We start from the raw sequence: 72,089 nt of genomic DNA on the forward strand, positions 1-72,089 counted from the left end.
CCAGTTTGTGCTGGTCTATAATTTAAATTAATAGCTTACATTTACAAAATGAGCCTGCAATAGCAGAAAAAAGTAAAAGGTCCATGCTCTATAGTCTATGTGTATGTGCAAAATAGCAATGGGTTCATCCTGCCTTGTGTTTTTCATCTAACAGTTGACAAATTCAGCATTAATGAATGAGATCTCAGTGAAGCAGAATTGGTGTTTTTGTACACTTCCAGGCCTCATCTGGGCCAAATAAGTTCTGGCAATGGCAGAGGTTATTTGGGCCAGATTTGTCCCGCATACATCAAGCCGGTTTTAGTCAGTTGCGGTTTGTTGTAGGTGTAAGAAACTGGTTTTAGGTTGAATTCTGACTGTGTGTGTGGACCAGATAGGACCTATACCAGGTGACCATGTGTGTGATTTTCTCCAAGGAGACATCCTGGCAAAGTTCAAAATTGTCTGAAATAACCAGGTGTTGACTGTTTGCATGGTGTTTCTCATATCTAAACAGCTGTAAAACACTTTACACAGGATTTTTGCAATAGTTGCTACATATAACCCAGATTGCACATCTGATGGCAGATTAAGTATTCGAAGGATGACTTCCATACCTTTTATGAGGTATGAAATACACACAAGCATTGCATCAGACTGTGCACTATAGATCCTGAGGAATAGTTCCACTCATTCTCTACTATAGGAGAGGAAGGATCTGTAGCGAGTAGGACTTAAACCGGAAACGCCACCCAGGGAATTTCACCCCGAGAGTAGGATTTGACTAACTCAATAGTTAAACCACCAAAATACAAAAAAGCACACAGGTTTGAATTATGCATGAAGCCAGAGACATAGTTCCGTTAAAAGACAATTTTATTCATACAATTACTAAAGAAAACAAGATACCATACACCCTAAAATAGGGGAAGTGAGTGCTGAGGCCCTACCAGTGGAGAGGGTAGGGTCAAGGGGTGTGAGATCTGAGGGGAGGATTCCCCAATCATACGTGAACTCACATACACGTGATAAAGCAAACCCCAAAATAAGAAACAAGGGAAAACAGCACACAAGAGACACCACCACTGAGAACACAGACACCACCAAGTTTGGCACTCAGCACTGTGGAAGAGAGAATAGTCAATTATTGGAGGGGGAAATAAATCAATAAACCAAAAATAAATGTAAAACAGCAACTTCAGTCTAAGGCAATTCGATGCAGGAATGGGGACTTAGCATAACAAAAAGAACCAAAGTTTAACAAATCCGTTTCAGCAAAAATTAAAGTCTTTATCAAAACGTAAAGAAATATAAATTAGTCTTTCTGCTTTGTCTGTGCTAGCAGAAAGCGCCGGAAGTGATCTCTCGCGCGTGTACATCACTCATTGTTTACACTTACTGTCTGGTTTACACAGAGATATTGGAAGTGTTACCTTTCACTGTGAAGATCTAAACATATTTAGACGTACATGAAATTGCAATGGAAGACGATTTCAATATATCCATAGACAACGTTGAATTTTTTTCACAACCATATTTATTTGAACCAGAATACACAGACCAAGTACTCAGGAGTGATCCGCTGCAGCACGTCTTCAAGCCTCAGAGAGACAGAGATCTCTTCAAAATTGGTGGTGTTTTAGTAGCAAGTGTTGTGAGATGCCAACAGAAGTGGAGAGCATATGTTGTCACGAATGGAACAACTAAAATGACGACGAGGACATTGACAGTATCACATCACACACCTGCCTGACTGAAGATCCTGAGTTTTCTCCGCTGTTGAGTCGCAGCGTTTTGCACGTTGTGTTTAGTTTGCCACGTATAAACTGGAGGCGATGTCCAATGCCAGAGGGACCCAATGGCACGCTGTCAATAGAGTAAGTAATGTGTTGTATTTTTATTATAATCACAACAATCATAGGGTGCATTATAAACAAATTAATTAATTGCAATTACGTCATTATATTTCAGACAGTGCAGATTGGTGGCGTATCGTGTGGTAAACAGTAAACAATGAGTGATGTGCATGCGCGAGAGAGCACATCTGGGGCTTTCCACGCTTGCACAGACTAAGTCAGAGCGGGTGCGCACGTCACATCAGAAAGCACTCGCGCACTCAGATCAGTTGGACGTGGTTGTGTACAAGAGGTAAAAACGATATAAATACTGTTCGTTTTCTTACACAAACCGCTTGTTTCATGTCTTAGGTCATCAATGTGTACTTACGACAGGGAATTGTTTCATTTTGACTCCTCTGTGCATGCTCTTTGAGGTGGTGACCATAGACATCCATTATGTGAGTCACAGACAAGAACGGTTTGACCTAAAAATATCAAAATGGAAAATACTGCGGAAAAAAAGAAAACCTACATCTTGGATGTCCTTGAGGTAAGCTAAAACATATCAAAATTTACTTTGAGAGTGAACTATCCCTTTAAATGCTATTTTTTTCTTTTTAAATAAAAGTAGTAAGTCAGAATAGAAATAGAGTGTAAATGTTAAAGTGTCAAAATTAATAAAAAAATAGAAGTAGCATTAGAATAGTGAGTGATGCAGTTAGAGGGTCAAATTAAGATGAAAAAGATATGTTTTGAGCCATTTCTTGAAAATATTAAAGGAACACTCAACTATTTTTGAAAAAATGCTCATTTTCCAGCTCCCCTAGAGTTAAACTGTTGAGTTTTACCTGTTTCAAATACACTGAGCTGATCTCCAGGTCTTGCAGTAGCACTTTTAGGGTTACTTTTTTACACCGGCTACTTTTTTTAGTTGCAGAGTTGCTTGGGACTATGTTTAGGTGCTGAACATTTTATCATAGGTAGAATGAGACCTTTCACCCACTTGTAGGGTGGCCAAACGTGCCATTTTCATAGGACACATCCTGGCCAGGATTTCTCACGTTACTTTGTTGTCAGACACCAATCAGTATGCTCAGTGCTGCTTCCAGTCCAACACTAAAATGTACACCTACTTGCATCGCTTTGACCGTTCTCTGCAGATCCTACCTTCTCACGCACCACAATTGGTCGATTATGTACAATTTCTGCATTTTATTGGTCAAACAATCATTACGGTCATTACGTATGAAAACAGGAAACCAAAGGATATTTTAGGCAATATAGAAATCCTGGCCAGAATGTGTCGTGCAAAAATGGCACGTTTGGCCACCCTACCCACTTGGGAAAACATGGAAACAGTTTAAATGTAGCCCAATTCTGTGGAAAAAAACACAGACTTGGCAATCGATCACAGGTCAACAATAAGAAGAGATGACTTGAAAAAACCATGCACGAGTATTTACTGCTCAACAGATCCTGAGCTCATTATACAATATTACAATTTTTAAAGGAGTGGAGATGAAAATCAAGGGAGTTAAACACATTTGTGAGACAATTGTCAGATATTCAGAGGAACAGAAATAAGAAAATCCAGAGTCCTGGACATTTTGGTAATAAAGACGCATTTTTGTAGGTCCAAAAAAAAAGGACATATAGATCCAATAGTACTAAGATCCAAAAGCACTAATAGAGAGATACAACATGATCAGATGGTAAGTGTCACTGGTAAGTGTCACGGAACGCACACAAACAGGTAGATCCAAATGTAGTGTTTAATAGAATATCCAAAACCAATAAATCCAGCCAAGCAAAGGTCAAGATCCAAATAAGCAATCCAAAACCAGAAACACAACATTAACCAGGGAACACGAAAATGCAGGGTGACATTAACCAAGGACTCCATAACAATGACAGAAACAACCATGGAATATATAGACAGGTGCAAACACTGTAAGTGGGAACAGCTGTGTGCAATGAACAGTGATAAGTCCAGACAAAGGCTTGTGTGAAATGCAGTGCTGAAGTGGGGTGACGATATGGGGAAGTGAGACCTGATATGGAGATATGGAGAAGTGGCTTGCTAACAGTCAATTTGAAGGTTTGGGGACATATCCTAATGGCAATGAGGAATTAATAATAATCAGAAGAAGATCTATGACTTCTGGAAGCACCTCTTTTAGGAACGTAGATGGAATAGGGTCTGACATACTGTCACACTGTCAGTCTCTGTTTTCCTGGGTGTTCCCTAGTGAGCTCACTTCTCCTTAGGCACTTCACCATAGGCACTATAATTCCTCTAGTCTGGTCCTGTCTTCACAGTAATTGCACTCCAGTTTATCGCACAGGTGCAGTAAATCTATTGTCATTAGTCTCCTTATAAATAGCTGTCCTTCCCTGTTGCTTGTATGGAGTCCTTACCCTCAATGTGCTATGTTCTCGTCTCCCGAGACTTACCCTTGCCTTCTCGTTCCTCCGAGTTTCCCATTCCGTTTCATCCGGTTCCCTCTTTTGTTTTGTTTGTCTCCTTGGACTGTTTATTTTATATTACCCTTTTTGTTATTAAATCATACTTTGCAATTGGATCTTACCCTCTCCTTGTGTTTCACATACCCAATCGTCACAGAAGGACTCCATCAACAAGATCCAGCGGTATGTCTGCTACCATTTTCTCCCCAGTCAGCAAGCGGGAGAGAAATAGTTTTTAAGGGCTCTCGTCTAGTGGTGTTCCGGGGGACCAGGGGAGGTCGCTCCGGAGCAAGCAATCGAGAGGAGGTCCGGCAGCGATCTCCACTGTGGGCTCCCGTTGACCTGGGGTTCGGTTGGGATCCGCCATTTCCCCATTATGACCCGAGAGGGGAGAGGAGACGCAAATCGGCCGTGCCAGCGCCGCTGTACAAGATGGCTGCCAGTCCTGTGCTGCTGCACAAAATGGCCGCTAACCCAACACCGCTGCACAGGATGGCCGACAGCTCAGCGCCAACACACAAGATGGCCGCCAATCCAGCGCCACAGCACAAGATGGCTACCAACCCAGCGCCAAGGGGCAAGATGGACGCCAGTACAGCGCCAAAGCACAAAGTGGCCACCAGTCCAGCGCCACAGTAAAGGATGGCCAACAGCTCAGCACCAACACACAAGATGACCGCCAGTCCAGCGCCACAGCACAAGATGGCTGCCAACCCAGCACCAAGGGGCAAGATGGTTGCCAGCACAGCCCTGAAGCACAAAGTGGCCACCAGTCCAGCGCCACCGTGCAGTATGGCCGCCAGCTCAGCGCCTACACCCAAGATGGCCGAGAAGGCAGCTGTGACTTTTTTGAACTATTTCTCCAAACTGTCAAAAATCCTAGAGATTCCCCAGAGAAGTTCACGTCTCATCTGCGGAGTCAGCACCACTGCACAAGATGGCCGCCAGCCCGGAGCCACTGCAGAGGAAGGTAGTTACCGTTGACCCTCCAGAGTCACTACTTCCTGTTGACCATCCAAAGTCGAGTCATGTTCCAGTTGATCTTCCTGAGTCGAGTCAGATTCCTGTTGACCTTCTCAAGTCGAGTCAGGTGCCCATTGACTTTCCAGAGTTGAGTCAGTTCCCGGTTGACCCTCCTGAGTCGAGTCAGGTGTTCATGGACCCTCCAGAGTCAGGGTAGTCACCGTCGACCTTCCAGAGTCAGGGTTGGTTAGCGTTGACCCTCCAGAGTCAGGGCTAGTTCCTGTTGACCTTCCCGAGTCAAGTCAGGTGCCCGTTGACTTTCCAGAGTTGAGTCAGTTTCCGATTGACCCTCCGGAGTCTAGTCAGGTGTTCATGGACCCTCCAGAGTCAGGGTTAGTCACCGTCGACCTTCCAGAGTCAGGGTTAGTTACCGTTGACCCTCCAGAGTCAGGGCTAGCTCCTGTTGACCTTCCAGATTTGAGTCAAGTGTCCGTTGACTTTCCAGAGTTGAGTAAGTTTCTGGTTGACCCTCCAGAGTCGAGTCAGGTGTTCATGGACCCTCTAGAGTCAGGGTTAGACAACGTCGACCTTCCAGAGTCAGGGTTAGGTACCGTTGACCCTCCAGAGTCGAGTCAAATTTCAGTTGACTGTCCAGAATCAAGTCAGATTCCAGTGAACTCTCCAGAGTCGAGTCAGGTTCCAGTGAACTTTCCAGAGTCGAGTCAGGTTCCATAGAACTCTCCAGAGTTGGGGCTAGTCACTGATGACCTTCCAGAGTCAGGACTAGGTACCATGGACTTTCCAGAGACAAGGTTAGTCACTGGTGATCTTCGTCCTCCCGTTGGTCCGACCACAAGGACGTGGTGGTCTTCCGCTCCGCCCTGGGGGACTCCGGCATCGACCACGAGGACGTGGTGGTCTTCCGCTCCGCCCTGGGGGATTCTGGCAACGACCACGAGGACGTGGTGTTCTTCCGCTCCGGCCTGGGGGAATCCGGCATCGACCACGAGGATGTGGTGGTCTTCTGCTCCGCCCTGGAAGGCTTCCGCCTGGACCACACAGTTGTGGTGGTCTTCCGCTCCGCCCTGGGGGGGGTTTCTGCCTTGACCACATGGGTGTGGTGGTCCTCTGCTCTGCCCGGGTGGGCATCACTTTATGTCCTCCATGGACCCATGTTTTTGTGTTTTTGTTTTCTTTTGTTTTTCTGTCTGTCTCCTTCTTTGGACCTGGCCCTCCGTCCCTCCCCCTAAACCTCCGCCGGTCCACCACCCTCCTGGACACCTTGTTTTGTGTTACAGTTCTCCTGTCGCTGTCTTTCCATTTTACCTGGTTGTCCTGTCTTTGTCTCCCCATTCCACCTGGTTGTTTGTCTCTGTCTTTCCATTCTATCTGGTTCTACTGTCTCTGTCTTTCCATTTTACCTGGTTGTCCTGTCTTTGTCTCTCCATTCCTCCTGGTTGTTTGTCTCTGTCTTCCCATTCTATCTGGTTCTCCTGTCTTTGTATACTATGTTTTCTGACCCTCCGTCCCTCCCTCTAGTCCGCCACCGCTCCACCTCCCTCCTAACTTCTTTATCTGTTGGGTTTTCCTGGGTTTCAGGTGGAGCATCTGGCAGGTGCTCCGTAGGGGAGGGGGTAATTTCACGCTGTCAGTCTCTGTTTTCCTGGGTGTTCCCTAGTGAGCTCACTTCTCTTAGGCACTTAACCATAGGCACTAAAATTCCTCTAGTCTGGTCCTGTCTTCACAGTAATTGCACTCCAGTAAATCGCAGAGGTGAAGACAATCTATTGTCATTAGTCTCCTTATAAATAGCTGTCCTTCCCTGTTGTTTGTATGGAGTCCTTACCCTTTGTGTGCTATGTTCTCGTCTCCCGAGACTTACCCTTGCCTTCTCGTTCCTCCGAGTTTCCCGTTTCCGTTTCATCCGGTTCCCTCTTTTGTTTTGTTTGTCTCCGTGGACTGTTTATTTTGTATTACCCTTTTCGCTACTAAATCATACTTTGCAATTGGATCTTACCCTCTCCTTGTGTTTCCTATACCCAATCGTCACACATACATGTTGTTGGTTTAAATGATTTAACAATTTATACAATCTATTCTTTCTCTGTACTTTCTACTTTTTTAATTGAATTTATTATTAATTATAACCTTCTAACACTAGCATTCTCTATAATTTTTTTTGTTCTATTGATTTTTTTTTATTTTTTATGAGGACCCGGGAGATAGGGGTTACATATACTTTTAAGCGAAACTCTGCCCCAAAACCTCCTAATGACACCTTTTACAAACTGCAAAGTCTGAACGTTTTAATGTGAAATAAGTGGTCTACAAATTAAATGAAATATAATAATATACGTTCATAAATACTTAATATAAACTTTTCTACATGTCATTGTTTTTATTTTTTGTGCTAGTATTGAGAGTTGTTTTTGTGTGTGTTTATTTGGCTTATCAGATCATTTAAAGCCATTAACTTTCACTTTATCTCACCAGTGTGCTGACTACTGAACTAGAGCTGATTGAGATGCACCCAGAATATTGTTATAAAGATGGAGTTTATTAAAGAGGAGAATGAAGACATGAGGACTGAAGAAACATTCAGAGACAAACATGAAGATACTAAGACACAAACAGGTTGGTTTTTATTCTCAAAGCTGAACTCATTTGATCATTATTCAAATGTGAAGAAAACAGAAATATAAAATACAGAAGTAGCCTGAACAAACCCATTATTTTGTGAAACATTAAACCCAACATCTACTTTTGATTAGAAAAAGATTAAAATAGTATCCTATATTAACTTGACATTTTTTGTATATGTGATTTTTTTTTTAAGTGCCAAACTAACATTAACAGGCCTGAATGTAAATAGCACTGAAAGTTAATTACAACAAGCAAAACAAATCATATGTCAGAAATACCAGCCTACTTACAAAATAATAAGACTTTTAATCTTATTATAAGTTTAATAGTCACTTCATGCTAAATATCTTTAGGGCTGCAAGCTCTTAAGTTCATCTGTCATCATGTTTTTAATATTTTTCTGGACTTAATAGATAAAAATGGGTTACACTTTATTTTAAGGTGTCCTTGTTACACGTTACATGTATTTACTATTATAATGACAATTAATTATACATAATAACATAACCCTAAGCCAAACCAAAATCCTAAACCTAACCATATAGTAAGTACATGTAGTTAATTAATATTACTAGTACATATATGTATAATAACACCGTACCAAGGACACCTCAAAGTAAAGTGTAACAAAAATAATTAATTACATGTACTTTTTACAAACATTATTCATTATGAATTTAAAGGAATTTTTGATAGTAATAATGATTCATGTGACACTGCAATAAAAACACAAATGTACTGTAGATAAACACACACAGACACAAACTCACACTTGCCCTACTTTCTATTTGACGATTTATGACACATTTATTCTGACATTATTATTTCAGTGACAGAAGTTCAGCTGCAGAAGGGTACAACGGAGCTAAGGCACCCCTTAAGAAAAATATCGGTCACACTTTATTTTAGGCTCCAATTCTCACTATTAACTAACCATTAACTATGACTTTTGCCTCAATTAACTCCTTATTTGCTGCTTATTAATAGTTTATAAGGTAAGTTTAGGGTATTGGGTAGGATTATGGATGTTATGCATTATATGTACTTTATAAGCACTAATAAACAGCCAATATGTTAATAATAGACATGCTAATAAGCAACTAGTTATTTGTGTGAATTGGACCCTATACTAAAGTGTTACCAAAATATCTTTTCACTGTGCCTAAAATGTATAATTGCAGAAATAAATATGTTTGAATTGAACATTAATGCAACAACAGATTTTAGGTGAAAATATATAATTCAGGTCATTTATTTTGTTTAAAAATTTTATAAATGTATGAGGGGGTGGGGGGAGGGTTAAGGCACACAGGGAAAAGGCACAGATTATTGAAACAAAAACTTAAGTTATATAATAATAATAATAATAAGCTAAATTTGTGTTGTTTTTTAAAAATAATTTCTAAGTTAATACTTAAAACAACCACTTTTGCAAAGTTTGTACTTCAATCAGGACCACTTTTTCGTCAAGTATGGCATTAGTGTTGGCAGCATGGTTATGTTCTGGGCAATACTCCACATATCTGTCAGTGCAGCCATGCTTGAACGGAGCGGGAAGAGCAGCAAGACAAACCCTTAAAACAACCATATGCCAAAACCCCCCCAACACACCTGATGCAATCTGAATGGTCAGTGATGGGAAATGTTGGCCTAATACTATATTTATGGAGGAAGCATCACCCCAGCTCAGTAAGGGAGCATGCAACAAGCATGTTGGTTAAGCTGCTTATGCAAATATTTGAATGTACAGGGGGAAGCATACACCCCTAGCTGCAGCAGTCTAATATGATGGCAGTTTTTATTTTCTAGAAATGTAATGTTTATCATGCTATTAATTCGCATTAAGGGGGAAGTGTCACCCCAAGTTAGACAATCGTGGATATGCATCAAGCAGGTTGCTTAAATCCTTAAAGCAAATATGTGATTGTAAAAGGGGAAGCATATGACCCCTAGCGGCGGCTCAAGGAGGACATTATATGCATTAATGCCTATAATAACCTCCCTTTATTAATAATGTGGACCATTACTGGATTATCACAGTAAATGAGAATTTGACCCACTAACCCAAAGAACGCAGACTACAACGAGAGGATATAATTCAAACAGCACTTTTGATAGTGTATTTGTAGGAAGAGTCGACAACTCCTTTTGCCAAGTGCAAGCAAACCAGTGATTATTGAAAGCTCTCCAAATTTGATCGAAGAAGCGCCATCAGTAAAGAATTTGAGGTCAACAGAAGTCTCTAATTGTTATACTAAATTTTTATTTAAAAAAATCAGTTCCACCCTTCACATAGAAGAGACCAAAAGTACAGCTCCGACTTGCAGCCTGAATATAATTTAATAGAATTGTGCAATTTCTTTGCAAGATTTCAATGCTCCAATAGAGAGAGAAGTTCTTAGTGATGGAATGGCATTTTAAAACATCTATCATAACCTCCCTCATACGGTCAAATTTATTAAGAGGTAAGGAAACTTGCATGAGATTGAGTTGTCTAGAGTAAAACAGAGGAATTTGATTGTATTTAATGGCCCCATAGTTTTTTCTTCTGAGAGAGGTATGCCTAGTTTATTAAAAGTTTCTTTCAAAATATGAATACATTGGTCAGGTTTAGAGTTTGGATAGTCCACGACCTGAAAGTTGTCTAACAAATGAAGCATGAAAGGTAGCTTGCAGTAGTTTAAAAGAATCCAATACAGTACTTCTGATAACTTATCGAAAGTACGTACGAGGGCTGCTGCAACACCTGAACATAAGTCAGAGAATTTTTTTTTTTATATCTTTTGGACTCAAAAGAGCTGCCACTGAGATGGGTGAAGTGGTATTATTTTAAAAGCATCAATGATGTCAGCTTTGCCCAGCAAAGCGCCTTACCAGCTACTTTAATAAACTTTTATGCTTCAGCGGATAATGCCATTCAAAGAAAAATTAGGGAGAGGAATCAAACTGTTAATGCTAGGTACAAGGGCATTCGTCATGGGGGGAGGGAGCTGACAGATCTATTATTAAACGGTTCTTACCAGAATATTTCCTTGTAGCTACGCCTAAAGGGTAAATATGAAATATAGGGGCCAATCAAATTTTTATTTTTCTACCTCTTTTGCCAATAGACTGTATACTATTTTAGGCTCTTTAAGAGCTGACTAAAGATTATTGCAAATTAAAGATGTTTTTGGGAGGAGTGTTAAACCAGCCAAGAATCCTTGAATAAGTCCAGTTATCAAATAATGCACAAAACAGTGACTGAGATGCTTTTTCAAAGCTTTGTCAAGTTCAGGAACAGGTGTAGAAGGCTCTTTTAAGCTACCTCTGAGGACACACTGACTTGGGATGTCCATCTCCACAATAACTGCAATTGTAGATAAAATTACAATTAGGAAACCTATACACATTTTCGTTAAATGTATGACACATAGGAATATGAATCACTGGGGTAACCTTTTCAGCAACTTCATCTTTAGGTAGGCAGTCTGCCTGAGGTTTAGCATAATACTGGTGACCGGTAAAATGTCTACTTTTTAAAGCCAAGTCTACCACAAATCAATCCAGTATTTGGTTGAAACCGTTGGATGTACATGAGTGGCTTAGGTGAGAAAGAATGATGGTACTTGTAGAACAGAGTCCCACTGTAAGTCACAGCAAGATCTGAAATAATGGCTAAACAGGTAGAAGGTATAAGATCAGCTGGTCCCGTTGTGGATATGAAGAAAGCAGTAGCAGCGGGAGCCATAGGAGTAGACACTGATGAAGAAGAGGAGGGCTGATTTTCCAGAACTTGGATCTTAACGTCTAAGCTGGTAAGGGAGGTTTGAATCCTGGCAGCACAGGATCCTCTGTAGACTCGAGCGTTGCGATGTTTCTGGATCTCTATGTCCTTTTCTTTCACAACTGGTGGGTTAATGGAATGGAAGCACTGCCATTGTTTGCCTATGTTTGGCAGTGGCTTTACTTGGACCGAATGGAGTTTGAGTCGAAGGAGTAGTGGGCGTTTCTGAGTTGGTTTCCAAGAAGAATTGAAAGAGTTTTCCCTGGTCCTAGAGGTGCCTGGATGTTATGACTGTACAGATTTGTCATCATTTTATCAGCAGGCCAGTCTGCTATAAACGGAGGAGGTGATTTATTGGCCAGTCGTGAACTTCTGTGCACGGTTGCAGCATTGTATGGTTCTAAATGTATCATACATTTATTATAAATATATATATATATATATATATATATATATATATATATATATAATTTTAGTGATTTGTATTTGCAACTTAAATCTACAAAAAAAAAACATAAAATATTAAATCTAGAAAGCACAGAATCAACAAGGATCAGACAAATATACACATCCATCTTGAAAGGCGGATGTTTTGGGAAGTGCTAAGCTATGTTTTTATACCATCTAATGGTTTAGATGAACATTAAATCCAAAGGTGCCTTTTACCCCGGGTTGCCTTTAGCCCCATTGCACTCTATTAATGTCATGAAGAGACTCTAGACTCAACGACTCAGCTTAAAGCTTTATTGGCAGAATCTCTCGTCAGAATCTCTCGTCAGTCTCTTCTGATTTATCAACACAGTTTCACGGATGATTCATAATAAACCCTAAACCCAGGATAGAGCGGCTGAGTGAATGTGGTCTGGACTGTGTGGATGAGGCTCATTGTGTTTCTGGAGACGCTGTAGAAGGACAGAGATCCTGCACTGTGATCCACATACACTCCTATTCTCCTGATGATGGACTTCACATGGAGATTAGTCTCTATGTTATTGTGTCTGAATGAGTAACTGGAGGGAGAGCAGATCAAACTCCAGGAGTGATAATTATTTCCAAACACACACTCATCACCCGCTCCCTTCCTGTTGATGCTTTTATATGACACTGATATATCCACATCTCCACTCCACTCAATCTCCCAGTAACAGCGTCCACACAAACTCTTTCTACACAACACCTGACGCACATCATCAAATCTGTCTGGATGATCAGGATATGACTGTTTCTCTCTCACATGTGTCACCTCTCTGTTCTCCTCAGACAGAATGAGATGAGTGTTTGCTGTGTTTGGATCCAGTGTGAGAAAACAGTCATCTGAACAGAAGAACCGAGACATTAATAACAACAGCAATCAATACAGCTGTGTGTGTGTGTGTTTGTGTGTGTGTGTGTGTGTGTGTGTGTTCTTAGACGTACATTTCTTTAGTCCTGCTTTAATCCTGGATTCTCCTCTATGATCCACACTAGAAAACACACAGAGTCACATTAAGTCAGAAAAAAAAGTTTTAGCTCAGTAATTTTAAAAGAGAACTGAAAAATATTAAACATACATCTCAATTAAATGAGTGGTTGCTAGGGTACTTGGAGTGGTTGCTATGCTGTTGATAACATGTTCTGGGTGGTTGCTAGGCATTTGGTATGCAGTTTTTGTGTTCCTCGAGTGGGTTTCTAGTAGGGTTGCCAACTCTACAAAATCGTGGCAGTATTCAATTAAAGAGAACATATTAGATTCAATATGGGCTGCTTTTGGTGCTTGACACATTTTTATTTTATTTGTCATTGTGTTTCAAGAATAAGGTCAGTAGCTGCACATCTCTGAGGCCCCAAGCAAAGAAGGCAACCTGCTGCTATACTACGGAGTCTGTCTCCTCCATTTACATAACTGATTTAACAGTAATGAATTTGTTAAATTATCCTTGCATTAATGCATTTGATGGTATTATTAAATAACATTAATGCATAGGGATTTTGAGATCACATTTAAGTCAGACTGAAATCTCTGCAGTAATATTCAGTTTGTATGTGGAGGCAATTAAAAAAAAATCAGGAGGATAATTCAATAATAATAATAATAATTTATAATCTACTTATTTTATCTAACCCTCTAAAACTATTTAACTTCTCAGTTTGTGTTCAAATCATTGTAAACCACAACATTTTTGGAACTTTTTCAGTGCAATGATGCAGTAAGTGAATGTATACACAAAACAGCGCTAATGTGGAACAAACTAGGCTGATTACATCAGTGATTGCAGAGAGAGACTGAATTATTCAGTCCAGTATATTTGCCTTTAAAACACAAGCCCTGTTATATTCTGTTTCCTTAGATATCTCTCTGTTTCTGAAATACAGACTGAAAGGAACATCAAAACATCCCACCGCTGTATAGCCAGATAAGGCGCAAACTAAGTTTCTTGGCTAGATAAAGCAAACCAGTGTTTCACTAGTGAGGTTGTGATAGGTGATGATCGCAATCAAGGTAATACAGATTGCAGAGACATATAGTAGTTGTTCAGTAAACAGGCTTGAGTCTGTTATGATACACAAACAAACCTTTTATGTGTACTCTCAACTCACTGATTTTTTTTGGCATATTGTACTTATGCACACTGTACTTATGAGCACTGGAAATCTTAATTTTAATAACTGTGTTTTACTCATTAGGCCAGAGAGATGTTTTTTTCATTAAAAAAATATGCGCAAGAGGAAATGAGAGGGGAAAGTTAAAGTCAGCATGAAAGTTAGGCCTATTGTGGCATATATTCAACTGAAACAGCTTCAGGTACATGAAAATCTGTTACTCTCTGTCTACACAGGACATGAACAGCTTATAAGTTAATAGAGCTCATTATAGAACCCATTATTTTTCTTTAATTAATTATTGTATTGCTTTTGATGTTTTGTTTTATTTTATTATTACTTTATTACTGTAGCGCTTTGGGTTCAAGAAAAGCGCATTACAAATAAAATGTATTATTATTATTATTATTAATATTATTATATTATTTTGTCTACATTGGATGCGGCACATTGTAAGCAACAGATCCCAGATGGTCCTATTCTATTTCTGATAAACTCCAAGTACTCACACAGATTCTGATGTAAAAAATAATTGATTAGGTATGTTTCATTTGTCACATTCAGTATAAATATGGTGTTTTATGTTAGGTGCCTTCTACTGTAATTAAAGGAAAATCCTTCTTTAGTGTAGTAATAATTGCATATTTCATTAAAATTTACTTATACAATTAATATATTCATGTATAAATTGAGAGTGAAGATTATTTATATATATATATATATATATATATATATATATATATATATATATATATATATATATATAACTTAACACTTAACACTGGCTGTGTGTTACCACAGGGCTGTGTGCTGAGCCCATTCCTCTACTCCCTTTACACCCACGACTGCAACCCTGTGCATGGATCCAACTCCATCATTAAGTTTGCAGACGACACCACGGTGATTTGCCTCATCAGTGACAACGATGAGACTGCCTACAGGGAAGAGATACAGCACCTGGCCACATGGTGCGCTGACAATAACCTGCTCCTTAACACCAATAAGACCAAGGAGCTCATTGTGGACTTCAGGAAGAAGAAAGGAAGCACGCATGACCCCATCCACATTAACTGGATGGTTGTTGAACGTGTCTCCAGCTTCAAGTTCCTGGGAACCACCATCTCGGAGGAACTGTCCTGGGCCACAAACACCTCCAGCCTCGTCAAAAAGGCTCACCAGCGCCTTTTCTTCCTCAGGACACTGAAGAAGAACCAGTTGTCTTCAACCATCCTGGTGAACTTTTACCGGTGTGCGATCGAGAGCATCCTGACCAGTTGCATCACAGTCTGGTATGGGAACTCCTCAGTGACTGACCGCAAGGCACTGCAGAGGGTGGTGAAAACTGACCAGCGCATCACAGGGACACAACTTCCTGCTCTTGAGGACATCCAGAAGAAACACTGTCTACGTCGAGCTCGCAGCATTCTCAAGGACTCCTCTCACCCTGACCACGAACTGTTTAACCTCCTCCCCTCCGGAAGGCGTTTCAGGAGCCTCCGGACAAGGACCACAAGATTCAGGAACAGCTTTTTCCCTAAAGCTGTCTCCTTGCTGAACTCTGCCCTCTGACACCCCTCAACACCCCCCACACCACACATAGACTCCTCGCCCTCTTCAACACTCTGATTTATTTATTTACTCACAACAAGCAAAAAGTAACTTGTTATTACTTGCACTACTGCCTGTTCATCCAGGAACAATGTATAATCCATTTGCACATTGAAATATTTTTTTCTATGCACTTTACTGTCCATTGCAATACTGTAAATTATGTTCATAGTTCTGCCTATAGTGTACATATACTTTTACATAGCCCATCTGTATAGTATGTTCATAGTACACCTATCTGTATATCGGGCTTATAGTATTTAATATCTGTAAATTATGTCCATAATACTTACCTGTATAGTTATTGTACATATTATAGACCTTTATTCTGTACTTACTGCTTATTGCACTTCTGGTTAGATGCTAACTGCATTTCGTTGCCTTGTACCTACATGTGCAGTGACAATAAAGTTGAATCTAATCTAATCTAATATATATATATATATATATATATATATATATATATATATATATATATATATATATATATATATCGAATCCATCCATCTTAATAAAAGTACTTGGACTGAACAAATGTATAAATCCAACACTTTTGTTTTGTGCCTCCATTTTTCATGAGCTGAACTTAAAGATCAAAAACGTTTTCTATATACACAAAAGGCCAATTTCTCTCAAATATTGTTCAAAAATCTGTCTAAATCTGTGTTAGTGAGCACTTCTCCTTTGCCAAGCTAATTCCTCCACCTCACAGATGTGGCATATCAAGATGCTGATTAGACAGCATGATTGTTGCACAGGTGTGCCTTAGATTGGCCACAATAAATGGCCATTCTAAAATGTGCAGTTTTACTGTATTTGGGGGTCCGGAAACCAGTCAGTATCTGGTGTGACCACCATTTGCCTCAGCAGTGCAACACATCTCCTTCGCATAGCAAACTGCTCACCAACACGTCACCATACATGCTGTCTGCCATTTGCCTTGTGAGGCCGGTTGGATGTACTGCCAAATTCTCTGAAATGCCTTTGGAGACGGCTTATGAGAAATGAACATCCAATTCATTGGCAACAGCTCTGGTGGACATTTCTGCAGGCAGCATGCCAATTGCCACTCCATCAAAACTTGTGACATCTGTAGCAATGTGGTGTCACTGCTGTGTGATAAAACTAAACATTTTAGAGTGGCTTTTATTGTGTCCTGCCTAAGGCACACCTGTGCAATAATCATGCTGTCTAATCAGCATCTTGATATGACACACCTGTGAGGTGAATAGATTATCACACCATGGAGTTTATATAGTAAAAAATTATGCTTGACATACTAGAGTTTGTCCAATGAGCAGTTTGAGTCCTCCAGTTTTTCAAAGAGAAGCTTGACTCCTGAATCTCCTGGGTGATTGTAGCTCAGATCCAGTACTCTGAGGTGTGAGGGGTTTGAACTCAGAGCTGAAGACACATAACCACAGCCTTCTTCTGTCACCATACAGCCAGACAGTCTACAAATACAGCAATGGTACGTGTGACATCAGACATATCTTTCACACAATAATATTTTTTTTCAGCAATTAATTATTTTTACATGGTCATGACTTAATGTTGACTTTGTTAAAAATAAACTTCTCCCTCATTATGAATGGAATTATGTCACTATCAGTATGTGAGGTCAATAATATATATAAAAAAAAACTTAAAATGCAAGGTAAAATGTATAAATAAAATGATGGAATTGGCTGCCCGGTGGATGTCAGGGTTCTGAAAGAATTAGGACTCAGTTGCAAATGAGCAAACAAGGTTTTTTTATTAACAAGAATGTAGACTACAGACAGCAAGGAGAGTGGGTGTGAAACAGTCTACTGCTCCGTGTATTAACCCTCTGGAGTCGATTAACGTGTATACGTGTTATGATTCATTTTCTTCTGATAACCCGAAAAATAACTTAAATTACACTTTCAGTTTTGATTGTACAGATAAGAGCAATACATCAATCGAATCTGTAAAGGGTCTACTTCTTTGTATACAGACATAAGAACAACAAATCTTTGAGCATTTATAAAATAAAGATAACAAACAAGGTGTGCTGTCTGCAGATTTTGTCTGCGCAGATCTTCATTTACAAACGCGTCATTAAAATTAACTGTAACTCAGTGAATACTCAACGAAGAGACATGTCTACTCTTAAACTAAACAAGTTCTGCCGAAAACAAATATTCTGTGATAGAGTAATCCATATGAAAACAATACAATGTCCGTTTTTCACGTCTCCCTCATTATCTTCTAATGTGAACACGCCCCGCGCTGAACGCCCTATTCAGATTTTAATGTTTCACTGAAGTGCGTGGCTTGAATATGCCCACACAACAGAAGACAATACAGTGAGACTGTTCTTCAAGTTTTTTTTTATTCTGCTGTTTGCTTCGCGATGAGAGGAATAAGACATATTTCACCCCAAAAAGATTTAATGTGGATTACTTGAGGATTTGGATTTCCTCAGAAAAAAAGAACGAAGCACTTTATTCAGCAGAGATCATAAACATGAGCAATTCTTGTTTTATTTATATACTTGCACTAGTTTTCAAATAACCTGTAAACATTTTACTAGTTAGACTTTTTCTAAATACTTTTTCCAAATTATAATTCCTGAATAAATTTATAATCAAGTGAAACAATATGAAGTTTCAATAACAATATACAATACTATACCATTCAAAAGCTTGATGTAAATAATATAAATGTAACAAATAAATGTAACTGTAACACATGTAACAATGCTGTTCTTTCCCCCCCCCCACACACACACACACACAACATGAAAAAACACCATAACATACAGTTTATTTAAGTAGAATAAATATTGTTTAGTATCCTAGATGAAACTGATTCCATTCTCCAATTATAAAATCTGGCAAAAATGTTGTAGGTGTAGGCCAACCTGCATCTTTACATATTTCTACTTGTGAGGCACTGTCCACTAAAGCTGATGAAGTCACAACTCCCCTGGTTGAGTGAGGAATGGGTTATGGGTATATGTTAAGAATATGTAAAGGCCCTGGACAGGAGTCTCAGATGGCCATGCCAAGTGGTGGTGTTTTGCAGGCACAGATGCACCGCAATCACCCTCTCCACCCGAGGGATCTCCGTAAACCTGGTAAATCATGTCCTGGCCGAGAAGGGGGCCTACCATGATTTCGTCAGCCCCTAATGCATTTCCAGGAAGAGAGTTACTGGGGCTGGTCTTGACTTAGAATCATGTCATGCTCAGTACCCAGAAACCAATCATTGAGCCGTGAGTGCTCAGGATACGATGGGGGAGACCACTCCAGCCCAATGCTTTTGGCTGCCCAGGCAAGCATGGCTGCCATTCATCATTTTTACTATATATACAGAAATAGAAGGATAGGAAAAAATATAACTGTTTAGATAAATGTACAGGTATGTTATTAGTGTGCAGATACGTTATTTACAAAGTGTGCTGTTTAATATAAATGTTTATGTATATATTTTATGTATATATATACACATATATAAATTTCTATATTTGATGGACATAGTTATTTTGTTCAGGTTGAATAAAGCCTGTGGGAAAAAAAATGTTTTTGTGCCTGGATGTTCTGCTGGTCAGTGCTCTGTAGCCCAGACCAGAAGGCAATAGTTGGAAGAGACAGTAAGCTGGCTGTGAAGTAAACATTAAAAATTGCCTTTTTACCGCCACGGGTACTGCCGCCGTGGCGTTTGTAAAGTGCATTTGCAGCTTTTGACCGCTGAGTGGTCAAGTTATCAAACAAGCACATCAAAGCACATTTTCGCAAATAGACGTCAGTTTGCCTCGCTGATGTGTTACATTTGACTTCTTCAGTCACGGAAAATGAAAGAAAAACACTATAGTTTAAATATTTAATATATTTAATATTTAATATTCACAGATGTATTTGGTACTATGTTCTGTGCATTTCTTATTACAAATTCAAGCAGGATAAATGTCAAGCCTGTGCCTGAGTCTGTGCTTAAATTTTTTCTAAGCTACATGGTATTAAACCATATTTTAAATTTGACACGTTTAAAAGGTGTGCAGTATTATTTATATTATATTAATTATGTGTTATATTATTGAAAAGAAATTGTGGTTTACTTTGCTTCGGAGCATTAAAAGTGGTAGCCTATTTTAGGGGGGTAGGCTACATGGATTAATATGCAAAATGATAATATTTTCATATATTATGCCTATATTTTAATTTATATTTTAAATATAAATATATTGTTTCATTTAATAAAACAACATGCATTTTTGTTATTCATTGCCTGTCCTTTATTTTGGCATAACTTATTGGGAAAAAGACATTTGTCTGTAAACTGATTAAGAAAAATTGTTGCATGTTTAAACGTGAAGCGCTTTATAATTTAGTTCCCATTATTTAGGCCTAATTTGCCTAAAACAAGAAACGAATAACCTAACATAGGTTTCATAGACAATTGGACGAGCTTTTGGGGCAGACCTGACCTGTTTAAAAGAGATGGTCTTCATCCCTCCTGGGGTGGCGCCACTCTTCTCTCTAGAAATATGGCACATAGTCTTAGTGTTTATACTTGACTAACTGGGGCCCAGGTCAGGAAGCAGACAGACTGGCTAAACAGACCGTCTGCTAGCTGCCTCCCGTCACAGAGGTCAGTTAATTCTCAGCACATAGAGACTCTTTCACCTAGATATCACACTATAGAGACTGTGTCTGTTCCCCGAACTAGAAAATACAAAAAACGTCCAAACCAAGTTAAGGTTAACAATTTAATTGAGGTTCAACAAATAAAAAACAAATGCAATATGGATAAACAAATGATAAAGATTGGCTTATTGAATATCAGATCCATTTCTACGAAAACACTTTTTGTAAATAATATGATAACTGATCATAATATAGATGTGCTCTGTTTGACAGAAACTTGGCTAAAACCTGATGATTACAGTATTTTAAATGAGTCCACCCCCCAAGATTATTGTTATAAACACGAGCCGCGTCTAAAAGGCAAAGGGGGAGGAGTTGCTTCAATTTATAACAACGTTTTCAGGATTTCTCAGAGGGCAGGCTTCAAGTAGAACTCGTTTGAAGTAATGGTGCTTCATATAACATTATCCAGAGAAACCAATGTTAATGATAAATCCCCTGTTATGTTTGTACTGGCTACTGTATACAGGCCACCAGGGCACCATACAGACTTTATTAAAGAGTTTGGTGATTTTACATCCGAGTTAGTTCTGGCTGCAGATAAAGTTTTAATACTTGGTGATTTTAATATCCATGTCGATAATGAAAAAGATGCATTGGGATCAGCATTTATAGACATTCTGAACTCTATTGGTGTAAGACAACACGTTTCAGGACCTACTCATTGTCGATATCATACTCTAGATTTAATACTGTCACATGGAATTGATGTTGATAGTGTTGAAATTATTCAGCCAAGTGATGATATCTCAGATCATTATTTAGTTCTGTGTATCTTCATATAGCTAAAATTGTAAATTCTGCTTCTTGTTACAAGTATCGAAGAACCATCACTTCTACCACAAAAGACTGCTTTTTAAGTTATCTTCCTGATGTACCGAATTCCTTAGCATATCCAAAACCTCAGAACAACTTGATGATGTAACAGAAACTATGGACTCTCTCTTTTCTAGCACCTTAAATACAGTTGCTCCTTTACGCTTAAGGAAGGTTAAGGAAAACAGTTTGACACCATGGTATAATGAGCATACTCGCACCCTAAAGAGAGCAGCCCGAAAAATGGAGCGCAGCTGGAGGAAAACAAAACTAGAGGTATTTCGTATTGCTTGGCGGGAAAGTAGCATATCCTATAGAAAAGCATTAAAAACTGCTAGATCTGATTACTTTTCTTCTCTTTTAGAAGAAAACAAACATAACCCCAGGTATTTATTCAATACAGTGGCTAAATTAACGAAAAATAAAGCCTCAACAAGTGTTGACATTTCCCAACACCACAACAGTAATGACTTTATGAACTACTTTACTTCTAAAATCGATACTATTAGAGATAAAATTGCAACCATTCAGCCGTCAGCTACAGTATCACATCAGACAGTGCACTATAGACCCCCTGAGGAACAGTTCCACTCATTCTCTACTATAGGAGAGGAAGAATTGTATAAACTTGTTAAATCATCTAAAGCAACAACATGTATGTTAGACCCTATACCATCTAAGCTCTTAAAAGAGGTGCTTCCAGAAGTCATAGGTCCTCTTCTGACTATTAGTAATTCCTCAATGTCATTAGGATATGTCCCCAAAACCTTCAAACTGGCTGTTATTAAGCCTCTCATAAAAAAAAAACACAACTTGACCCCAGAGAACTTGTTAATTATAGACCAATCTCGAATCTCCCTTTTCTGTCCAAGATACTAGAAAAGGTGGTATCCTCACAATTATATTCCTTCTTAGAGAAAAATGGTATATGTGAGGATTTCCAGTCAGGATTTAGACCGTATCATAGTACTGAAACTGCTCTCCTTAGAGTTACAAATGATCTGCTCTTATCATCTGATCGTGGGTGTATCTCTCTATTAGTTTTATTGGATCTTAGTGCTGCGTTTGACACAATTGACCACAACATTCTTTTGTATAGACTTGAACACTTTGTTGGCATCAGTGGAAGTGCATTAGCATGGTTTAAATCGTACTTATATGACCGCCATCAGTTCGTAGCAGTGAATGAAGAGGTATCATATTGATCACAAGTGCAGTATGGAGTACCTCAAGGCTCAGTACTAGGGCCGCTACTCTTCACGCTTTATATGTTACCCTTGGGAGATATCATCAGGAAACATGGTGTTAGCTTTCACTGTTATGCTGATGATACGCAGCTCTATATTTCCTCGCAGCCCGGTGAAACACACCAATTTGAAAAACTAATGGAATGCATAGTCGATATAAAAAATTGGATGACGAGTAATTTCTTACTGCTAAATTCAGAAAAAACAGAGGTGTTAATCATAGGGCCTAAAAACTCTGCTTGTAATAACCTAGAACACTGTCTAAGACTTGATGGTTGCTCTGTCAATTCTTCTTCATCAGTTAGGAACCTAGGTGTGCTATTTGATCGCAATCTTTCCTTAGAAAGCCACGTTTCTAGCATTTGTAAAACTGCATTTTTCCATCTCAAAAATATATCTAAATTACGGCCTATGCTCTCAATGTCAAATGCAGAAATGTTAATCCATGCATTTATGACTTCAAGGTTAGACTATTGTAATGCTTTATTGGGTGGTTGTTCTGCACGCTTGGTAAACAAACTACAGCTAGTCCAAAATGCAGCAGCAAGAGTTCTTACTAGAACCAGGAAGTATGACCATATTAGCCCGGTCCTGTCCACACTGCACCGGCTTCCTATCAAACATTGTATAGATTTTAAAATATTGCTTATTACTTATAAAGCCCTGAATGGTTTAGCACCTCAGTATTTGAATGAGCTCCTTTTACATTATACTCCTCTACGTCCGCTACGTTCTCAAAACTCAGGCAATTTGATCATACCTAGAATATCAAAATCAACTGCGGGCGGCAGATCCTTTTCCTATTTGGCGCCTAAACTCTGGAATAACCTACCTAACATTGTTCGGGAGGCAGACACACTCTTGCTGTTTAAATCTAGATTAAAGACCCATCTCTTTAACCTGGCATACACATAACATACTAATATGCTTTTAATATCCAAATCCGTTAAAGGATTTTTAGGCTGCATTAATTAGGTAAACCGGAACCGGAAACACTTCACATACAGTATTGTTCAAAATAATAGCAGTACAATGTGACTAACCAGAATAATCAAGGTTTTTAGTATATTTTTTATTGCTACGTGGCAAACAAGTTACCAGTAGGTTCAGTAGATTGTCAGAAAACAAACAAGACCCAGCATTCATGATATGCACGCTCTTAAGGCTGTGCAATTGGGCAATTAGTTGAAAGGGGTGTGTTCAAAAAAATAGCAGTGTCTACCTTTGACTGTACAAACTCAAAACTATTTTGTACAAACTTTTTTGTTTAGCAATCCTGTGAATCACTAAACTAATATTTAGTTGTATGACCACAGTTTTTTAAAACTGCTTGACATCTGTGTGGCATGGAGTCAACCAACTTGTGGCACCTCTCAGCTGTTATTCCACACCATGATTCTTTAACAACATTCCACAATTCATTCACATTTCTTGGTTTTGCTTCAGAAACAGCATTTTTTATATCACCCCACAAGTTCTCAATTGGATTAAGGTCTGGAGATTGGGCTGGCCACTCCATAACATTAATTTTGTTGGTTTGGAACCAAGACTTTGCCCGTTTACTAGTGTGTTTTGGGTCATTGTCTTGTTGAAACAACCATTTCAAGGGCATGTCCTCTTCAGCATAGGGCAACATGACCTCTTCAAGTATTTTAACATATGCAAACTGATCCATGATCCTTGGTATGCGATAAATAGGCCCAACACCATAGTAGGAGAAACATGCCCATATCATGATGCTTGCACCTCCATGCTTCACTGTCTTCACTGTGTACTGTGGCTTGAATTCAGAGTTTGGGGCCCAAAAAGAACAATTTTACTCTCATCAGTCCACAAAATGTTCCTCCATTTCTCTTTAGGCCAGTTGATGTGTTCTTTGGCAAATTGTAACCTCTTCTGCACATGCCTTTTTTTTAACAGAGGGACTTTGCGGGGGATTCTTGAAAATAGATTAGCTTCACACAGACGTCTTCTAACTGTCACAGTACTTACAGGTAACTCCAGACTGTCTTTGATCATCCTGGAGGTGATCATTGGCTGAGCCTTTGCCATTCTGGTTATTCTTCTATCCATTTTGATGGTTGTCTTCCATTTTCTTCCACGTCTCTCTGGTTTTGCTCTCCATTTTAAGGCATTGGAGATCATTTTAGCTGAACAGCCTATCATTTTTTGCACCTATTTATAGGTTTTCCCCTCTCTAATCAACTTTTTAATCAAAGTACGCTGTTCTTCTGAACAATGTCTTGAACGACCCATTTTCCTCAGCTTTCAAATGCATGTTCAACAAGTGTTGGCTTCATCCTTAAATAGGGGCCACCTGATTCACACCTGTTTCTTCACAAAATTGATGACCTCAGTGATTGAATGCCACACTGCTATTTTTTTGAACACACCCCTTTCAACTAATTCAACTAATTGCCCAATTGCACAGCCTTAAGAGCATGCATATCATGAATGCTGGGTCTCATTTGTTTTCTGAGAATCTACTGAACCTACTGGTAACTTGTTTGCCACGTAGCAATAAAAAAATATACGAAAAACCTTGATTATTCTGGTTAGTCACATTGTACTGCTATTATTTTGAACAATACTGTAACACCGTACTTTCTACATCATTAGAAGAATGGCATCTACACTAATATTTGTCTGATTCTCTCTTGTTCCGAGTCTGTGTCCAGATCAGAGGATCACTGCAGTCACCCGGATCCAGTACGTATCCAGACCAGATGGTGGGTCAGCACCTAGAAAGGACCTCTACTGCCCTGACAGACAGCAGAGACCAGGACAACTAGAGCCCCAGATACAGATCCCCTGTAAAGACCTTGGCTCAGAGGACCACCGGGACAAGACCACAGGAAACAGATGATTCTTCTGCACAATCTGACTTTGCTGCAGCCTGGAATTGAACTACTGGTTTTCGTCTGGTCAGAGAACTGACCCCCCAACTGAGCCTGGTTTCTCCCAAGGTTTTTTTCTCCATTCTGTCACCGATGGAGTTTCGGTTCCTTGCCGCTGTCGCCTCTGGCTTGCTTAGTTGGGGTCACTTCATCTACAGCGATATCATTGACTTGATTGCAAATAAAAACATACACTATTTAAACTGAACAGAGATGACATAAATGAATTCAATGATGAACTGCCTTTAACTATCATTTTGCATTATTGAGACACTGTTTTCCAAATGAATGTTGTTCAGTGCTTTGACGCAATGTATTTTGTTTAAAGCACTATATAAATAAAGGTGATTGATTGATTGATTGAATAAAACTAAACCTGCACGATTAAATTATTGAAATTATCATTCATTTAGCAGTCAAATTTATAACTGCAACAAGATGATTAAAAAAAAAAGCAGTAATGCTATTTTATTTATTTATTTATTTTCATTTATTTATTTAATACTAGCCCATCATGCATCTAATCATCCACTTGGTGTTAAGAGCTGTTAAGATTAAAACTGGCAGCTCAGCAGTGAGTCATTGTCATGGACGGAGGACCTGTTAATACCTGTAAATTTTCTAGTCTATATTTCCATCTCATTATGCCGCTGGTTTAGTTTTTTTTTTTCTTATAGTACTTTATTTGTAAATAGAGCAGACACTTTCTGTGTCTACACCAGACACGAGTTGTCATCTGTGCCCCACAGCGAAAAGTGTGACTAAACTTGATGACATCACACTATAGTGTCAAATCATCTGAACACAGTGTCAGAACATTTCATCATAAACAAAACGAGCATCAGTTCACTGATGGGGATCGTGTCCAGTGTATCCATCACTGTGTTCTGTTGTCTTTTGTTGGATCGCTCCACTTGTGTCCGGTGTAGACCTGGCGTGTGTTTTTTATTGTTTTATTTTACAGCCCTGCTTTTTTTAATGTTTTTATTAAATATCTGTATTGGCTGCATGGTCATATTATCAAATTATTTACTGCCATGCGACCTACCAAAGTAAAGCTTGGCGAGTCGATCAACGAGCATTGCTGCAGGTTGATTTTTGGCGGATGTGCTGTGCTTGTGTTCCCGTGGTCGTCTTGATTTTGTAAGGTTAAACGTCTCTCTCACTCGCAGCAGAGTCTGTGAGCAGCAACAACTTCCCCTCCACGTGCACTGATACCAGAATCACGCTCCGCCTTCACTCCGTGAATAAAGTATTTCAGTATGAAATGTTATGTTCATAACGTAGCATTTAAAATAATAATAATAAAAACAGGAGAGTTGCAAAGTGGCTTAAGCTATTTTGTGTAAACTTTTTTCCCTATATCACATGCCAAACTAATAACATTGTACGCATTAAATCTTTAATTGCTGCTTTCTGCTGTGAAAATTTTGTTCGTGATGAAAATAACTACATTTTTGTCAGTTATTTAATCTAAACAGATCGATCAACTTCTTCAAGATTTCAAAATCAGATAGCATCCTGATAATGTAGTAGCACTGTAAGATTACATTTGTTTGAATGCATTATTGTGAAAGCGATTGAGTGTGAATCTGTTTAAATCATGCTTTAACCCGAAAATAATCAGTAAAAGAAACAGACAAACTCTTAACATCCTGCTTGACTCTTGCAGTCATTGTAACCTTCTGATCAAGCTATAGCTAAATATGTTTAACATGAATTCTTGCTGAATATGCAGCTATATTGTGGGCTGTTGGCATGAATTGTACTCGTGATGGAGCGCTCCTTCCTTTCTTCTTTTATCTCATTTTACAATTACATTAATTTCGCAATCCGTCCCTTTGCGCCACCTGGTGGTAGTTTTGCGAATGATTTTAACATGCGACTGAATTACAGTTACCGCCGCGGGTCCAATTAGGCAGTCCTACTACTTTAGTCTCTTGATGTCTGATTTGGTAGCTGGACCAAACCGAGCCAAACAGTTATGGATGAAGCATCTACCTTAAGGCCTGTTCACACCGGGACGAATTCCGCGCGCGATATTCGCCGACGTTTAACGCCTCGTGACTAAACAAAGGGCGCCAATGTGAGTGTGCACACCGACGCGAAAAACGCCACGCGTAAAAGAGTCATTTTTTAAAAAACGCTTCGGGTTCGTTTTTTTGGTTTGACGCACCGCGTCAAAAACTATACGACCAATGAGAATGGCACTTTTGCACACGTGTCTGGAGCTTCTGAAGTTACAGTAAAACACAACTTGGGGGCGCTCAAACACAAAACTGTCTTGCTGTGAGCACACATACGTAACGGCGAAGAAGATATACGCCAAGTAGCGTCTACACTGCCGGGAAGAAATAAGACGAAGAAGATGCAAGGCAAGATGAATGTAGAGTTGCTGGTCTCGTTGGTGTCGGAACACAAAGAACTATATGACAAACGTGACAGCGATTACAAAAATCTTGATAAAAGAGAACTGTTATGGAGTGGTATTGCACAGCAAATGGGCCTTGATGGTGAGTTTCATTTAATTTAATTGTCTTTCATGTACGTTCCTACAAACGTTTGACAATCGCCATCGTTTGTGTGCTGTAGTGGAGGAGGTAAAACACAAATGGAAAAGCCTGCGAGATACATATACACGAAAAAAGCGCGAAGATGATTGCCGAAGTGGACAGGCTGCTAAAAACAAGAAGACGTGGAAATTTATGAAGGTCATGGAGTTCCTCGCAACATCAACTGAATTTCGAAGGTAATATTATTAGAACATTACAATACATAGCTGTGTGAGCTCTGCTATAATGCATTGACATTAAACATTGATTAACATGATATCATTGCATGTTCCCTGTTCACCATGCGATCACACCTCTAGTTCAATATATTAGTTTATGTTCTGTGTATAGGTAACCTCTGCTGAAATTTTGTTGCCTGACATATGGTACATTAAAATTTGTATGAATCTAAACTAAATTAGTAATTAAACATTAAGCTCTGGAGTATTTTGTCAAGATGGGTATGAAGTGTGGCATGGCCCACAGTGTGAGTTATTGTTTCTGATGTAAACTGAATTTGTCTTTACAGTGTTCACAGCAATATTTCTCCTGAAAATATGAATGAAGGGGTTGAGCAAGTGGTGGTTCAAAAAGAAGTCAGCGACAGAGAAGAAGCATCAGCAAGCACGTCTCCAGGATCATCCTTCTCCAGCCCAACTGTGACCAGGTCTACTTTCAACAAAAGAAAACGGCCAGAGACACCAGACTTGTTGGACCGGTACCTTTTATCCAAAGAAGCCAGGGAAAGTGAGAAAGAGGAACGCAGAAGAGAGAAAGAGGAGCGCAGAGAGCAACGAAGAGAGCAACAAAATGATGAAAATTACTTGTTTGCTCTTGGCTTGATACCAGCACTAAGGAGATTGTCCCCAGCCGTACAGTCTTCAGTCAAATTAAAAATACATCAGCTGTTGCATGATGCTGAGTTTGGCCAGGCCTCTTCTGCTTTTTTTCCACAGCAGTCACCGGTGTCCTACCATCAGGTCCCCCCACAGACCCCAACAAACTATGGCTGCTCTACAACTTCTTGGCTACCCTAATAGATGTTTACTGTATACATTTTAATTCTGTATTTTTTTTGTTTGTTTTTTTACATTCAAGAAATTTAGTTGAAAATGGCCGTTTCATAAATGTTTATTTGCACTATTGTTCACTTGCACTACAGTCATTGTGACTTATTTGCACAACCTTTTCTGACGCCCTTTTTTACTTTATGTTTGTGATTGTTATTGCAACTTGTAGTTCATTAAAAAATGTTTCATTTTTCCAAAAGAAATTGTGCATAAGTGACTTGAAAGTAATGTAACATATTTTGGGATTTGGCATATATTTGTACATAAGTATTCTTGACCTCTTATTGAAATAGCTATGTGGCTAATTATGGAGTCACTGCATTTATAGGCAACAGTTATCAATCTACAGGAACATAACCATTTTGGGCACAGCATTGTGCAGGGAATGAGAACATTTTAAAGAAAATGCTAGTAAAAATGTTTATTAAAAATACACATTTTCAAAAATACAACTTACATTTAGTTGTAAATAAGTATATGTTGAAGTGACCAAATACTTTACTTTTTGCAAAAAAAAACTATGCTTTAACTTTGATAGAACATGTTATATCAAAAATATTTAATTTGCTGTGGTGAGTGCTGCCATATTAATTAATGAAGAATCAGATGCAATAGATTTGATAGTGTATTCAAGTTCACAGAAATTGTATATATACACATACACTAGCAGTTTTCTCAATGGAAAATGTAATTAAAATGGCTCAAATTTATAGGTTGATATTATCTGTTCCCCAGAGCATGGTTCACATGGTCATACTGCCAAGCAACTTCTCCTGCTGGTGAGTTGAAGTACTCTTTGTACAGTTCTCGGACATTTTGGGCCTCCACAGATGCCCGCTGCCCCCTACAATGTTCAAAGCCTTGTAGTGGTTGCTCACAATCATGGTCATCCTCTGTGGCACGATTCTGGTCATTTCCGTTCGGGCGCAAATAATTGCACAACGCACAAGCAGCTTTGACAACTTTGTCAACAACACTTGGTTGAACCTGTAAAGTTCTTTGGAAAACCCGGAAGCGTTGACTGAGGATGCCAAATACATTTTCAGAGATGCGCCGTGCCCGAGACAAACGATAATTGAAAATTCTCTTGTCTGTGGGGAGGCGGCGTCCAGGGTATGGCCGGAGGAGATATGGTTTCAGCGGAAAAGCTTCATCCGCCACAATGACATGGTTAACTTTTCCCAGCTCAGGAGCACCTGGAAGTTCACTTGGTGGGGGAACATTCAGAGTTCCATTTCTGAGTGCCTTTCCCAGTACAGAATTGGCAAAGATTCCTCCATCACTGTTGCTGCCATAGCTCCCCACATCAACCACCAGGAAGCGGTAATCTGCATCAACTAAGGCCAGCAATACAACGGAGAATGTACCTTTATAATTAAAGTATAGAGAACCAGAGTTTGCAGGGGCCTGGATGAATATGTGTTTCCCATCCATGGCTCCCAAGCAGTTAGGGAAATTCCATCTTTCATGGAATCTCCTGGCTGTACTCCTCCACATCTCTTCAGTAGGCACTGGCAAATGTTCATCTCTGAGGCAGTGCCACAATGCATCACAGGTTTCACTCACTATCGAAGCCACAGTTGACACACCAAGTCGAAAGCTGAACGCAATAGAGCGGTACGAGTCCCCAGTGCTTAGAAAACTGAAATAGAAATACTAATTTTTAACAACGCTCCACATATGTTTTTACAACATTCTTTGAAGTGAAGAATTATGTAAACGAACTCACCGTAAACACACGGCCAAACGCTGTTCTGGGTCGATTGGTTTACGGTAGTGTGTCTGTTCTTTCGTCAGCAAGGGAGCCAGTTGTTGAAGTAAATTTTCGAACTCACTGACGGACATTCTAAAATACCCCCGAAAACGCTCATGATACATTTTCAGCTCTTGTACCAGTCGATAAAACTCCCCATGTTCTTCTCTTCTCGTAACTATGGGATGTACCCAAAATCGGCGTCTTTTCCGGCGTCTTTCCTCATTCAACAGAACAATAATTTCTTCATCGCTGGAACTGGAGCTAGAGTTACTGGTGCTTGAAATATTCATGTTTTCTTTGTATGATTCTGACAAGCGCGTAAATACTTGCACTCTTCTTCTGAGTGAAAAGCGAGTTTAAGAAGCGTAAAGTTGCGCAGCGCCACCTTGTGTACAGGGGTATTTCTGTTTTACATTAAGCGCCATCTAATGTCAGGGAATGAATTTGCATGTTCACTCGGCTCATCGTCAGCGAAAATCGCTTGGGTGTGAACACAAAAAACGTGTTGGAAAACGCTGGCGAATAACGCGCGCCGATATTCGTCCCGGTGTGTACGGCCCTTTAGACTGTAACTTAACCTACATGGGGACTGGTTCAACCGAAGCATCTGCATTATATGGCATCAGACTTTTCTCAATGATGTCAGAGGTGTCTGTGCTCCCTAATGCGACCCCTAGTGTAGGACTTCAACACAATCAAAGTGACCAACTGAAAGGGAAATCTGTATTTTTGACATCACTTTCTATTTACATATATTTGACATCACTTTCTACTGTCTTTTCACCTTGAGAAAATGCATATTGTCATTTTCATGTCTCTTGGATTTTGATTCCCAGTCAGTGCTTATTGCCCTGTTGTTATTGTTTGGTTGATTACCTGTGTGTATGATCTTTTGCCTGTTTCTGCTTACAGCTTTTTATAACCCTTCAATAAATACTGCATTTGGATCCTCAGCCTTAATGTCTCTATGCAGTTTGTGTCACCTAACATGTTCTCTAAGTAAAGAGCAATTCCTGAATTTGTTAAATTTATTCATTTATTCTGTGCATTGTATATACATACATATAAATTCCACCAAATCAGTAGATCTTAAATAACATAATAAGCAATATCACTTTGCATGCCAATTTTACATAGTATTTGAGACACTCTCATTTTATTTCTCTTTTTGCATGTGAGAGTAACACAGAGCAATCTTAGCTAAAGCCAAGTTCGCACTACAGGATTTTATGCAAGTCGAAGAGCTCGCTGACAAGTCAAGCTGTCATCAGGGGAAAATCAGCAGATGATCAGTGCTTCACAATCTTTATGTGTGAACTACTCAACACATCAAAGAGGCTTGATGATACATCACCGATGCCAAACAAATATCTAGCATGGGAAATAGCTTTACCTGTGATTCCACTCTACATTTTTTGGTGTCAGGTGTGGTGATGAGCTATAGCCAATAAGAAAGCTAAGCATGGGTTGAGGTCAGCAGAAGAAAAACATCAGCAGCAACAATTTTTGGACTAGTGTTGTAAAAAGACCCAATCCTTTGGTACCAAGTTGGTACTAAAAAAAATTTAAATGTCACGGTACAAGGTTTCTTTAAGTACCGGGTACCCGGGCAACCCAGTTCTTGATGCATACATCGCTATAATTTCCGTGAAGCGAAAATAAATCACACAATATTTATTTAATGTTTTAATTTTAATAGCAAATCCCCATTATTTACCAAAAAATAAAAGGTGTTTAAATTTCATTAATTAAAAGACAAAAATTTGAGTGAAACTTGTTTACTACTTTTCATAATTATATTACTTGTAGAAAAACTTTAATCACAATTGTAAATAAGTATAAAGAATGGCATTGGTTTTCTTTTTAGTGCTAAAGTTTTTTTTTTAATTTGCATATTTCTGTGTTTTTCTTTATTACCAAAATTGGTACCGAGAACCGTGGATTTTCACTGGTATTGTTACCGAATACTGAAATTTTGGTACTGTAACAACACTTGTTTGGACAGAACAGAATTTTAAGAACTGTTCATCACGCAAACAGCTTTCAGTGCAAATTTCTTTCTGATGTTCTTTTTCAAATTAACAACTCCTGTTTCAATAGTACTTTTGTTTCATTCTCGTTACTGTGACCACCTGTTGCGGATCATTTACATAGCGTCACACCACAATCACATCAAGACAGACAGCAAGTCATGTAGTCTGAACAGCACAATGACCTGCCGATATTTAAAATGAGGTCGGAACTTGGCTTAAGCAATGGTGAGTTGGGCACCTAAACACTAAAGTTTACAGTTTGTAACTTTATAACTTCTGTATACTGATTTGATGTCTTTTATGTAACTAAATCAGACATTTAGCAGGACACATCCCCATCATTTATACGGGTAAAATCTCTCTCCAATATTTGATATTCTTAATGCTACTCTGCTGCAGAGCGTTGCACATCTATTAGCTTTTTGTTTTGATGGCCAAACAATAAAAAAGTAAAAAAATTTATGCTAGTCTGCCTCAACTGTATAACAACGCTCATCAAGTACAAAATGATTACGATGACCAATCAAAAAAGGGCAAATGTTTTATACATGTTGTATTTCCAAAACCATGTTATAAATGACAAAATCACAGAACTTGCTGTGAGGAGCAGCATTTACTGAACCGAGTCACTCAAAGTCTGAGAACATTGAGACTAAGATGCTTGCATGATAAATAAAATACCACATGCTGTGTATTTATAAAAAATTACAACAGAAGCTTTCCAGTTTGATAAACACAAAATATTTTGTTAATTTTTGTGATTGAAAACTATTTACCTTAGAATCTCCAGCTGACAGTTTGGACTCTTCAGTCCGTCAGAAAGAAACTTCACTCCGGAATCTTTCAGGTCATTGTTACTCAGGTCCAGCTCTCTCAGGACAGAGTTTGATGATTGTAGAGCTGAAGACAAACTTCCACAGGACTGAGCAGTGATATAACATCCACATAGCCTGTGTAAAGAACAAAACAAACACTAATATATACAGATACATCGCAAGCTTTACAAATGGACAAAAACACTAAATATTTTATTAATTTATTTGAAAAACATTTACCTCAGTATCTCCAGCTGACAGTTTGTATTCTTCAGTCCATTAGAAAGAAAATTCACTCCAGAATCTTTCAGGTCATTGTTACTCAGGTTCAGCTCTCTCAGGATGGACTTTGAGGATTGTACAGCTGAAGACAAACTTTCACAGGAGTGAGGAGTGAGATTACATCCACATAGCCTGTGTAAAAAACAAAATACACAGTAATTTAATGTTTACTTATTGTATTTATTTATCTGGTAGGTTTTATAATCTGGAGCATATATGACTTTCAGAAACCTTTGACTTTGTGATGCAATTGAAGTAAACATAATGAAATAAGTTAAGTTTACGCAAATACATCTGATGGTTATTTATGTATAAATGCACATATTAAATAAGAACCAAACTAGTTACAGGTAACAGACTAATCAGTAACTATGGAAACAATTATTAGTAGGGATGGCCAGATCTACTCAAATGTCAACAGGATCTACACAACAGGATCATCAGATTATAATTATTCTTATTATTATAGTTTTGTGTGATGAATGGATGGTTCATGTTAACAGCAGATTCAGTGACATAAGAGCTGATCTGCGCATCACTGCACACGTCTGTAGAGCATTACATCTCTTACACAACCATGGGAGCTGATAGAGGCCACTCTAGTCAATGCTTATGTTTATAGCCGCACTGTAGCACATTTCCACAGCATCCCAGAAGCGACTCTCTGCTCTGCTTTGCTAAATATAGGCCCCTAGTTTATTTTTTATGAATTCCTAAGACGCACATAATTAGAGAATGCATTTTAAACAAATTAAAAACAGCTACAAATCTTTTATCCTTGTCTTTCAAAACTAGACTTTTAAGTGTATTAACTTTGTAGGCTAGTAATAAACACAACAATAAACAAATCAATCAGACAAAACATAACCAAATAACACATGAAAGAACTCCCAAAAAAATCTCGAAATCCAGTTGCTGCATTCCTGGTGTGAGCTGGCACCACATGGAAGATAGAAACCTCATCAGAAACATGGGGTTAATGGTAAAACAAATTAAATAATATTCTGATCATTAAAGTTCATAAAAGTTTGATCAAAAAAGTCCAAATTAGTCTACACTTTCTTAATAGCATAAACACAGGCTCTACTTCCTTTTGTTTCTGTCACTGCAGCTTTCTGAACAGGTGAACACACACACAGATTAAATTTGTCTTGCTTGCCTGATGGAAAAAAAATGCATTTAAAACACGTTAATATTTTAGAAAATGTAGTTAATATTTGCGTCATTAATGAATTTTCTTATCCACCCGTGATCCACCCACAATTAATAAGAATGTATTTTTTATTACCCAACCCACAGATCATCCACAGTGCCCGCAGATATAACCGTGATCACTAATACACAGTAACCAAGGAAACAAAGGACAAAGTAAATAACACTGGAAACTTGAAACAAAAAATAAAACAGGATGAAAAGAACATCAAAATAAGAGTTGCAGAACAGAAACAGAACATCAACCCGACAACACCTGAGGTTTGTTTCCCGATAACGTTGTCTCTTAATACCCTACAAAGACTCTTAAGGTAAATCTTAACCAGAGGTAAACCTTTTCTAGGTGTGTTCCCCCGACCTTAGGACAGTGGTTCACAACCTTTTGTTCTACTGGGCCGCACAATGGTCCAAGTGCAAGTCTCGCCGGCCACATGCATATCATTTACATATTACATCACCAACACAAACCAACCTGATTAATAATATTATAGCCTAATTATTATGATATGTAATCGATAACATTCATTGAAATAAATAAATAATTCTACTCCCCATAAATAAAACACCTGATGCTGCCGGAAGCTGAGGAATTTTGTGAAATAAGGCTCGAAAGGAGTAACAGCACAATGAAGTTGCAATTGTATGATGCAGTCTGTAAGACACGCACGGGAGCATGCCTTGCAGAAAATGTGTGTTCACAAATGTAGCCTATGTTGATACAAATATGGGAAACACTTTCGAATTCAATAATATGAGGTTCTGTCCAGAGATGATTTGCAACATTTCTTCAATTAAGGATGATTACTGTGTAGCATTACCTGAACTTCTTCAAGTGAGTTGCGGGGCAAACCGCAAATCCAGCACTCTCCTTCACTACTGATACTGCGACTATTCTTGTTTGTATATTTCAATTCGCTGGCATTTTCCACATTTCTTATTTCTCCCTTAAAAACAAATTTGTCCATTCTGATGCTCAATTTTACTAAACTAATGGCTGTTGATGACTATTTGAACTGAATTCTGCGTGCTTCCATGTATTTGTTAAATGCAAAACGTAATGTGAGTAGGTACGCTTATGTCTGAAAATAATGAAAAACTAAATAATTTTACAAAAAAATTATTAGGCTATAGAGAGGTCCCACATGCCTCTACAGGGTTTTATCCCTTTGAGTTTCTCTACGAACGTCAGCCCCAAGGGGTGCTGGATGTCCTTAGAGTACCTTGGGAGGAGGAGCCATCTCAAAGCAAAAAAGATATTGTGCTGGACTTGAGAACAAAACTACACGCTTTGGGCGGCTATCAATAGAGGATTTGTTACAAGCCCATGACTGCAGGCTGTATAACAAGGGAACTAGATTTGCACCGGGAGAGAAAGTACTTGTATTACTCCCAACATCAAGCTGTAAGTTAATGGCTAAGTGGCAGGGACTATTTGAGGTTGCACGACAAGTCGGAGAGCTCGATTATGAGGTAATACGGTAATACTATAATACTGATAGGAACGGGGCATGTCAGATCTATCACCTCAACCTCCTAAAAAAGTGGAGTGAGGTGGTGTGACGAGTGGGGCAGCCCTAGAGAGATGTGGGAACGAGCGAGCCGGTAGAGTAATTGGGAAATACGCAACACCAGTCATCCGTGAGGGGCTGGTGCACTGTTTTGTGTTCATTTTGTGATTATTAAAGTTTCTGTTTGATTGTGCACCGGTTCCCGCCTCCTTCTTCCCGATGAGTATGGAGATTTTATCATTACAGGTGGAATCAGTGATGTTAGCAATGGTGATTAGTAGAGAGGATGATCTTGGACCAGAGGCGAACGTCAAACCACAATCCCTCGCCCTTGCCCCAGGGGATGGCCCCTCTCGCCATCCCAGCTCACTGATCTAACGAAATTAAAGGCAGAATTTGCCAATGTGTTTTAGCCCCTACCGGGCAGTATGAACCTGATTCAGCACCATATCAAGATGGAGCCAGGTGTGGTAGTTCGCAGCCAGTTGAATAGCTTACCTGAGCACAAGAAAAATGTTGGTTCAGGTTGAATTAGGCACTATGCTTGAAATAGGAGTAATAGAAGAATCCAATAGGAACTGGATAGTTTTAGTTTAGAAAATGGACGGCTCAGTCCAGTTCTGTCTGCATTACCCCACGGTGAATGCTGTGTCAAAATTCAACGCGTATCCAATGCCACGGGTTGACGAGTTGGTCGATTGGCTCAGTACAGCTCATTTTTATTCGACATTGGACTTAACGAAGGGATATTGGCAGATCCCCTTCTCTCCATTATCCAAAGAAAAGACAGCTTTCACAACGCTGTTTAGATAACACCAATTTGTTACCCTTCCGTTTGGGTTGTTCAGGGCACCGGCTACCATTCAGCCTTTCATGGATAAGATATGCAGCTGCCTATTTAGATGATATCATTATATTTAGTAATGATTGGCAGCGCCATATGCTGCATTTGAGGGCTATTCTGAGGGGGGCTGGACTCAAGGCCAACCCAAAGAAGTGTGCGATTGGGCATGTGGAAGTAAGATATCTGGGCTTCCACTTGGGGCATGGACAGGTGCATCCCCAAATTGACAAGACAGCTGCTGTTGCGACCTTCCCACATCCCAAGACCAAAAAGGAGGTAAGACAGTTATTAGGGCTGGCGGGATATTATAGTCGGTTTGTTTCTAATTATTCGGACCTCACCAGCCCCTTGACTGACCTTACTAAAAAGGAGGCGCCAGCTACGGTCCAGTGGACGGAGCGGTGTCAGCAGGCCTTTACACAGGTAAAGGCTGCTCTGTGTGGCGGGCCATTATTACACTCTCCTGATTTTTTCTCCCTTTTCTGCTGCAGACAGATGTGTCGGGCAGGGGGCTGGGTCAGTCCTGTCGCAGGAGATAGAGGGGGAGGAACGGCCGGTGCTGTACATTAGCCAGAAGCTCTCGAAAAGAGAGACTAAGTACAGCACTGTCGAGAAAAAGTGTCTTGCCATCAGATGGGCCATCCTTACCCTCCACTATCATCTCCTGGGACTGGAATTCACCCTCTGTTCACCACCAGAGGGTGCCACTTCCCCATCTCCTGGACTCATTCACCTTAACTCTACACACCTGGTTCACCCCGCACACCTGTTTCACCCACTCACACACACACACCTGGTGCCTATTGTCCTTGGCTATTTATACGCCACACGCCCACCACTCTGCCTGCCTGGATTAATTGTAATTACGTATGTCTAACCGTGTTTTGCATGTCGGCTGCTTCTGCTCTTCCCTGTGATTAATTTCTGATTTGTTTTTGCCTTGTTGGCCTTTTTGTATTAGTTTATTAAAAAGTAATTTCTTCCCTGCATTTGGACCCTGACCCTGTTCGTTCCATGGTGCCGTCTCTACTGCACCGTGACAACAACATTGTTCCTTTGAAGATCAAGTGTTCCATCCAAAAATCTGCTCTTTGGTTCAATGACTCTATTCGCTCACTCCGACGAAACTGCAGATAAGCAGAACACAATTGGTGTAAGGACAGATTGCAGGTGTCCTATGTTGTTTTAAGGGAGTCCTTTTCTATTTTTCAGAAAGCTGTCAAGTCTTTAAAGGTTAAATGTCTTTCAGAGATTATGTAAAATAACTTTTTAGTTATTTTAACTTTAACTTTAAAGTTATATTTTGAACTATAGGTGCTGTTTTAAATCCAGCTGTTGATCTCTTATGTGAAAACTTTGTGGCCTTATTTGTCAAAAAGATAGCAAGCTCAAGGCCACAATCATTGGCAGCTCTTCATAATTCTCTTGAAATAACTGGGTGCACTTCTACTTGGAGCATGTTTAGTCACATATACTCATCATTGATCATCTGAAACCTAATCTTTGTCTGTATGGTAGTATTCCATCACACTTTTTTAGGCAAACTGTTGATACCATATGGCCTGATCTCCTGTTTTTTTTTTTTTTTTTTTTTTTAATTAATAAAGAGTACTGGCCATTTTCCCAACTGCCTAAAACATGCATTACTCCTCTCTTGAAAAAAGCAAATCTTTATGTGTCTGACTTAGGTAATTTTAGACAAATATCTAATCTCCCTTTTGTCTAAAAAATCTTGCAAAAGGTTGTTTTTACTCTGGATTCTAATTCATTATACAATAATTTTCAGTCAGGATTTAGAAAACTACATTGGCTAACTGAGCCAGACTTTCTGGATCATGTGTTGGCGAAGTCTTCTGTAACAAAGCTTAATTGAAAGCGTGGTAGAACAGGCATGGTCAATCACCAGCAAAGACAAAAGTAAAGACAAGATAACTCTGAATCCAAGGAGAGACATGAGGTCAGGACAGGCAGCAATAAATCATAATCAGTTCCCAACATCAAAGAGTCCAGGGCAGGCAGCAAGTGATCAAGACGAGAATCAACAATCCAAAGGTAATCAACAGGTAGACAAGACATGAAAAGAAACGCTCAAAAATGCACACCAGGGCAATACAAGACTTTGCAACAAAGGAGAATCTGAGAGCTGTATAAATAGTCCACTAATAAGTCAGGTGCAAGCGCAACCACAGCTAGATACTTGAGTGGGAAATGAAGTCCGAATTGTTGTCCAGTACTCAGGGGAGAGCTCTCTCTGGTGATGAGCGGGAGGCACCGCGGGAGTCTCGCTTGTGACACCTACATAGGGCTTGTGGGTAGAGCTGCTGAATTATGTGTACTGATCAGAATATATGTTGTTTACAATGTATTTATATTTAAATGCAAATGTCATTCATACAGACAAGATAACAAACATATGAAGAGTTTGGTTCCAAAACACGTAAACGCCATTTTTTTTTACATTTAGTTTCCACAAATATCTGTATTTTTTCTGGTTGGTATTGAAAAGTCAATTTTGAATTTTACGCAAAATGCTTTGAACACACTCCGTATCCTAGTTTTATTCATCTACTTTGTACTTTGTGATCAACAAACAAAGGCTGCATGATAAATGCGCATCTCATCGCTAAAGCCGGTTCTGTGATTAATAGTACCAGTAAATCTTCATCACGGCTTTTAGATGGAACGACATTTATTACACAGAGCTGTAGTTTAGTGACAAGCTACATTTTATTGCGTTCATTAGATGAATCACATTCGATTATGTCTGTGATATCGCATGGCTTGTCAGTGTTTTTATTAATGCCATTTATGTTTTTGTTAATACATCACATAGCAATAGTCAACTAAATGAATGTAACCAGGCAAAGATGAATGCACTTTTGGAAGTTGAATGTAAGGGAAATGTCACTTTGTAATTTCTGTTTTCTAATATGATATTATTAATGTGCTTGTTCATGATTAAATTAGATTTTATTGCTGTAATTAATTGATAGCATTAACAAGATGACCCAGTGAATTAATTTAGGAAGCGATGGCTGATGAATGTATTTTTAGTCCAGTGCTTGTATATAATATTGATGACGATATAATATAATTATATTATAAACAAAAACCTCCTCTGTTGCTTTAGTATGTGTCTCACACACCTCTCCTGCTCACTGCCAGAAATGTGATTCTCTGAGATTTTCCTGGTTTTGTAGTTTTGGTAAAAAGGCTAAAATCATAAGTGTGATTATGTTTTGAAAGTGCAGTGACTGTTGTCAGTGTTACTTACTGAACTGATCTGGATTCTTTAACCACAGGTAACAGATTCTGAAGAACTTCATCTGCTGTATGTTGTGTTCCAAAAAACTGTTTTAGATCAAACACATCCATCTTCTGCTCTGATGTCAGCAACACATAAACCAGAGCTGACCACTGTGAAGATGAGAGGTTGGTTTGTTTTATTTTCCCAGATTTCAGATAATCTTGGATCTCCTGCATTAGTGAATCATCACCCAGTTCATTCAGACAGTGAAACAGATTGATGGATTTCTCTGGAGAGCACTTCTCCCTGATCTTCTGTTTGATGTTCTGAACTGTTTCCTCTTTGTTGAAGGAGCAGATTCCTGTCTGTGTCAGAAGTGTCCGTAAGAGAGTCTGATTGGACTCCACTGAGAGACCCAGAAGAAAACGCAAGAAAAGATCCAGATGTCCATTTTTACTCTGTAAAGCTTCATCAACAGCTCTCTGATGCAGCTGAGATAGTGAATTACATTTCTTCTGGTTAAAAAGCTTAGACAACAGACTTTGTTTAGGTTGGTCAACCACATTTCTGCCCTTGATTGTAAAGGAGAGGTGCACATATAGAGCTGATAGATGTTCCTGAAGGCTCAGATGAACAAAGCAGAAGACTTTCCCCTGATACAAGCCCAACTCCTCTCTGAAGATCTGAGTGCACAATCCTGAGTACACTGATGCTTCTGTCACAGCAATGCCACACTCTCTCAGGTCTTCATCATAGAAGATCAGGTTCCCTTTCACAAGCTGCCGAAAAGCCAATTTCCCCAGTTTGAGGATCATGTCTTCATCTGTCACCTTCTTTTTATAGTCCTTTTCATGTTTGATGTTGGTCTGAAGGATCAGGAAGTGCGTGTAAATTTGAGTGAGAGTCTTGGGAATCTCTCCACTCTCTGCTTGACTCAATATCTTTTCCAGAACAGTGGCTGCGATCCAGCAGAAGACTGGGATGTGGCACATGATGAAGAGGCTCCTGGATGACTTCAGGTGTGTGATGATTTTTTTACCCAGTCTCTTTTTAGTGATCTTCTTTCTAAAGTATTCCTCCTTCTGTGGATCATTGAAGCCTCGTACCTCTGTCACTCGATGGACACACTCAAAGGGGACAAGATCAGCTGCTGCTGGTCTGGAGGTGATCCAGATGAGAGCAGAGGGAAGCAGATTCCCAACAATGAGGTTCATCAACAGCACGTCCACTGAGGCTGTTTCAGATATATTACACAGTTTCACTTCGCTCTTAAAGTTCAAAAACAGACGACACTCATCCAGACCATCAAAGATGAACAGCACTTTATATTCTTCTCTAAATATTTCACTTTGTTTTGTTTCAGGGAAAAAAAGATTAAGAAGACCTAAAAGACTGAATTTTTTGTCCTTCATCAAGTTGATTTCTCTGAAAGGAAGTGGGAATATGAGCTGGACGTCCTGATTCTCTTTTCCTTCAGCCCAGTCCAGGATGAACTTCTGCACAGAGACTGTTTTTCCAATGCCAGCGACTCCCTTTGTCAGCACAGTTCTGATGGCTTTGTCTTGTCCAGGTAAAGCTCTAAAGATGTCAGTGCATTTGATGGCTTTGTCCTCTGTTACTGCTCTCCTGGATTGTGTCTCAATCTGTCTCACCTCGTGTTCATTATTGATCTCTCCACTCTCACTCTCTGTGATGTAGAGCTCTGTGTAGATCTCATTCAGCAGTGTTGAGCTTCCCTGCATCGCTGTTCCCTCATACAGATGCTCAAACTTCTGCATCAGTTTTGATCTGAAGGTTTTGAGGAATTCACTGCTGTAAAGTAAAAATCCCACATTATTGCATGAGTTAATAAGCCCCATGTCTCATATATTCTGTATCATATCCCCAAATCATATCTTTTACAGGAAGGATATACCTGAGACTAGGTCGTGTATCACTACTCTTGAATTGTTCTTGACAAACCATAGACGTGTCACTCTTCACAGACACACAGCTGGGCTCTGGTTCTGTTGTATTCTGATGAACTGGACTAAACAGAGAGAGATTAAATTTCATTCTTTAAACGGATAGTTCACTCAAAAATGAAAATTCTGTCATTAATTACTTACCCTCATGTTGTTACAAACCAGTAAGATAACTCATTCATAACTCATTCATCTCCGGAAAACAAATTAAAATATTTTTGATGAATTCTAACAGCTCTCTGGCCCTTCCAACAAGTGCAACAAGTGCAGCAAGTGTCCTTACACGATCAACATCCAGAAACATAGCAAGGAAATCTGTAAAATAATCTAAGCAAGAGGATACTTACTGTGCGCAAAAAAAGTAAACAAAAAAATAAAATAAAAAAGACTTTATTCAGACAAAAAGTATTCTCGTAGCTTTGCAATATTACAGTTGAACCCCTGATGTCACAGATTATTTTACAGATTTCCATTCAATGTTTCTAGATGTTTATCGTGTAAGGACCCTTGCTGTCTTTTTATCTTTTGCTTATTAATTATAAACAATATAAAAAAAAATTTAAAATATAAATGAATGCCAGTTTTCGAAATTTATTTTTGTATAAAGTGTAAAGCGTCACTAGAGATCCATGGTATGTAAATGTGTAATTATTTTTTCTTGCAATGACTCAATATGTGCAATGCATCATTTTTCCTCAAGGTGGCACTGTTTGATACACAATGATGACATGACGTTTCACTCATAATTACCAAAGGCATAAAACAAATGAATATCATCAGCAAAAACTGAAGTGGTTTGAATGGTTTTACTGCAGAGCAATTACTATACACATTGAAATATAATTGTTACTGTGATGCTGAATGTGGTGAATAATCTGCCAGTGATCAAAATACTGAATATGAAGTCATGGAAAACGATAGTTTTGAGAATATGTCTGAGATTGTGAATACGAGGTAGATGCTGAATATACTGTGGACTTTGATGATGACAGTGATGGTAAAATCATCTGCTAAAATCATCATCACAAGAGGGAGGCCAGCTGCATCCAAGTGAGAATCAGAACAGAGTGCATGTGTGTGTGTCCTTATGCTAGACTGTGGAGGTAGAGAGCCGAGCAGGGACATTTTTTTGCTCTGTGATTTTGGGGTGTAAATTAAGAGGTTTACTCACCACCCTGACTTCCTTGCCCTTCATCATAAATGAACTGTATTACACTGGTGCTGAAACCCAGGACAAGGAAGCGGGCATGCCGCTATGCAGCCAGCTCAACTAACGCCACTTGTGGAGCTCCTGAAATCATTCGCCTGGCTTCACCAAACTCAACATTAGGCGCTGATGGACCTTGAAGCTTGAGCAGGAGGATCGGCTCTGTCTGTTGGTTCAGACGCAGGCGAAGGAACGCCATGTTGAAGGATTGGTCAGTCTGGTGGTGCTGGAGCAGTTCATCGCTCAGCTACCACAGAGGATGGCCGAGTGGGACTACACTGAAGCAGTCCATCCAGCTGGCTGAAGACCATATGGTGGCATGCCCTGGGGTTGGCAAGCCCTTTTAGTATCTCTCTTTTTCTCCGCCCTCTCTTGCCTTATTCCTGCACACTGCTCATGTAGTAACACACACCCATGAACCCCACAGTGGAGTGGGGTCTTCCAGTGGAACAGACCGAGAACACAAGGGAGCATAGCAGAGTGCAGGGGTCGCCATTCCATAACCTCCTTTATCCTTTCTCCGCTGGGGTGGCAGGAAGACCTGGGCTAGCCTGCAGGAAATGTTGGGACCCAGGTCATTTTCTGGACCAGTGTCCAATGATGGAGTTGTGAGCATTGATCCGGGCTCCCGAATCCCCGGCGGCTGCCCCAAGCCGGTCTGTACCAAATACCTGGGAGTATCAAGGGGGGTACAAATCAGACTTTGGTGGATTCAGGCTGTAAGCTCTATTCATCAAAGCCTGATGCTAAGGTTAAGTGAAAGTGAAAAGTGACATGTCATATAGCCAAGTATTGTGACCCATACTCAGAAGCCATGCTCTTCCATCCAAAGTGCACGCACATAGCAGTGAACGCACACACACACCGTGAATACACACCCGGAGCAGTGGGCAGCCATTTATGCTGTGGCGCCTGGGGTGCAGTTGGGGGTTCCCTGCCTTGCACAAGGCCAACTCAGTTGTGGTATTGCTGGCCTGAGACTCAAACCCACAATCTTAGGGTTAGGAGTCAAACTCACCAACAACTTGGCCACGACTTAAGGAAAGGTGTACCCTTAAGTGTCTGTTAGTATTTAATTTTGGGGGTAAACACATAGAAGGAAGGTGGCGGTTAATTCCCAATTTAGGCATCCACTGATTTTGGGGACACACTGGCCAGCTTTTACACAGTTATTGGGTGTTTTGTGTGCGGATGCTTCTTGGGATATAGGGCTGGGGAACTGAAAAGTGGTGGAAAAGACTGGAGATGTGGTTTTGGGAACTTCTTAGGCTGACTGGAAATGAGAGTGAGGGCATGAGAACATTCGCCGGTGGTGTGCGGTGTGTTGTGAATTTCAGCTGGTAATTTCTACAGCCATTTCTAAAGCGCCATAGCATCCGTTACCACTGATAGAGGTCTCCTTTGAGAGAATTGGTATGGACCTCATTGGGCCATTAGAACATTCAGCTTGCTGACATTGTTTTGCATTAGTTCTGGTGGACTAAGCACAATACCCAGAAGCAGTGCTGCTGTGCACCACCTCTGCAAAGAGTGTGGAAGACGCACTGTTTTGAATCATCTCCTGAGTGGGGATCCCCAAAGAGATTCTCACTGATCAGGGCATGGCATTTTTGTCACGTATGTTAAGCGAACTATACAAACTTCTAGGCAATCAATTGATGGTGGTCCACAGGCAAGGGGCCCAGATGGGGGGCGATACATAGGTCAAGTGAATAATGATTAACACCTGTCTTTAATTCCTGTGACTGGGGAGAGACAAAAGATAAGCACCCCATAGAACTGGAAGAGGGAGGCCAGCTACATCTGAGAGAGAGTCCGAACAGTGTGTGTGTGTGTGTGTGTGTGTGTGTGTCCTTATGCTAGACTGTGGAGACAGAGAGCACTCTGTTTTGTTTGGGAGTAAATTACTTCCTTATCCTTACACAAACTGTATTACAATGTAATAAATATTGGCTAAACATTCATGCATTTAAAGGGGGCATATAATGCCTATTTTCCACAAGTTTATATGATTCTTTAGACATTTAATGAAAAGTCTGTAACATAGTTTGTTTAAAATTTCTCAATGGTAGTGTAAAAAAACATTTTTTACCCTGTAAAAAACAGCTATTTTCAAAACACGCTGATTTGTGGAATTCTCTATTAATGCTAATGAGCTCTGTTAACCCCGCCCCTCTCTTCTGATCTGTTCTCAGAGAGACTGTTTACTTTAGCCACATTCATAGTGAAACTTCCTAATTATCACATTATTAGGAAAGGCGATGATTGCAATGATTCATTTAAATACATTATACTCACTGCTGGAGGCTTAATCATAAATTATTTGCGCGGACATAAACGCATTTAAGTAGATCAAGGGCGCATTCGCTTCAGATCCAAACATAAGTTAATCTTCTGCGAGATGTTGGGAGTAAATAACTACTGCTATGTTCATTATTACATTGTCAGATGGCTCGATTTGAGAAAGGGGAAAACATTTAACGAGATTTACAAAAAACCCCTTGATGGATTTTTATTATTATAGGGTGTTTTTGTACACACACTGCAAACACGCATTTCAGTTCAAACAACTTGTAAAAGTGCATGTAGCATGATATGGTCCCCTTTAAGGATTAAATATCAATTTTTATTTTGGGTGAACTAACCCTTTAAATGACTGTATGCAAGTGACTGTATGTAAAGAGCACTTTGTAATAATTCCAATCACTATTTACATAAAAATTGTGAACTAAACTGTGATAATATATAATAATATAAAATGTCATGTTATAATCATATTTTTATAAGAACATTATACCTGAGATCAGGCAGTGTATCTCCACTGTTAAACTTAATTGGCTGACTCATAGACCAGTCACTCTTCATAGACACACAGCTGGGCTCTGGTTCTGAGCTCTTCTGATGAAATGGACTAAAACAGAACACATGTAACCCTTAATTATGAGATCTATATATAATAAAATAATCATCTTAATATACTTCAGAAGGCATTTTTATGGAAAACACTTTTGGAGCATTAATGGTCTTATTGTTTTCAATAAATAATCAACTTGATGCACAATATACAAATTTTTTCTAACATAAAAGGTTATTTAATGTGTTTCTCAAAGTACCTGTGACTTGGAAAAAATCGGTTACCTCCAGATGTTTGTGGTTCATCCATGATGGATCTGAACAGATCTCCAACACTGACAAACAAGTTAAGAGACAGACAATCACAAAAAATACAGTAACTAAACAGCCTTATATGGTTGTATAACTCATTATATTAAACAATGAAATATATTGTGCATTTTAAAAAAATAGAGTTTGTTTGTTTTAAATGGCTAGACATCACCTAGCATTTACTTTTATACTATTGTCCTAACCAGGCAGATTTTTAGAGGAAACCCAATGTAGAAAGATTCTGGCACAAGATTACACAAAGAACATAAAGGTGAGATATTTTCCTCATAATAATTAAGAAAGACAATGCATGAGTAATATCTATGAATGTGATACATTTATTCCACTTGATATTACGTACCATGTAAAACACAACCTAATTGTAACATTTTACTTACATTAATCAATGTGCTCCACACCTGAAGACTACCTTTGATCAAAATATTTGGCTACAATTTTTTTTTTTTTCAAAATGCTCTTCGTCACCCATTATGTACAAGTCAATTCCCACATGAGCAAATAAAAAGATCAGGCGTAAATGTTGCATGTAAAACAATCTGTATTCACTTTTATTTTGTCAGGAAAGTTGCCAAACCTGTTTGGAGAGGAAAAAATCATCATCACAGTAGTTTTTAAAGTTTAGTCTTGAGAGGCGAGACTAATTTGAGCAAATATTTGGGAACAATTTATAATAACAATCAGTTTTAACTCATTTAAAAGTGTTTTGTTAATGATTAACTAATCATTTCCTAACATTAATAAACAATTGTAGATGATTAATAAAAAGCTGTAAAGTGTAAAGTGCAGCATCAATAGTTTCAGTTTTGAGACCTGCTCAGATTTCGTTATTGCGTTGGACCAAACGGAATTAAAAGCAAAGGTCTGTTTAAATGCCGACAGGAGCTGCGTTTGAATTACTATTTTTTTCCTAGTTGTAGTGATGTTCACACTCGCGTGATGCCTTTTGAAAACCTTAGGCCGGTGACACACTGGCATATTGCACCTGTCAAACATAGTCTATTTTGCCGTCAATACTGTTGACGGTGTCCTTTATCAGTAGGCTTTATATTTATGCTCAACATGAAGTATAGATATTGTTGTCATTTAGACAAGATCCTGGTCTGTCGGCGCCTCAGCGGTCTCCCTCTATGTCATCTACTGTGGCAGCAGCGCGCCAGCGCCACGTCAGGCACGATTCTGGTGTGTAAAGACACAGAAAATGCGAAGCAGGTGTCACGCAACTGGCAAACAGCAGAAACGCCACGCTCACGCCACGCAAGACATTGTGTCACCGGACTTAATATCGCGCTGAACGCGAAGACTTCCACCACTTAATATCTTCGTTTGGAAACACAAAAATGTATATGTTCCGCAAACAAAATTTTGCATTCGGTCATTCGGTACACACGTGCACCGTACCGAAAGCCCTGTACCGAAACGGTCCGGTACGAATACACGTACCGTTACACCCCTAATATATATATATATATATATATATATATATATATATATATATATATATATATATATATAAAATGCAGTCTTTTTTGATAAGTGATGATAACAGCGGAAAATGCAAAAACTTTTTTTGTTATGGGTACATTTACAACTTCAATTAGGAACAACCAAACAGCATACACATATACATATATCTTTACCAACTTTCTGCTATAGATTTACTACCCTGTTGAAAAAAAAAACAGCATATGCTGGTTAGGTATGTTTGAAGCTGGGATGCTGGTTTGAGCTGGTCCTTTGCTGGTTTGAGCTGGTCCTTTGCTGGTTTAAGCTGGTCCCTAGCTGGTCATGTTCTGTTATAAACTTTGGAGGTATATCAGTAGCTTAACTCGAAACTGTGAAAAGCTGAATCTTTCGTCTTTTGCGTGCTCATTTTCGTTATTTCCAATGTAGGCGCGTGGTATGCGTGCTCATAATGGAAGCGACGTGGTCGTTTTTTCCAGGCGCGTCCGCACCGCATCGAGTTTTCAGAATGCCGCAAGCGCACCGCTGGTCATGTGACAAGAACCAACCAATCAGCTTCATCCTTTCCCAGAAAAACGTTGAAAGCTCAGCCAAGATGAAGGAACAGCTGACCATAGCTATATAAGGATTGCAATTTTGAAATAAATTTAGTAGCAGAGCTACTGCAAGCGATTTTTAGTGCTGCAAATCCATTTATCCTTTGCTGAAATTTCCACGTCTTCATGGAGAGAGCAGGTCATGGTTGCTTAGCAACAGCAGACGCCTCAGGGGCGCAACTGCCCGAGTGCTTTGGAAAGAAGTATGTATGCATATGTATCAGTTGTTTGTAAAACACTGCAAACAATTTTCACTGAATAACAGGATTTGAAGACACTGCATTCATTTTGTCATTCAGGATGGACAAATATTATCTGGTAGAAAAATAAGGCACCATATTTCATATGTATATCCCCCTGCCGTTTTAATTTGCCGTTTTGCACTGGAATTAAAAAAAAAAAAATTCTCAATTTTAACCCTAAATGTTATTTTAAATGGTCATTCATGGATCATAACTATTGCGTATATTATTTAGTACCATAATCTCTTCAAATTAACTAAACACAGGACTGAGCTACAATGTAGTACAGTTATTTTATTGATTAAGAGTTACATTCCCTCCCCAGAATAAAATGCTATTGTAAAGCATAGTCAACATAGTTATCCATGCACAATCAATGTACATTATCTGTTAATAATTACTTGGATTTGCTGCAAATACAGTGGAACCGCTGTCCGTCCTGATTACTATTGATAGCTCCATGAAGCACGTGACATGGCGGTGAGATCAAAGCATGTCACTGTTTCTCAGTGGCTCTGGTATAGCGAGTTTACTCCGCAATATGCAATATGCAATATGGATATACATACACAATATGGTGCATTATTTGCCTACCATTATATGCCTGCATATAAGTTCACAAGTGAGTTTTGCAACAGGAATACCACAAAAAGAGTAGCTGAAGTCAGAGCGCTAGGATTTGAACTTCTACTGCCAGATCTGAGAGGTTGTAAGTGCTGACTTGATGTTGTGCAGCGAAACTGAAATAAAGTGCAAAAATAAACGTCATAAACATTTTTTATGTCATTTTCTTTGTGTGAATGTGATTCTACACATTTGTAACTATTAATCTACAACTTCCAGTTCAAAACACTGGTGTTTTGTTCATTGTCTGTGTGTGCAAATTGAAAGATTCAGCTTTTCACATCAGAGCTGTGAGAGTAAACTTCAACTTACAAATACGAATGCTAATATGAAAAGTTCTCACATTCAGATTTTCAACCTCTCGAGTTAAGCTACTGATAGACCTCCATATAAACTGGTTCGACCAGCTTAACGCAGGATTTAGACTGCGAGCGTGAGCAACGCATATTTTTTCTAGCATGCATGTTAATCAGTGAATGCATTCACACAATCAGCACGTTAGCGTCATGAAGGAGTGTCGTTTGAGCAGACATTTTATCAAACTCACAATGAACAATTCATCTTGCTCAGGATCTTAAGTTACAATTGAATATATTACATAAGAATTTCATTATTCATACATTATTGACAAGCTTCTGTAAAAATTGCACATATGTTCACTTACGACTGACATGAAAAAAATCTGCCTTTTATTTATTTTCCACAGTTACAGAAACGGAGCTATAGAAAACTGCATTCTTCCATCTCAGAAACATTGCCAAGCTATGAAACATGTTATCTGTTTCTGATGCAGAAAAGCTAGTTCATGCATTCATGACCTCTAGACTGGACTATTGTAATGCACTTCTAGGTGGTTGTCCTGCTTCGTCAATAAACAAGCTACAGGTAGTCCAGAATGCAGCAGCTAGAGTCCTTAACAGGTCAAGAAAATATGATCCTTTTACCCCAATTTTACAGTCTCTGCACTGGCTACCTATACCGTATCAGTTACAAATTATTATTACTTGACCCTAAATGGTTTAGCTCCTGCGTACCTAACTAGCCTTCTACCACGTTACAACCCATCATGCACCCTAAGGTCACAAAACGCTGGACTTTTGGTAGTTCCTAGGATAGCAAAGTCCACTAAAGGAGGTAGAGCTTTTTCACACTTGGCTCCCAAACTCTGGAATAGCCTTCCTGATAATGTTCGGGGTTCAGACACACTCTCTCTGTTTAAATCTAGATTAAAAACACATCTCTTTCACCAAGCATTTGAATAAAGTATCTTAAACTGTGAGTATAGTTGTATCTGATCAAATGTACATTCTTATTCTTTAGCTTGGGTTAAAATAATTAATTTTACTTTGTTGGAACAGCAGCTATGCTAATGATGTCTCTATTTGTTTCTATGTTTTGCCACGGGATTTACACAAGCTCCAGTCTGGATCCAGAACACCTGAGAGAGATGATGCTGACCCTCAGAGGACCTCAGATTATGCTAACCCTGAATCAACAACAGAACTAACAAATATTGCTACAAGTGTGACTGAATCATATGCTAATTATTAATAATATTGATAATGTTCATCATCTGGCTGACTACGACTTGTATAATTTTTTCTTCAAATCCTGTCATACGTGCACAAACGGACAGTCACCACTTACAGTATAAGCTATTACTAAATATTGTAGAAACATAATTATCTGTAAAGTTGCTTTGTAATGATTTGTATCTTAAAAAGTGCTATACAAATAAACTTTAGCTGAACTGAACTATAGACACAATAAATGCTCATAAAACATACTGACATTAAATATTTGGCCTAGTTAAAATATTATTAACGCTCAGCATGTTCACCTCGGTTAGAACAAACATTTATTTATTTATTTTTATTAAATTCTATGAACAAATTATGACATAAACATAATATTCTGACTTAACAACTAGCTAAAATAGAAAGAAAAATTATATTCCTCCAGGTCTTCAGTTACAAAAGCAGACAACAAGGCACCAATTGCAAACAAGGACACAAGACAAACGTATGAATTGACAGCTTCTAAGTAAAATATTAAGATTTAAATTAAAAGTTTTAAGTTATGATTGGCTAGAAACGCATATAGCCTATTTTATATATATATAAAAAAATATATATATGTATTCAGCTCTACATAAATAAAATTTGGAGATTCTTAACGCATATAGCCTATTTTATATATATATAAAAAAATATATATATATGTATTCAGCTCTACATAAATAAAATTTGGAGATTCTTACTTAGCCTAACGTGTAGTTAAAATCCAACTAGTAATTCACATTTCTCCCAATCAGTTACAAAAACTGAGTTTAATCACAAGTAATTTACATAGCCTAAAGCATATTGACAGTTTACAAGAAATGGACATGAATATTATGGACACACACTGAACTTGATTAATACCACATATTTGGAGCCTATGGTAAAATGATATATTAAAAAAAAAAAAAAATAATATATATATATATATATATATATATATATATATTATATATATATAAACAGTATAAACAGCACACTCTATATTTGAGCATGACTGAAAAAACATGATAGAAATTCCCGTGTTATAACTTTTAAGACTTCAAAACATTTGTTTATAGCTGACCAACCTCTAAAAACAACGCTCAAGCTTGCAGTGTGAAACAGGCGAAAGACCAGGACATGACCAGCTCAGGACCAGCAATAGGACCAGATTAAACCAGCTCAAACCAGCATCCCAGCTTCAAAACATCCCTTACCAGCATATGCTGTTTTTTTTTTCAACCGGGCTGCTGTCCCTTGCATTTCAGCCAGTTCCACCCCAACAGTGTGTTCGTGGTATTTTTATTAGAAAAATAAACAGCAAAGAAACCACATTTCAGTGTAAACACATTGCAAAAGTAATAGCATAGCATTCAAGCAGATAAATATCATTACAACTTTACAAAACATTTATGTTTTAATAAATAAAATATATTACTGTATCTCCCCAAAACTGCAGAAAATGCATTTAAAACATTGACACAACAAAATGTCATATAACATAAGTTTAAAAAACTGTCATGAACAGGTAAAAATAACTTTTCTTAATTAACAAATGTAACTACTACTAGGCAGTTACATAAAAAACTCATTATTAATACCACGTTTTTATTTATTTTCTTCTGTCACACAAACAATGTTAAAAGTCTGATTCTCACTACCATATGTTAGGTTTTGATGAAAAAAGAAACCAAAACATAATATATTTTTTAATAAAAATTCTTACCTAGTCCATTGCCCTGTGTACAATACGTTCACGTTAGTTTTACAAAAACATGTTCAATGCAAGTTCTCCAACAACAACAAAAAAAAACACTCAAATAGTAGGACAGACAAAAAACACATAATAAAATACAATTCATGTCCTTTCCTGTTGGTGTTTATGGTTGTCAAGTGCATCTAGCACATTGTTTCTGATTTGTTTGACAAGTGCTCCTTTGTTTGTCATGTCATGTCATGCCCCGCCCCCCTCCTTTCTTTTTACTAGTCTATTTTTGTTGCCTTAATTATATCTCTTGAGTGTGATGTTCTGTGTCAGATTGGTGTTTGCTCTTGAGCTCTCAGCATCAAGTTGTTTTAAACCTGTAATTTTGTCCAATCTAGTTTTTTCCTATTGGCTCCAAGATTCTCTGCGTGTCCTGCCTTCCATCTCTGTCAATCTCCCGCTGAGCTTTTTCATCCTGATTTATGCTCCTGGCCTGCCTGGAATCCTGAGGTTTCTTCTCCAGGCCTGGTTCTTTTGGATTTGTCTTCTGGATCTCTCTCCTAATTGGTTCTGGCCCTCCAAGCCTGCACATCTGCTTGTTTCTGAAGACTTCAGTTTGCTTCCTTAGTCACTGTTAAGGTTTTCCAGGGGTCTGGTCTTCTTCCCTCGTATTCTTTGGTACTGACTACCCAACAGATTTTGACCTATATTTGTTCTGAATTTAGCAGCAGCCTGCAACTTTGTGGTTTTGCCTCTCAGATTTTTCTGCCATCCTGTTACTGTTGCCTAGCTAAGGATTAATTGGTTTTACTATATTGGGCAGTTTGCTCTTTCAAATAAACCCATATTTTTATTCACCTGCATTTGGGTTCTCTCTCTGTTACTGATCCTGACATCATTAAAGACTATATAGAATTTTCAAAACATTTACTACTACATTTACATTTATTTATTTAGAAGATGCTTTTATCCAAAGCGACTTACAAATGAGGACAGTGGAAGCAATCAAAAACAACAAAAAGAGCAATGATATATAAGTGCTATAACAAATCTCAGTTAGTTTAACATAGTTCATGTAGCATGGGCTTTTAAATAATATAATTGTTATGACCTTTAAAATATGCTATGCGTCTGTGAACTCTTTGTATGTGTTTTTTTTTTTTTTTCTGCTCGTTTGTGTAGATGCGTTTGTGTTTCAGGTGGATGTGGCCACTGTTAACCAGCTGAAGATGTTGATTGGTCCAACTATACACATGAACCAGATATAAGGACCGCCCCAAACACTCTTCTAGGCCTTTTGAGCCTTGTTGACTGCTTTCTGGTTTCGTTAGCATTCTAAAGTTTTGTATGCTATTGTTTGTATCTTTGTCGTTTGGTAGTGAGTGTTATATCAGAGAGATATAATTCTGTGTAGTGAATCTGTTAAGTGTCTGTCATTGTTAGTTCATATGCTGGATCTCCTGTTTCTCTGAACATTGCCTGTTTTTGACTAAGATTTGGATTCTGATTCTGCTTTGTGTACGCCTGGAAACTTTTGTAAATAACTTTGTAAATATTTCTGTTAATTATATTTTGCCACACTAAGGGATGTAGGGGGTTAGACGCCATTTTATTTATATGTATCTTTTTCTCACTTTGTTTATGGTTAAGGGAGGTAGGTAAGTTGGTCTGTATTTTTGTTTTCTTTATTTCCATTTGAGGTTATTTAGTTTCAAAGCAAAGTTTGTTTTGTTTGTTGTTTTGGCCTTGTCTACCCCTGAAAAGATTCCCGTTAAAAGAAAATAAAATAGCTTTCTTTGGCATCTTTCTGGTGTGAAGTCTTTTCTGTTACGGCTATCCCCTAGAGGTCGTAACAGAAATTGGGGGCTCGTCTCAAAAGTTAGTCGGTGAAGGAGACCTTAAACTCATGAAACTGGCTTTGTATTTGTTTGTTTGCCTAGTGGCTTTCATTTAAGGCGGAGGGAATTAGGGATGGCCTCAAAATTTGAATTAGATAAGTTTGCGATTGAACCTTCAGTACATCAGTTGGATGTTTGCCGCAAAGATGACTTATTAGCGGTTGCGGATTTATATCAAATCCAGGTTACGCGAAGTGCTAGGAAACAGGACATTAAGGAAGTGATTTACAAGCACTTGGTTGAACATGGGATTTTGTCTGATGAAGGTGAGGGTGAGGCGGGTGTTGCAGCTCAAGTGTCGGCTTTCGTAGGGAAGGGGGCAGAACCCAAACCTGCGGAGTTGACCAGCATAGATCCCGCTAACCTTCCTTCTCCTGTTAACCCTTTGCTGGCAATCAGATTGAAAGAGCTGGAGTTGGAGTTGGGCAAACAGCAATATCAGAGCCAGCTGTTGCATGTGCGCACAGTTGATCTTGAAACCCAGCAAGCTATCAGGCTCAAGGAGATGGACCTGGAGATAAAAACCAAACAACCTGTTCACCCCTCAGCTGCTGATGTGCCCAGTGTGAGTCTGCCTGTATCCCCACCGGTAAATACTTCCACTCCAAGCCCTATTCCTGCACCGCGACGAGCTTTACAAGTAAGTGAACCTGAATTTGACGTCAGTAGACATATTGCATTAGTTCCACTTTTTCGTGAGAGTGAAGTCGACACATATTTTACGGTATTTGAACGTATCGCAGCCACACTGAAATGGCCACAAAGTATTTGGCCTCTCCTGTTACAATGTAAACTCGTTGGAAAAGCGCAGGAAGTTTGTTCTGCTTTAACTCTTGAACAGAGCCTGAATTATGGAGTAATGAAAAATGCTGTGTTGCGCGCTTATGAACTGGTTCCTGAGGCATACAGACAGAAATTTCGAAATCATGTGAAAACCCCTAGTCAAACATTCGTTGAATTTGCAAGAGACAAAGCCAATTTGTTTGAGAAGTGGTGCACTGCAAATAAAGTTGATACGTTTGAGCAGTTAAAAGCGTTAGTATTGTTGGAAGAGTTCAAGAATTGTCTACCTGAGAAAATCGTCATATACTTGAATGAACAAAAAGTGTCTTCACTTTCTGAAGCCGCTGTTTTTGCGGATGAGTTTGTGCTTACTCATAAAGTAGTGTTTTCATCGCCCACAAAGCGTTGTTTTTCTGATCGTGTCCGTAATTCTAAAGATTCCCCTACAGTTCCAAAGAATGCTTCAAGTGCTTTAAATATAGAGAATCATGAATGTTTTTACTGTCATGAGGTGGGACACCTCATCGCTACCTGTCCCAGTCTGAAACGCAAAGCTAGCAAGAAAAATGCTTATAAAAGTGTTGCTTTAGTTGAGCGACCCATTTTATCTCCCGAGCCGGAGATTCTAGATCCAATTACTGAATCTGCATTTAAGCCATTTATTTTTGATGGAGTAGTGTCGTTTAGCGAAACAGACTCTGAAACAAAAAGTGTTCGCATCCTTCGTGATACTGGTGCCTCTCAGTCCATAATCTTAGAGAGTGTGCTCCCATTTTCAGAACAATCAAGCTGTGGTTCCAGTGTACTAGTGCAAGGCATTGACCTCTCTGTAGTTAAAATTCCTTTACACAATGTCTATTTGCGTTCTGGAATTATTTCTGGTGAATTTAAACTGGCAGTTCGGGCTGAGTTACCTGTTAAAGGTGTTGCGCTCATACTAGGGAATGACCTAGCAGGTAACAAAGTTTTTTGTTTGCCTGAAGTTATAGATGTTCCTGATGTTCATGAAGAAGATGCTTTACAGGAAGAGTTTCCTGATGTGTTTAGTACATGTGTGGTGACCCGAGCTCAAGCTCAAAAACTAAAAGACACTGTAGATCTGTCAAAAACCTTTTTGTGTGCTGACAATACTGCTGAGACAGAGGAAAAAGAAAATTCAGCTGAAGTACAGATCTGTGAACTTCCTAATGTTGATTTGCCATTTGGAAAAACAATGTTAATTGAGGCACAACGTGCCGATCAAACTCTGTGTCCCTGTGATGCAGCTGCTGTCGAGCTGAACGTTTTGCCAGAGCATCCAGTTGCCTACTTCTTTGACGGTGGCGTCCTTATGCGTAAGTGGTCTCCACGTCATGTCACTGATGATTGGGGTACAGTTTTTCAAGTTGTCGTCCCAAAACCCTTTCGAGAGCAAGTTTTGAGTGTAGCACATGACCATGAACTCTCTGGCCACGTAGGTGTTCGAAAAACTTATGATAGTTTGTTGAAACATTTCTTTTGGCCTTCAATGAAATCGGACGTTTCAAAATACTGCAAATCTTGTCATGCATGTCAGTTATCTGGCAAGCCGAATCAAAGTATTCCCCTGGCCCCCTTGAAGCCGATACCAGCTATTGGTGAACCATTTGAGTGCATTTTGATTGATTGTGTTGGGCCATTGCCCAAAACTAAATCGGGAAATTCCTACTTGTTAACGCTGATGTGTGCATCGACCAGGTATCCCGAAGCGATACCTCTGCGTTCACTTAAAGCTCATGGAATAGTCAAAGCGATCGTCAAATTCTGCACTACTTTTGGAGTGCCTAAATATATACAATCTGATCAAGGAACTAATTTCATGTCTAAAGGGTTTGCCAAAGTAATAAAAAAATTAAACCTCAAACATCAGGTATCAAGTGCGTATCACCCTCAGTCCCAAGGTGCCATAGAGCGATTTCATCAAACTCTTAAATCCATGCTACGAACCTTTTGTGTTGAAAAACAAAAAGAATGGGATGAGGAAATCCCACTGTTGTTATTTGCGGTTCGTACCACGACTCAAGTCCTTCAGAATTGATCTTTGGGCACACTGTGCGTGGTCCCTTGAAGATTTTACAGGAGCAAATTCTTTTGTTTGGCCACTCCTCCCCCACTAAGAACGTTTTAGATTATATTAGTTCATTTCGTGAAAAACTGCATAAGTTGTGGAAACTGGCAAAATGCTCACTTGGTTCTGTACAAGACCAAATGAAGGCTCGATATGATCAAAAAGCTGTCCAACGCTCCTTCCAAATTAGTTATAAAGTTCTCATTTTGCTTCCTGTGGCTGGTTCAGCGCTTCAAGCTAAATTTACCGGTCCCTATGAGATTAAAGAGAAACTGAGTGACACTGATTATGTTATTTACACCCCCGATCGTAGACGAAAATCACGTGTCTGTCACATTAATATGCTGAAGGCATATGTGGCACGATCCGACTCTGAGATTAAGAACCCTGTCCTTACTGTTGCTCCAGTAGCTGTACCACCCTCTGAATATTCTCCGGAAATTGATGGGTTGAAGATGAATAGTGCCACCTTTACCTCTGCTCGATTGTCCAATTCAGAAACTCTATCAAACCTTTCAGCAAAGTTGTCCCACTTATCCATGTCTGCCCAGGCTGATATCAAAAGTATGATTAAGAGATATCCGACTTTGTTCAGTGATTTCCCCACCACTACACAAGTATTAACACACAACATTGATGTCTGTTCACATGCACCCATCAAACAACGGGCTTATCGCGTGAATCCGCTCAGGAAAGAATTGATGCAAGAAACCCAGTATCTACTTGACCATAACTTGGCAGTTCCTAGTTTTAGCCCGTGGTGTTCTCCATGTCTTCTTGTCCCCAAACCAGATGGTACTTCCAGGTTCTGTACAGATTACAGAAAAGTTAATGCATTAACCAAAGCTGATTCCTACCCTATGCCACGCATGGAAGATTGTGTAGACCGGGTGGGTAATGCTAAATTTGTAACAAAACTTGACCTACTAAAAGGTTATTGGCAAGTGCCGCTCACTGAGCGTGCATCTGAAATATCTGCCTTTGCCACCCCTGATGTCTTCTTACAATATCAGGTTATGCCTTTTGGCTTTCGAAATGCGGGAGCTACTTTTCAACGATTAATGTCTCAGGTATTATCTAACGTGTCTCAGTGTGAAGCTTATTTAGATGATGTTGTTTGCTATGCTGACACTTGGGAAGATCATCTTAAAACCATAGATGAAGTCTTCAAACGTCTCTCTGATGCAAATCTTACTGTGAATCTAACAAAATGTGAATTTGGTTGTGCTACGGTCACATATCTAGGTAAAGAAGTCGGTAGTGGTCAAGTTCGTCCCCTACACTCAAAGATCCAGGCTATCCTTGATTTTCCAGTCCCAAAGACTAGGAGGGAGCTTCGGCGATTTCTCGGTATGACAGGTTATTACCGCTGTTTTTGTAAGAATTTTTCTGTTGTTGCCAATCCTCTCACAGGATTACTCCGTAAAGCGGCTTTGTTTAAGTGGACTCCTGAATGTCAGTGTGCTTTTGAAGCTTTGAAAACTCTGCTCTGTAGTGCCCCCGTACTGGTTGCCCCTCATTTTGGAAAACCATTCCTGTTAGAAGTCGATGCCAGTGGTACAGGCGTCGGTGCTGTTTTATTGCAGACCGGAGAAGATGGTTTGAATCATCCAATCAGTTTCTTTTCAAAAACATCAACTGAACTACAGTACTATAGAAAAAGAAGACCTTGCCTTAATCCTTGCCTTGCAACACTTTGAAGTGTATATTGGTTCAAGTGTACAGCCTATTACTGTTTTTACTGATCATAACCCACTTACCTTTTTGCAACAAATGTCTAATGCTAATCATCGTTTAATGCGGTGGTCTCTGATCAGTCAAGGTTATAACTTGAAAATATATCACAAAAAAGGAATTGAAAATGTCATTGCCGACTCGCTCTCCCGTGTTAATCAGTAAAACAATGTATGTTTTATTTTATGGATGGGGGTGTTATGACCTTTAAAATATGCTATGCGTCTGTGAACTCTTTGTATGTGTTTTTTTTTTTTTCTGCTCGTTTGTGTAGATGCGTTTGTGTTTCAGGTGGATGTGGCCACTTTTAACCAGCTGAAGATGTTGATTGGTCCAACTATACACATGAACCAGATATAAGGACCGCCCCAAACACTCTTCTAGGCCTTTTGAGCCTTGTTGACTGCTTTCTGGTTTCGTTAGCATTCTAAAGTTTTGTATGCTATTGTTTGTATCTTTGTCGTTTGGTAGTGAGTGTTATATCAGAGAGATATAATTCTGTGTAGTGAATCTGTTAAGTGTCTGTCATTGTTAGTTCATATGCTGGATCTCCTGTTTCTCTGAACATTGCCTGTTTTTGACTAAGATTTGGATTCTGATTCTGCTTTGTATACGCCTGGAAACTTTTGTAAATAACTTTGTAAATATTTCTGTTAATTATATTTTGCCACACTAAGGGATGTAGGGGGTTAGACGCCATTTTATTTATATGTATCTTTTTCTCACTTTGTTTATGGTTAAGGGAGGTAGGTAAGTTGGTCTGTATTTTTGTTTTCTTTATTTCCATTTGAGGTTATTTAGTTTCAAAGCAAAGTTTGTTTTGTTTGTTGTTTTGGCCTTGTCTACCCCTGAAAAGATTCCCGTTAAAAGAAAATAAAATAGCTTTCTTTGGCATCTTTCTGGTGTGAAGTCTTTTCTGTTACGGCTATCCCCTAGAGGTCGTAACAATAATAAATAAAAAGATAACAGATAGAATAGAAAAAGAATAGAGCAAGCTAGTGTTAGAGGTCTTTACAAACACACACACACACACATATATTTACGTATACATATGTATACACACACACACACACACACACACACATCATCAACTGCATCATAAATGAAAAGAAAATAGAATACAAAAGATTAGAAAGGTAGTTAGATTTTTAAAGAATTAGAATATTGAGTGTTAAAGTTAGAGGGTCAAATAAAGATGGAAGAGATGTGTTTTAAGAGTTGTGATTCTTTAAGATGGCTAAGGACTCAGCTGCTTGGATTGAGTTGGGAAGGTCATTCAACCAGGAGGGAACATTTAATTTAAAAGTCTGTAAAAGTGACTTTGTGCTTCTTTGGGATGGCACAATCAAGCGACGTTCACTTGCAGAATGCAAGCTTCTAGAGGGCACATAAGTCTGAAGGAACAAATTTAGGTAAATGATGGCAGAGCCAGCGGTGGTTTTGTAGGCAAACATCAATGCCTTGAACTTTATGCGAGCAGCTATTGGAAGCCAGTGCAAATTGATAAACAGAGGTGTGAAGTGTATTCTTTTCGGCTCATTAAAAATTAATCTTGCTGCCACGTTCTGGATTAATTGTAAAGGTTTAATACTACAAATAATAAAAACAACAATATAATAAGCTGATTCATCTCATTGACTATTATGTGATGGTTAGCTAGTAATCTTTAGTAGTACAAGTAATAGTATTAATCACTGTATTTTCAGGTTTTCAAGCGGTTAATTTTACAATTCTTTTATAACAAGCTTAATTAAAGTATTTTGCAGTAGTCATGTCTAACTTTCATATTTTCAATAGAATATATAAATTTAGGCCGTAATTTAAAAAGAAAAGGAAAAAAAAGTAATACCTACAATGCATACACTGTATCTATTTATTATGTATATTATATGTATTTCATTTCCCAAAAGGGTACATCTGATGGACTTGCAAAGCACATAAATAAATATTTTTTTATGTGAAAACATTTACAGGTGCATCAATAAATTAGAATTAGAATTAGAATTAAATTTATTTCAGTAATTCAACTCAAATTAAGAAACTTTATTAAATAAATTGTGTATTTAACAAAAGCCCACAAAATCACTTTCTCAACAAATTAGAATATGGTGAAATGCCAATCAGCTCATTAACTCAAAACACCTGCAAAGGTTTCCTGAGCCTTCAAAAAAGTAACACAATCACGGGGAAGACTGATGATTTGACTGTTGTCCAGAACACAATCATTGACACCTTTCACAAGGAGGTTGAGTCACAAATATTAATTGCCAAAGAAGCTGGATGTTCACAGAGTGCTGTATCCAAGCATGTTAACAGAAAGTTGAATGGAATTGTGGAAAAACACATGTACAATCAACCAAGAGAACTGCAGCCTTATGAGGATTATAAAGAAAAACTTGTTGAGATTTATTGGGTTTTTGTAAAATGTGAGTCAAAATCATCACAAATAAAAGAACAAAAGACTTATGTTTTGGTATTTATAGTGTAATTTACTCCTCCGTAGCTATGCTACACATGCATAAACAAATGTATTATGTTTTTTATAATATAAAGTGGATTTAAAATGTACCCACTGAGTAAATCCTTTTCATTGAACATGTTTCTAAAAATAAGTTAAAAAGTTGTCAGAAATGTGGTTGTGATGTTGAAGGTGAGCAGCTGTGGTGTTCTTCACTTATTAGCCTAGGTTTAGCTTTTTAATTCTGGCACTTGTATTTAGGCTTCAAAACTCATGAGTTATATTATTTTGTGAAGATTATCTTAATTGACAAAACGTACATTTCATGAACTATGATTGAAAACCGAGCCTATTTTTTCAGATAATCCAAAAGCCTATAGAAATTCCTATTGGCAAGTGTGATGCTAACAGCCAGTTGGCCTACAAAGTGATGTCATGCTTCCCCCACTATATCAACCTTTTTCTTTTAGTGAAAATGGGTACGGCCATTTATAAAATCTATGGGTCTGGCTTCCGGTCTCATTTGCATCCACTCAGTAAAGCTATTTTTAGCTGAACAAAATAGTTTGTTTTGCTTGATATTGAAAGTTGGTGCATCATATTACTTTAATTTATTATCTTAATTATGAACACATTGGTTTGTAGTGTAAACAGTTTTACCGTTTACAGCTGTTGTTATTCTTCTCATTATTTCCCTATTTATAGTGGCTAATGAACCGGAAGTCTCATCCATAGGCTTACTTCCACATTTGTGAGGGAGGTTATTTCTTTTTTTTTATTTGCATAAAGTCTGACTTAATTGTACATTGTATTTCTGCCACAACATTTTGCACAACTGTTTACAAGTTTATCAAACATGTGTATTATTTTTAAAGCTGCATTAAAAAATATACATAGTATCTTTGGGTGATGAACAGTTGATTGCACTCCTTTCTCTTTGGAGTGTTATAAGCTCTTGGTGCATTAAAAAGATCTGTAAAGTTGCAAAGACTAAAGTCTCAAATCCAAAGAGATAATCTTTATCAAAGTTAAGACTCCCGCCCCCTAAAACTACTCATTCAAACACACCTCCATGTCTACATCACTGTGTGGAAATATTTGCGTAATGCCGCCTGTGAAGGACCAAGCAGTCAAGGGCAAAGAACACAGGATTTCCAAACAAAAAATAATTAAATGCCAAACAAAGTTACAAATTAAATAACTTGAAAAACTGAATGAAAATAAAGTCAGGTCTGGGCCCATAAACAAAATGTAAACTAAAGTGAATCAAAACTGAACAATAATCAAACAAACAAACAAGAAAAAAAAAACATGGCCTACCAAATGCCACACATCGGGAAACTTATATACACAAAGGACTAGCCCATTACACACACCAAGAACAAACACCAATTAAATCCAATTAGAATGAATAATATAATTCATTCACCAAAAATAAAGACATGGGTCATAAACAAATTAATTATATACATAAACAATTAAAACAAAAACAAACAAATAAAAAACAAATAAACAACCCTACATCCCCCCAGCTAATCTGCAACATGGGCTCAACCACTGGAACAAATTGGTGGCCACTGGCGCCAGCCGGTCCTTTATTAGAATGGACCTCCACTGAAGTGCAGCGCTTTGCCCAGACAGCGTCAAACCTCCGCCTTCCACGCATAGGTAACTTAAACTCAAAAGAAATAATGGTTAACACAATATACCACTCATAACTAGAAAGTGTGCACCCAAACTAGTCGTGTATGGTAAAAGTGTAAATTAGAAATAAAGTGGTGAAAATGAACCAAAGCTGTGTCTGTCTTTATTATGAAAAAAAAAAAAATATATATATATAGGGTGATCTGCAACTGAAATGTTTTAATTACGAAATATACTAAAAGGACAACCAAAATAGCATGTAAACAAACGAAAGAAAAAGATGCATGTCTGTGTTTGTGGTTTAGGTACCGCCTTGCTGTGTGGCCACATTGTCGGCCATCACACTCCCCCCCACTTCAAAGACCTCGCTCACACAGCGAGAGAGGAAATCAGCCATAGCATTGGCTTTCCCTGGAACACACTGGACAACGAAGTACCACCGAGTAATTTGTGTCCTTAATCCTCTTCAACCACTGTAGAGCCTTATGTCAGTTTCCATAATAAACTCTCTCCCCAGCAGATAATATTTTAGGGAATCCAGAGCCCATTTCACAGCCAAGCACTCCTTTTCGATTGTAGAATACCGGACCTCTCGCGGGAAGAGCTTACGGCTAATACAAGCCACCAGTTGTCGTCCATCGGCTGGCCCTTGCAGTAGCACAGCTCCAATGCCTCGTTCCGAAGCATCGGTCTGCACAATAAACGGTTCATTAAAATCAGGATTATGCAACACAGGGTCCTCACCCAGGGCAGTCTGGATGACTTGAAAAGCCATCTTTGCTTCCTCAGACCAGTGAAGTCGGTTGGGGAATTTCAAGCCCACCATATCGGTCAATGCTGCTGCTCTGCCAGAGAAATTGGGAATGAATCGGTTATAAAAACCTGCCATACCAAGGAATGATCTCAATTCTTTCCGTGTTTGGGGTAAAGGACACTGTTGAATGACTTGGACTTTTTTTACCTGGGGTCTGACGACCCCTTTACCAATGACATAGCCTAGATATTCAATTTCAGTTCGGGCTACAGCACATTTGAGTGGATTGATGGTGAGGCCAGCTTGCTTGAGTCGCAGCAGAACTTCTTGAAGATGTTGTAGGTGCTGTTCGCATGTGTCACTGTAGATAACAATCTCATCTAAATAGGCGGCCGTAAAAGACAAACCATGTAATATCTGGTCCATGAGCCTCTGAAAAGTGGCTGGAGCCCCATGCAGGCCAAAAGGGAGGACCCTAAAATGGAATAGCCCCCATGGGGTTCGAAAGGCAGTCAACTCTCTAGATTGAAGTGTGAGAGGAATTTGCCAATATCCTTTGGCGAGGTCAATGGTGGTCAGATACTTGCTCTTACTTGGGATTGGCGATTCTTTGGCAAATGCTCCAAATTAACACATTCGGGGACCGGCTGAGGCAAATATTGCTCCTCCAGTTCCTCTTCATCCATCACCTGTTGAATCATCAGAACTTGTGACTCTTTCTCAGGACGAGGAATCCACGCTTTCAGCAAATTGTGCAACACTTTACTAGGCCGGTCCAGGCCTGGTGTGGCAATTTCACAAGTGGTGGGCCCCAGCTTCCGCTGGATCTCAAATGGACCCTGCCATTTCGCCAATAGTTTACTCTCCTGACTTGGTAACATCACCAACACTTTCTGGCCAGGGTTTAAAACTCCTTTCACATGTGGACCGATCATACCATGACTTCTGAGATCGCTGTGCCTCAGCCATGTGAGTTTGAGCCAGTCTCGCCATCGCCTCCAACCGATCCCTCATCTGCAGAACATAAGAGATCACATTTACCAAGTCCCCACTACCCTGGGTTCCTTCCCACAGCTCACGAAGCAGGGTCAAAGGGCCTCTCACTTCCCGTCCATATAATAACTCAAAAGGAGAGAACCCAGTCGAGGCTTGGGGAACTTCTCTATATGCAAACAGGAGGTGTGGCAACCACTAGTCCCAATCCTTACCCGACTCACTGATGAACTTGCGAAGCATTTGTTTGAGTGTTTGATTGAAACGCTTAGTGAGGCCATCGGTTTGTGGATGATAAGGAGTTGTACGTAAACTCTTGATACCCAGAAGCTTATACACCTGTTTTAAGAGAGTCAACATAAAGTTAGTGCCCTGATCCGTAAGAATCTGACAGGGAAACCCGACTCTGGGAAAAAAGTTGTATCAAGCATGTTGCTACGTACTTGGCTTTAATGGACTTCATCGGGAAAACCTCGGGATATCTAGTTGCATAATCAGTTATGACAAGCATGAATCTATTTCCAGCTTGACTCCTTTCTACAGGGCCCACAATGTCCATACCAAGTCTCTCAAATGGTGTACCCACAACCGGTAGGGGTTGTAATGGAGCTCTGGAAGGGCTTCTCATGGAGACTTTCTCACACTCAGGACAACTTTTACAGTATTGAGTCACATCCCTCCTTAGTCCCGGCCAGTAGAAGTGTCTTTTGATGCGAGCTAAGGTCTTGTGTTTTCTTAGGTGGCCAGCCCAGGGAAATGAATGGCTCAACTGGAGGATTACCTCTCTGACACATTGTGGCACGACAAGTTGGTTTGTCGACTCAAACTGGCGATAAAGAATTCCTTTTTGGAATAAATACCTTTCGGCAGAGTCAGTGTCATCAGAATTGCCTGTAGCTTCATGTTCTGCTCTCTTGAGGTACGGAGCCAGGCTGACGTCTTCCTGCTGGAGCTGGATAACGTTAGTGGGCACCTGGAAACTTTGAAACAAGTCACATGAGAGGTTAGCTGGTACTTTGGAAACATTATATGCAAGCTTATCCCGTCGTCTTTCACTACGGGACCTCAGCAACTTTGAAGGTTCCACTTCAATATCCGCATCGAAGAAAGGTAAAGTACTGAGTGTCTGCGCCGGATCCTCTGCCTGTTTCATTTTTGCCCGGGTGACTACAACATTGCAAAGCTGTTCCGGCTGCAGTAAATCTAGAAGCACTGGTAAATCATGCCCCAGAATCACAGGATACGGCAAATTATCTGCCACCCCAACGTCCAGGAGATAAGTCTGTCCCTGTACTTTGATGTAAAGACCCGCGGTAGGTAACAGTTTATTATCACCATGGACACAGCATATCGGTCTCGTCAGAAGGATTAATCAAGGCAGGTGAAACAAACTGTCTGTGTACCAATGTCTGGTCACTGCCAGTGTCAACTAGAGCATGGAGTTCTTTACCGTTCACTTCTACAGTGGTCATCCTTAAGGACAGTCCAGGCTTTACAGGAACTGCATTATTTCTGGGCACATAACACACTTGAGAGAGCTTGACAACGTTCTTCGGGCAAACAGGTTTAGTATGACCCTCTTGGCCACACAGGTAACAAATAGGCACTTTCTTAGGTGGTTTAAAAGATATCACAGAGTCAGATTTTCCTCCTACAGTAGGCTTACCAGAGGAGTTGCACTGAGCCGGATGAAAGATATGGAGCTTGCGAGAATCTCTCCCACCCCGCCAACTCCACGACTGATTCCTTCCCCGGGCAGCAACAAACACATCCGCTAATGATGCAGCTTCAGCAGCAGTATCAGGGCCCCGCTCACGGATCCATACCTGAAGCTCAGGAGAGAGCATTCGGAGATACTGCTCAAGAATGATTATTTCTCCAATTTCCTCAATAGTTTTACCTTTAGGGCGAATCCACTTCCCATACAGCTCCTTCAGTCTGGCATACAGCTCATTGGGACTCTCGGATGATTCAACCTCCAGAGAACGAAATCTTTGTCGATAAGTTTCTGAACTAATGTCGTACTTCCTCAGAATAGCCGACTTAACACAATCATAGTCAAGAGAGTCATCAATATCCATCAGCACATATGCCGCTCGGGCCTTACCAGTCAGTAGGGGAATCAGGCGGAATGCCCAGTCAGCCTTAGGCCAACAACACGCTGCAGCAATCCTCTCAAAGGTTATCAAAAAGTGTTCTATGTCATCAGAGTCACTTAATTTTTCTAATCTAGGCTCTTTAATCAAGGACTGACCTCTATCATGGTCCATGTGGTGACTTTCCTTTGCACTCCTTTTAGAAATTGGCCAGTCAGAATCAAGGTCACCATCCTGCCTTTCCCCAGGACATGAATTCATAGAAAATGGACCAGGGGTGGGTGGAGTATGAGTACAAGCTTGCACCTCCATCTGAAGCAGGCCAAACTGATGCTGCAATACCTTAAATCGTCATTATTGTTCCTTTTGCTCTTGGGCCCTCCCGGCCTCCCGTGCATCCATTTGCGTCATGTGGGCTCGGAACAAACTTGTCAGATCTGCAAGCGTTGGCTCCTGACCTCCAGACTCCTCTGTGACAATCTCCTCTCCATCCTCTATGGTCTCCACCTCTCCTTCCTGTGCTTCCATTGGCACAATCCTTTGTGCCCCTTTTCTTCCAGACCGACTCATAGCTCAAAAAAAAAAAAACAGGGACGACAGAAAGCGAAACCCCCCCCAAAATAGGAAACCTGCACCCTCTGCCGATCCCACTTCTGACACCATATGTGAAGGACCAAGCAGTCAAGGGCAAAGAACACAGGATTTCCAAACAATAAATAATTTATTAAATGCCAAACAAAGTTACAAATTAAATAACTTGAAAAACTGAATGAAAATAAAGTCAGGTCTGGGCCCATAAACAAAATGTAAACTAAAGAGAATCAAAACTGAACAATAATCAATCAATCAATCAAACAAACAAACAAACAAACAAACAAACAAACAAACAAACAAACAAACAAACAAACAAACAAACAAGACAAAGAAAAACATGGCCTCTCAAATGCCACACATCGGGAAACTTATATACACAAAGGACTAGCCCATTACACACACCAAGAACAAACACCAATTAAATCCAATTAGAATGAATACTATAATTCATTCACCAAAAATAAAGACATGGGTCATAAATAAATTAATTATATACAAAAACAAACAATAAAAAATAAATAAATAAAAATAAAACAAACAAATAAACAACCCTACATCCCCCCAGCTAATCTGCAACATGGGCTCAACCACTGGAACAAAATGGCGGCCACTGGCGCCAGCTGGTCCTTTATTAGAATGGACCTCCACTGAAGTGCAGCGCTTTGCCCAGACAGCGTCAAACCTCCGCCTTCCACGCATAGGTAACTTAAACTCAAAAGAAATAACTGTTAACACAATATACCACTCATAACTAGAAAGGGTGCACCCAAACTAGTCGTGTATGGTAAAAGTGTAAATTAGAAATAAAGTGGTGAAAATGAACCAAAGTTGTGTCTGTCTTTATTATGAAATATATATATAGGGTGATCTGCAACTGAAATGTTTTAATTACGAAATATACTAAAAGGACAACCAAAATAGCATGTAAACAAATGAAAGAAAAAGATGCATGTGTGTGTGTGTGGTTTAGTTACCGCCTTGCTGTGTGGCCACGTTGTCGGCCACCACACCGCCTAAATGTTCATGCAAAGAATGAAGGTGCGTTTTCAGTAACCGCAGTTGGACCAGCCATGTCAGGGAAATGCTGTGTGTATCTAGGTGAAAGCAAATGCACTTTATTTGGCCTTCCGAAAATAGATGGATTCATTACAGAACAGCAATACATTTTATGGTTTCGTGAATCTAGGAGAGGAGGTAATTTTGACTTTGCAATGACAATCTGGCACTTCTGAATCAGCTACTGAATGTATGTTTTGTTATTAGTTTAAGTTTTAGTCGTGACATTTGCCAAGTATGGTAGCTCATACTTGGAATTGGTGCTCTGCATTTAACCATCCAAGTGCACACACACAGCAGTGAGAAGTGAACACTCTGTGAACACACACCCAGAGCAGTGGGCAGCTATATATCCAGCGCCCAGGGATATGGGGGTTCAGTGCCTTGCTAAAGGGCACTTCAGCCATGGGTATTGAAGGTGGAAGAGAGCGCTGTTCATTCACTCCCTCCCACCTAGAACTCTTGCCAGGACCGAGACCTGAACCGGTGACCTTCTGGTAACTCTGGTAGCTTATGTGAGTGTGAGAGAGCAAGCACATATGAGCTTCATCACTGTGTCTGTCACGCGACTCTGTTCATCAGGGCTTGAACTGATGGTAAATCTAAGGACATTATTAACTTCTTTACATTTATTTTTAAAGATGAAGCTCACGATTATGGAAAGGGGTATTACATTTCTGACGAGTGCTTGCAGTGTTTGGGCAATCACAATGCAGACTGTGCTTGTCGGAAGGAGGGACTTTGTAGAAAACAATGCTTTTGAGAGAGACGGGTTATACATGTCAACATATTCTGTTACACCAAATACACAAAATAATAATCTTTAAAAAAGCATCATATGACCCCTTTAATATGCATCCAGGGCAACAGTATCTTCCAGATGTGGAAATTCTGCCCACACAGTCCCAGTGACAGCATTTTCCACAGTCCATTAATTCAATCTAAGGAGGTAAGCACATACAAAAAGTTACATAATGGTATGATACAAGCACTCCAGTTTTGAATGTATAATTTTCTTATTAATCGGTTGGGTTCATCGGAACACCCCTCAAGGCCTGCCATTTGGGAGATGCTCTGACTTCGTCAACCAGCCATCACTATTAGGGAACTTGTCAAAGACACTCATTGGCATGACTGTGTGACATATCACAACATTGACAAAGCAATAAATACAGTATATTCTACAAGATATTATTTTGTAAAAGTATGTTAATTTCTTAAGTTGTGATACTTTGTGCTGCCAAGCATGGATGCATTCTGTATTCTGTTTCTTTAACTTTTGAATGTCTAAACCGAATTGAATAATTGAATTTATGTTTTTGATGCTTGAACTTGGGATTTCAGTTAGCAGAGGGAATCTGCCCAATCAATGTTGTTAATTTCACCTGTAAAGCATTTTAATCTTATGGGTGATAGATTTTTCTGAATCCTGTCATTTCATGCTGTTGCTTTACCTATATACTGATAAACTAAAACTGAAAATTGGTCGAAAGTCTGTTAAGCAGAGTCATTCAATTCAATTCCAGTTTATTTTTATAGCGTCTTTTACAATACAAATCATTACAAAGCAACTTTGCAGAGAATTACGTTTATTACTACAATATTTAGTTGTAGCTTATAAGTGGTGGATGTAAGTTTGTGCGAATATGACAGGATTTTTCAGAAAAATTAATACAAGACATAGTCAGCAAGACGACGAACATTATTAACAGCAATTATTATATGATGCAGTCACACTTGTAGCAATAATTGTTAGTTCTGTTTGTTGATTCAGGGTTAGCATCATCTGGGGTCCTCTGAGGGTCAGCATCATCTCTTCTCAGGTGTTCTGGATCCAGACTGGAGCTTGTGTAAATCCTAGTTACCACGGGATGTAAATCCTGTGGCAAAACATAGAAACAAAATAGAGACATCATTAGCATAGCTGCTGTTCCAACAAAGTAAAATTAATTAGTTTAACCCAAGCTAAAAATAAGAATGCGCATTTGATCAGATGAAACTGCAGATGAAAGAGATGCGTTTTTAATCTAGATTTAAACAGAGAGAGTGTGTCTGAACCCCGAACATTATCAGGAAGGCTATTCCAGAGTTTGGGAGCCTACTACTATCTACTTTAGTGGACTTTGCTATCCTAGGAACTACCAAAAGTCCAGCGTTTTGTGACCTTAGGGTGCGTGATGGGTTGTAGCGTGGTAGAAGGCTAGTTAGGTACGCAGGAGCTAAACCATTTAGGGCCTTATAGGTGAGTAATGATAATTTGTAACTGATATGGAACTTAATAGGTAGCCAGTGCAGAGACTGTAAAATTGGGGTAATATGATCATATTTTCTTGACCTCGTAAGGACTCATTTGGGACTACCTGTAGCTTGTTTATTGAAGAAGCAGGACAACCACCTAGAAGTGCATTACAATAGTCCAGTCTAGAGGTCATGAATGCATGAACTAGCTTTTCTGTATCAGAAACGTATAACATGTTTCGTAGCTTGGCAATGTTTCTGAGATGGAAGAATGCAGTTTTTGTCACATGTGAAATATGGTTTTCAAAAGACAAATTGCTGTCTAATATAACACACAGATTTTTGACTGTAGATAAAGTAATAGTACATCATAGGCCTGTAATTTGCCACTTCACTAGGATCTAGTTTTGGTTTCTTAATAAGAGGCTTGATAA

General features: G+C 39.2%; 5 protein-coding genes across 7 annotated transcripts; 1 reads left to right on the forward strand and 4 right to left on the reverse strand.

Moving 5' to 3' along the window:
* Nucleotides 1-12,425: 12,425 nt before the first annotated feature.
* Nucleotides 12,426-34,563, reverse strand: LOC113048446 (ribonuclease inhibitor-like). The gene is made up of 6 exons (XM_026210241.1): nucleotides 34,556-34,563; nucleotides 33,943-34,077; nucleotides 33,664-33,837; nucleotides 17,124-17,297; nucleotides 13,072-13,118; nucleotides 12,426-12,969 (listed from the first exon to the last, which is right to left on the reverse strand). The coding sequence occupies exons 1-6, from the start codon at nucleotides 34,561-34,563 to the stop codon at nucleotides 12,449-12,451; spliced, it is 1,059 nt and encodes a 352-aa protein (XP_026066026.1). The 3' UTR covers nucleotides 12,426-12,448.
* Nucleotides 27,484-29,111, forward strand: LOC113048426 (uncharacterized). Its single transcript, XM_026210230.1, has 3 exons — nucleotides 27,484-27,989; nucleotides 28,069-28,225; nucleotides 28,558-29,111. Exons 1-3 carry the CDS (start codon nucleotides 27,845-27,847, stop codon nucleotides 29,063-29,065), a joined length of 810 nt encoding a protein of 269 aa, XP_026066015.1. The 5' UTR covers nucleotides 27,484-27,844; the 3' UTR covers nucleotides 29,066-29,111.
* Nucleotides 29,505-31,414, reverse strand: LOC113048406 (protein ALP1-like). Its single transcript, XM_026210196.1, has 2 exons — nucleotides 30,828-31,414; nucleotides 29,505-30,740 (listed from the first exon to the last, which is right to left on the reverse strand). The coding sequence occupies exons 1-2, from the start codon at nucleotides 31,142-31,144 to the stop codon at nucleotides 29,819-29,821; spliced, it is 1,239 nt and encodes a 412-aa protein (XP_026065981.1). The 5' UTR covers nucleotides 31,145-31,414; the 3' UTR covers nucleotides 29,505-29,818.
* A 6,050-nt stretch (nucleotides 34,564-40,613) lies between the features above and the next one.
* Nucleotides 40,614-42,925, reverse strand: LOC113048398 (protein NLRC3-like). Its single transcript, XM_026210188.1, has one exon. It carries the CDS (start codon nucleotides 42,652-42,654, stop codon nucleotides 40,819-40,821), a length of 1,836 nt encoding a protein of 611 aa, XP_026065973.1. The 5' UTR covers nucleotides 42,655-42,925; the 3' UTR covers nucleotides 40,614-40,818.
* Nucleotides 42,926-66,204: 23,279 nt separating this feature from the next.
* LOC113048415 (zinc finger and SCAN domain-containing protein 20-like) lies at nucleotides 66,205-68,528 on the reverse strand. 3 transcript variants are annotated; one of them, XM_026210211.1, is made up of 2 exons: nucleotides 67,338-68,528; nucleotides 66,205-66,651 (listed from the first exon to the last, which is right to left on the reverse strand). In XM_026210211.1, the coding sequence occupies exons 1-2, from the start codon at nucleotides 68,077-68,079 to the stop codon at nucleotides 66,449-66,451; spliced, it is 945 nt and encodes a 314-aa protein (XP_026065996.1). In that variant the 5' UTR covers nucleotides 68,080-68,528; the 3' UTR covers nucleotides 66,205-66,448. The 3 variants fall into 3 exon arrangements, with proteins under 3 accessions (XP_026065996.1, XP_026065998.1, XP_026065997.1); XM_026210213.1 differs by having other exon boundaries at nucleotides 66,531-67,497; nucleotides 67,572-68,528; XM_026210212.1 differs by lacking the exon at nucleotides 66,205-66,651 and adding an exon at nucleotides 67,038-67,183.
* Nucleotides 68,529-72,089: the final 3,561 nt, after the last annotated feature.

This window comes from Carassius auratus, chromosome 29 (genome assembly GCF_003368295.1).
Source record: "Carassius auratus strain Wakin chromosome 29, ASM336829v1, whole genome shotgun sequence".
In the NCBI taxonomy this organism is placed as follows: Eukaryota; Metazoa; Chordata; class Actinopteri; order Cypriniformes; family Cyprinidae; genus Carassius; species Carassius auratus.

Excerpts from the sequence above, each read along its gene's own strand:
- LOC113048426 (XM_026210230.1), top strand. The coding sequence starts at position 27,845 with ATGCAAGGCAAGATGAATGTAGAGTTGCTGGTCTCGTTGGTGTCGGAA. Across the intron at positions 27,990-28,068 it reads ACAGCAAATGGGCCTTGATG|TGGAGGAGGTAAAACACAAA; the intron begins GTGAGTTTCATT and ends TGTGTGCTGTAG. Across the intron at positions 28,226-28,557 it reads ACATCAACTGAATTTCGAAG|TGTTCACAGCAATATTTCTC; the intron begins GTAATATTATTA and ends TTGTCTTTACAG.
- LOC113048406 (XM_026210196.1), bottom strand. The coding sequence starts at position 31,144 with ATGAATATTTCAAGCACCAGTAACTCTAGCTCCAGTTCCAGCGATGAA. Across the intron at positions 30,741-30,827 it reads CGTTTGGCCGTGTGTTTACG|TTTTCTAAGCACTGGGGACT; the intron begins GTGAGTTCGTTT and ends TTTCTATTTCAG.
- LOC113048446 (XM_026210241.1), bottom strand. Across the intron at positions 17,298-33,663 it reads TGTCAGCTGGAGATTCTAAG|ACTGTCTGGCTGTATGGTGA; the intron begins GTAAATAGTTTT and ends CTGTATTTGTAG. Across the intron at positions 12,970-13,071 it reads TAAAGCAGGACTAAAGAAAT|ATGACTGTTTTCTCACACTG; the intron begins GTACGTCTAAGA and ends TCTTCTGTTCAG.
- LOC113048398 (XM_026210188.1), bottom strand. The coding sequence starts at position 42,654 with ATGGGGCTTATTAACTCATGCAATAATGTGGGATTTTTACTTTACAGC.
- LOC113048415 (XM_026210211.1), bottom strand. The coding sequence starts at position 68,079 with ATGGAGGTGCAAGCTTGTACTCATACTCCACCCACCCCTGGTCCATTT. Across the intron at positions 66,652-67,337 it reads GGCTCAGTGCAACTCCTCTG|TTTCCAGGTGCCCACTAACG; the intron begins GTAAGCCTACTG and ends CTTGTTTCAAAG.